The following is a 66,366-nucleotide window of genomic DNA, read 5'->3' on the forward strand; positions in this document are numbered from 1 at the left end:
ACCAGTTTAGGTGGTGCCAGCTGTGTGGCACAGGGCAAGTCCAAAACCACGGAGGGGTCAGCAAACGCTTGGCCAAGGCCCTGGACATCACTAGCGCCAAGGCTGGAAAAGAAAGGCAGAGATGAGGAAGTGACGTTGATCTAAAGGACAGGTCACTTCTCTGCCTCGCCTCAATCAATGAATTAAAGACCTTCACAAGGAAGCATCAACACCGGACTTCACCCAGGAGAAAGTCTGTCCTCATCCAGGGAACAAGGTGACAAACCCAGAGGGAAAGCTTGTATTCCTTACAACCCTTTCTGGAGGATATTTGCTCGACAGCCTCTAAATAGACGCTCGTTCACTACCGGCCCAGCAAGAAGGCGCCCCCACAACAATCCATCATCAGCTGGAGCTGCAGAACTTGAAGGAAATAATGGCACACTCAAACTAGATAATTGAGAAGAGCTCAATAAAGGGGTTATTTACAAAGGGGTGAGCAAGGCTTAGAGGAAACAAAGAGATAGGGCCCCGTGCAGACTGGCAACAGAGGGCAACCCTAACCTCCCACGGGCAGAAATGAGACAAGAGGAGCAGCAGGCGGCAGAGCCAGGAGACAAGGTGGAGAGGACGCCACGGGGCTGGCAGGGCTTAATACTCTATGTCAAAATGACACTAGAATAATGTTCGTTAATGTTAATATTTTAGTTAACACTTAGTTGATGTTTTGTAATATGTTTATACATATTTTGAATTTGAAAGGTATTAAGGTCTTAGTTTCACTAATTATTTAAAAAGGAATTTTAAATATTTAATTTTAAAATACCAGTATTAAGACTAGTATTTCGGTATCACATAAAATAAATACTAAAACACGGTATTATCATTTCATTCTGATATTGAAAATCAGTCCTCTCTTGGTTGCAAGTGATAAGGAACTCAGTCCACACTGGCTGAAGCAAAAAGGGAATTTACTGCCTTGGTGTCTGAAAATTCCAGGGTGTGGGCTAGCTCAAAGCCTGGCTTGGTGCAATAGCTCCAACAGTGTCACCAGGCCTTGGGTGACTCAGGCTTTTAGCCTGACTCTGGCCTCCTCCATGGTTGTCTTGATTCTCCAACAGGCTCTCCCCTCAGAGGCTCCAGGGCCTGCAGCAGCTCTAGACCTTGTACCCACTCAAAGCCACACCCAGCAGAGAGGCGCTCTCCGCCAGAAGTCCCCTGAGGTCGCGCTGCCTCTCAGTGGTCTGCTGGGGGTTGTGCCCATTGCTGCAGCAATCTCTGAGACCTGGGTTGTGAGCTTCAACCATCCCGGGAGCCTGGGGTGGGCTTAGTCTTGTCTGAACCATCAAGATTGAGTGTAGGAAAGAGGTGGTTCCCCCAAAGCATAAGAAACTGCCCCCAAAAGGGAGAGCTGATGCTGGGTGACAAAACAACACATGCCCACCCCAGCTGTGCCCCTCTGTGCTTCCATGGAACCCTGCACTTCCTTCTTAAGTGACCCGTTCATGCTATTTAAACCAAAAACAAACCAAAAACCCTTAGACTAAATTCCTAGAGGACAGGGACTCTCCTGTCTCCCCATCCCTGGGAAGTGCCGGCATTGCGCAGCTGCTCCAGAACTCATCATGTGATGAGCAGCTGTAAGCAAGGCCAGCTCGCCAGAGGACTCCCTATCCAACAGGCTGATGGGACAAAGCTTCGTAGTCGCCCACTGGCTTCTGAACATAAACTTGAATGTGCCCAGGAAGTGCCTGGAGAGCTTTTAAAAACGTAGATTTCTTGGACCTACCCCGGAGGTTCTGATCCAAGAGGTCTGGAGTGGGACCCGAGACGCTGCATCTCCATGAGCTCCCAGGTGCTGCTGGCTGGTCCGGACGGGACTCTGCGCAGCACCGCTCCAGAGGACCCACTAGGGGGCCCAGAGCGTCAGGGAAGAGCGTCATCCTGGCCAAGAGCCGGCCTACCCTTCACGGTAAAACAGCTGTATTCAAAACGGCGCTCCAGTGACTGCTGTGTTAACGCAGCATTTTCAAGAGGCTTTGCTCAATGAGGCTAGAAGTTCCAGAAGTCTCCAGTAAAAGATTTATGCAATTCAAGTGATTCAATTTGTAAAGGTATTTGTCCCTTCGTGGAGGCAAAGCCATGTTTTTCTAGTTAAAAGCTAATTACTGGCTGATATGCCAGTCTCACTGCTTTCAGCACAGAGGCAGAGGGAGTGAGAGGGCCTGGTGGCTGTGCTGGACCCCCCAAGAGTGAAGACAAGACGGGCACTTCTCCTCCATCCCTCAGACGCCCTGCAGAACGACCTTCACACCTAGGGTCTTCATTCACTCAACAAGCATCGGAAGTATTTTAAAAGAGAGATGTAAACCGGATCATGTCACTCCCCTGCTTAAGAGGCTCCTGAATGCAGAGGATAAGTACAAAATCTTTGACACAGCCCATGAGGACTAATAAGGCCCCTCCCCATCTCTCCAGCCTCATGTCGTACCACTTGCTCCTTGACTTAAGGACCAGCCATATCAGGCTTCTCTCTTCTGGTTCCTCTAAGGCACCAAGTCTTTTCCTGCCTCAGAGCTCTTGCACATGCTCTTGCCTCCACCTGAAAGGCCCTGCCAGCCTCAGCTGAAATATCACCTCCTCACATAGACCTTTCCTGATCAGTCCTCTCTCAGTCTATTCTTTTATTTTAGAGAACCCATCAGTGAAACAGATTTCAGATTCCAGAGACATAACCAAATACAAGTGAAAATATAGCACATGGTCAATATGACATTTTGAATCAGTAGAACAAAGAATGCAGTATTCAATAAATGATGGGATAAACTGTGTCTCTAGCTGGAAAAATAAGTTTGATTTCAACTTTATTCCTTATACCGCAATAAATTCATGAAGGAAGAAAGGTCTAAATATATAAAATAAAACCACAAAAGTACCAGAAGAATGTTTACATTTTTGGAGTGGGAAAGGCCTTTTTTGAAGTATGGTACAAACCCAGGAACTATGATAGAAAAGATTGATTACACTAATTTCACAAAAACAAAATTTTCTTTATGAAAAAAAGATAAACAGAGTCACAAGAAGAGTAAAATCTGAGGAAAATATTTGCAACATATATCATAGACAAAAGGCTAAGTCCCTTATATATAAAGAGCTTCTACTAATCAATAAGATCAACACTCCAATAGAAAAATGTGGATAAGATAAAATCATTAACAATAACTGAAATAAAATGGATTTTAAACATATAAAAAGATTTGAAAATTTAAATGAGACACCATTTTTACCTAACAGGTTGGCCAAGTTGACAAAACTTAATAGCAGATTGTTGGCAAGGGTGTGAAGAAACCGACAACCTCGTTCTATGCATGTGACCTTTAGGGAGGTAATAAACCATAATACTTAAAATGTGCAGAGTCTCTAATCTAGCAATTGCAATTCCAGAAAATTATCCTACGGATATGCTTGCACATGTGTGAAATGACATATGTATAAGAATATTCATTGTGGCATTGTTAAAAATTCAAAAGCCTGGAAATAGACTAAATATCCTTCAATATCAGACCGGTTAAATAAATCATGTCACAATCCATACAATTGAATATTATACAGCCTTTAAAATGAATGAGGCAGCCCCCAAGAACTGATATGGAGCATTCTCTAAGATACATTATTATGTGGAAAAGCAATTTATTGAAGAGGGTATATACCATGTGAGAACGCGTGTTTAAAAATAAAAGAATATGCACGCATATACTTATATGCGCATTGATTAACGTTGGAAGGAAACGCAAGGGGCTGGTAACCGAGGCTGCCTTCCAGGAAAGGAACTAGGAGTGGGCAGACTCATTTTTCACTGCACAACCCTCTGTAACTTTTGAATTTTGTATGTACTATGTATCAAAATAAATTTTTGATTAAGAACAAATGAATTAAAAGCCATTTCACAGTGGGAAAATACCGAAAGGAAAAAAAGCAGAAACAAAATGTTACCAACGATTGTGTGGTGGTACGAGGAGTGCCTTTCACTTCTTCTCTGTGTTTTTCTATATTTAACCCTGTTTCTTTAATGAGCATGTACTGATTTAAAATCGGGGAAAGAATCATTTTTACAAAGCGTTGGCAGAGTCACTAATCACCTTCTTTCCCGTTGAGCCGTGTGTGTTCCCAGCTGGAGACGGCATGAAATCCCCCAGCCACATCTGTTAATCCTGCGCCATCCTTGTAAAGACCCTCCAAGCCTCCGCATGTGGCCTTGGGGAAACAGGTCATCCCAGCGGCTTCTCTGGTCCCTCTCCAAGCAGGCTGGGGATGGGACCTGTGCTGAAGCAACAGCAGAGCTCCATCTCCAAGAGCCACAGCGGGCCCCCGCAAACTTGGAAACACCACAAAGAACAGTTCACATTTCAAAAGCGCCTGGGGTTGCCAAAAGCATCTCATACAACCTCTTATTTGATTCTCACAATCGCTGTGAGATGTAGCTCTAATTATTTTCCCCATTTGAAAGCTAGTGAAGCTGATGGTCTTAGAGAGAAAGTGATTTGTCCAGGCTCACACTCCTCCATGTCAGAGGGACGGGAGCTCAGTCCTTGTCTTCTAACTCCAACTGTAAGCTCCTTCCGCTTAATTAGGGTGCACTGCTGTAGACACTAACTGTGCTCACGAAAACTGGCCTCTTGCTCCTGGGCACACAACTAGATTACACTTCCTGCCTTTCTGACAATTAAGCGTGGTCATTGAATTAAGCGTCTTCTTATTCTGATGTTTTGACGTCTGCAGCCTTATTAACCCTGGGGAAACTGCCCCCCAGAGTTAGCAGACTTCTAGCGATAGTAAACCCTGCCAAGAGCCCCCTGTCTTGTGCAGACTGGCCAGTACAAACCCCAGCCCCCAACCCTCTGCTTTCGCATCTCTTATACTGCAGCTCTCATACTTACACTATTCCTCTGTCCCTACCACCCTGGGGCCAGGCATCAGACAGGAGTGTGGGGGCAGCCCCTACACCCTGAGCCCCCTGAAATTATTCAAACTAGCCAATCCTAGACCTGCTTACCCTGCCTCGCCGGTTCCTTCCCACAAAGAACACAATAGAGGCTTTTCCGCAGCTCCCCTTGCTCCTTCAGTCTCCTGATGACCCTGCCACTTCCCCACGTGGTCCTGCGTGGCGTGGCGCACCCCCTCCTCTTGGGCACTGTGAGTAACACACTATCTTTTCAGTGGCAGATGGCTCCTGATCTGCTGGCCTCACCAATGGAATGTGATCAGGAGTGAAGGCTAACACTTCCAGGGCTGCTCCATGAGAGCCCCTCATACAAGTTCCTCTTTCTCTCTCCCCCACTCTTACTCTCTCTCTCCCTGTCTGTCAGCTGTATGCACAGCATCCCATTCAGCTGAGTATTTTCAAGTCCTAGGGGATGGTAGAGCTGCAAAATGGAAGGAGTTTGGGTGCTTGAGTTAGAGCTGGAAGGCCACCTGTCAAACACACATATCCTGCTATCTGAGCAAAAAATAAGCTTCGATTATGTTATGACATGGCGATTTTGAGCTTCTCTGCTACAGCACTTGGACTGCCCTGACAAAGTCAGTTGCCAAAACACGTCTTCGGTTACTTCCATCTCCTACACAGCTCTGCCTGTTTCCCAGACTTCTGTTCCCCACCCTTCTGCATTCCCCCAAGGCCCTGGAGCTCTACAGCCCCCCTCAGCTTGCCTAAGTCCCCCTGGAAGAGCATCCTATTATGTCAGGTATATTCTCCCAAAATCAATTCCACAAATGTCTGCTAAGGACCTACCATGCTTCAGGCAGAGAAGAGGATGTGAAACAAAGGTCCCAGCCCTAAGAGAGGGCTGAGCACCAGCTAGTGGAGGTCAGGAGTGAGGCTGGGCCCAGGGGACACAGGGCTGAAGCAGAGTATCTGCCACCTTGTATCACAGACTCTCTGATTGCTACGTACGCAAGTTTCAACAACAAAAGAAAAGGAGAAGGAGACGGAGGAGGAGAGAGAGAATGAGACTGCAATTAACTCAGACTCAAAGAACTGAGTCTTCACCAATTAGGGGCCCAAGAGGGACCAGGGAGCAACTTGAGAACCTCAGGTCACAGGAAAGAGAGGCCCAGGTGCTCTAAAAACATAGATAAGAACACTGGAGACCAGCAACACCCCTGGCCCACATGGTTTTGCAGTGGGCGCTAGAGCTGCCTGCCTTTCATCCCTGAAACCAGGCCTCCCTTAGGAATATCCAGAAACATCCAGCAGCTCACCCCTCCCCAGTGTCTCGTCAAGTTAAGAAGGGTTTGTGTCTACACTCTGGTCTCGGGCCTCGCGCCCTCTGCACTGCTGAACACTCCTCCATCGCAGCCGCAGTCCTGGGAGGCACACATTGCACTCAGCAAACGTGCAGGGTTTGCTGCAAGGAGTCAGGGATGCAGCATGTGTAAGACACTGTCCTAATCAGAGATCACGTGCTTGCAAGGAACACAAAGGCCTCAAATTAGCTCAACTAATGGAGGGTTTTGTTGAAGGCTACCAGGAAAACTCAAAGAAATATTGAGCAGGAAGTGAAAGTAACTCTCACAGAGCTGGACAATCCTTTGGGGCTTCTCTCTCCCTCTCTCTCTCCTGTCTCTGGGTGGCATGATCACGTGTTCTCTCTGTAGAACGGCTTCATCTAGGAACTGTGGTTCGGGCTCACCCATGACCTAGGCTCTCCACGGACTTCCAGGTGCCAGGCTGACTTGAGCTCTGAGTCCATAGGACCTCTCAGCTTGGTACCCCACGGCTCATCAACTCCTCCCCTCAGAGTCTTGATTCCAAATTCTTGAGAGATGAACTGATCAGATTAGGTCATATGTCCACCCCTGGCCTAATCAGCTAAAGTTCAGGGGGAGAGAGATGATGTGGAACAAAGAGCTGCCCCTTCCAGAGACTGGGAGCCCTACAAGGTGAATAAGTAAATTGTAGGCAGGCACACAAACTCACTCACACATCCACTGCAGACTGGCCCTGCCTCTCAAAAAGCTCACCATTGACTGGAAGAGCTTCAAGTATACTCTCCAAAAACGAAATGAGAGCAAGACATCAGTCCCATTTCCCAGAGAAGAACAATGGGTCCAAAGCAGAAAACCCCATGGCAGGTGAGGAAATCTGGGTCCCTATGGGAGCGATCCACTCACACTTCACACAGACTCATCCTTGTGCCCCAGTGACCAGCCACTTGAGCCTGTAGCCCAAAACAACCTCTCCATCCTCAGCCTGTCATCAGAAACTTCTGGTGTACTCTTATGTGAGAAGAATGCCAAGTTAGAGGTGGCTTTATGACCCAACCAAACAATACCATCCCTGCTCCCTAGGATCATAAATGTCAACACAGACTACACTGATCTGAAAGCATCTAAGATATCACAATGTGAAAATACAGAACGTAAAAAAATAAACTAGTCCTATGGTGGGAGGAGGGCCAGATTAGAAATGCCGAGACCCAGTTGCTTGTCCTGACCCTGAAACTTGCTCACCAAGTGAAAGTGGACAAGTAACTTCCTCTCTCTGCACCCAGATGACCTCTACAGTCTGCCCTTCCAGCTTCTTTGGTTGAGGGACATCTTGGACAAGGTTAGTGGGGTGGTATGTAAAAGAGAAGATGGTTCATGCTTTTCCCTACTTGGAAAAGATTCCCTCCATGAGATTGGGCCCCAGAATTGGTTAAAAGATGGAAGGGAGAGGGCAGTTGACAACAACTGGAAACGGTTTTCAGGCCTGGTGCCACCTGGGGGAAGGGCTGAGTCGCTATCATGGGACAAGTACATCTGGCTGAACAGCAGACTGGTATCCTGCTGAAAGATTTGGTCAGCCATAAAAGAGAAGGACATCTTGCCATGGTGACAACATGGATTGATCTTGAGGGCATTATGCTAAGTGAAATAAGTCAGATAGAAAAAGACAAATACTGTGTAATCTCACTTATATGAGGAGTCTAAAAAAGCCAAACTCATAGAACAGAGAGTAGAATGGTGGTTGCCAGGGCTGCAGGGTAGGGAAATGGAGAGATGTTGGTCAAAGGGTAAATATTTCCAGTTATAAGATGAATAAGTTCTGGGATCTAAGGTACAGCACGGTGACTACAGTTAACACGACTGTGCTGTATACTTGAAAGAGTGGATCTTAAATGTTCTCATCCAAACAACAAAAAAATGGTAACTCTGTGGGGTGACAGATATGCTAACTAACCTTATTGAGGTAAACATTTTGCACTATCTATGTATATCAAATCATCACATTGTACATGTTAAATTTACACAATGTTATATGTCAATTACATCTCAATAAAGCTGGGGAAAAAAGGTTTGGGTCCTGATGTTGCCTCATGATCCTCAGTAGGTGTGGGTATGCAGATGGAGGAGCTAGAGTAGTAGGGGGCAACCATGAAGTAAAATATTTTGTTAGTGTGTTCTTCTCTACAGGGTCTCTAAGAAGCCTACTGCGGGATTCTTCAAGGCATCCTGATATGAGGAGCATTTCTGTCACGAGGCACAGAAACCCCACCCAAATTTTCTTAAGCCAAAAGAGAATTTAGTGGTACACATAGCTGAAAAGTTCAGAGGCGGGGCTGGCTTCAGGCACAGCTAGATGCAGGCATTCAAAGAGTATCACCAAAACCTCGTTCTTCATCTCTAAGGTCTGCTTTCTCTGGATAGGATCCATTCTCAGAAAGGCTCTCCTGACATAGAAGATGACTACAGTGGCTCTAACACCACACACTTCCAGGCTCATCCTATAAGAAAGTGTAAGTCTGCTATCCCAACACTGAAACAAATAAAAATCCCAGAGTTAAATCTCAATAGCTCTGATTGGCCTGACTTGAGTTACGTGCTAGTTCCTGAAGCTATCACTGACCACAGGGGGATGAAATGCACTGCCTGTATACGCCTGAGCCTTATGCTCCAGCCCTGGGGCCAGGGATGAAGTCAAGTCAAAGCACATGGGCTGAGAGAGAGGGAGGGGTGGACCTTCAGATGAAAATGGGAGCATGCTATTACCAGAAACACGGGGAATGGATGCTTGACAGGCAAATAACTTGTGTCCTCTACAGCAAGTTATCCTAAACTGAGTGGGCATGTTGCTGAGAAGGCATTTCCACTGCAGATGGAAATCCTCGTGGGAAAGAATTCCATCACAGCTACTTTTGACATATCCACCTACCAAGGGCTGGTTCTTAATCATCATTCTACCCCCTGAAGTGCCTAAGACATGACCCACCTGGTAAACAATGGCACTTAATATCTGCTTCTCAGATTGAACTGAATATCTGTAGTGAACTGATCACAATTAGCACTGTATGCAGCACTTTATATAATTAACCAAGCACTCTCATATCCATTATCTCATTTCATCCTCCCAAAAATCCAGTAAAAAAGGCATTATTAGCCTCATTTTACAGATAAGAAAACTGCAGATCAGAGAGGGTAAGGAACTCGTCAACTGGTAAGTGACTTGCCCAGCTGGTGAGTATTGGAGCAGAGTCTTAACCCCAGATTTTTCAACCTAAAACACAGGCTCTTTCCTCTCCGCTGTGTGGTCACCCAGGGGAGCAAGGAAAGGACATCAGCACCAGGGTTTGGGTCCCTGCTGTCCCAGCCCAGACAGACTCAGACACAATAAACCACCTCCCACCTGCTGGCCAGGCTGGCCGGCAGGGTCTCCTTCCCTACACGAGGGAGATGGTCCTGCTGCCATGTCATGTGGCCTGGGGGCAGGAATAAATCCTGAGCTGAGCCCTGTGGTGCCAGGCAACCTGATTGAGCCTCTGTTAGTGTCCCCACCTCCTGCCAACCTTCAGGCCTCTACTGAGGCTGGGACCAGGGCAGGGCTGAGTTATGAACCTCATTTACTGACATATAAAATCCGAAGCTTTGTTTCCCCAAGATTCCGCTGAGCATGCATGTTTTCAATAATGACTCCAGCCACTGAAAAACATGCCTATCTATTTCATGACTGCCTTTGAAAGAACTGATATGCTTCTCAGCATTTGTTTACTTAATATTTCCAAATAAAATTTAGAATTTTTACAGCATTGACATTAAATGTGCCATCTATTTTGAACTGTATATAAAAGTGTTTATGAGAACTGTATGCATTTCCAAGTGTTTACTTAATCTTCTAAATTAACCTTTGAATTTCTGCAAAGTACCTCGTTAAGCATGTCACTTTTTCTCTTAACACAGTACATTAAAATATTCACAAGAATTGCATTGTTTTTGAGCATTTATCTGCTTAATTGAAAATTTGTGTGTGTTTATGCATTTATTTAATTAATTGAAGGTTTTTAATTTTCAAGAAGGGTAAAGATGGCTAACCAAATGTAAGAACTCTGAGAAACTACAAAGGAACTGAAATAAACTCTAATGTTGAAATAAAAGAATGACAATGAAGACAAGCAGAGGCCTGAGCAGGGAGAAAAGAATAGACATCCGAGAAAAGAAAATGCTGCAGAACTGACTGAACAAAGAGATGTTCCAGCTATAAATCACCAATAAGTGTTATGGACTGAATGTGTCCCCTCAAAATTCATATGTGGAAGCTCAAACCCCCAATATGATGACATTAGGAGGGGCCTTTGGGAGATAATTAGGTTTAGATGAGGTCGTGAGGGTGGAGCCACCATGATGGGATTAGTGTCCTTATGAGACACAAAGAGACAACACAGCTGCATCTCTCCACCCTATGAGGACATAGCAAGAAGGCAGCTGTCTGCAAGCCAGGAAGAGAGCCCTCACCAAGAACTGAATCTGCCGGCACCTTGAACTTGAACTTCCCAAACTCCAGAACCACGAGAAATAAACGTCTGTGGTTTAAGCCACCCAGTCTATGGTGTTTTGTTAGGGTAGGCTAAGCTATAATCAGCATGGTTGGGCCCAAGATAGAAAATATATAATAAATATAAGCATCCCAGGGGACTCAGGCACTGTTCACCTCTCACTACCCCTCTTGCCCACCATATTCAAAACAACAGGGTCCTGGTTTTCTCAGTAATCACCTACAAGAACCAATGGACTTATCAACCAGATTCTTAATGTTTTTCCCCATCATAACACTTGTGAAAGATGTGAAGAACATAAGTATGATAGACTCCCAAAGTATAAGCAGATTCTAACAAAAACCTCACACCATTTTTCAAGGAAGTAGGATATTACAATAATTCATAGTTATTCCACCAATTATGATTTACTGATCAATAAATAATTTTGGATCATGGGCTACAAACTTATTGCCCATTGGCTAAAAGTAGTCTAGCCAACAGAAGTATTTCCTTCAGCCTGCATAGCATTTTTGAAATATTGGAATTTTTTGCTACCATGAAAATGAGATGATTTCATACTAAAAAAACAATCATCTGGGCTTCCAGTTAGGATGAAGAAAGTCATGAAAAACAGTCACTCTCACTATAATAATGAGAAAACATCAGATATACCACAAAACCAAATTTTGGAAACCCAACAAAGAGCTGAGGATACAGAGAAATCTAAATAAACTAAATTCCACAGAGAGAGAAGCCTTTCATAAATGAATAGAGACTAGTGGCTGTTTTTATCCTTGGGGACATGGGCAGGCAGAGAAGCAAACCTGCAACAGGTAGGGGTCATTTGCTGAATGAAGGGGAAACCAGATTAACTTATAATGACCATTAGGGCTGGCATGATGGATTGGATTCTGATGGAGCCCTCATGTAGAGATGGCACTCACTGCCAAGTCTCCACCACAGGATGTTTATTGCATATGCATCATCATGTGGACCTGGCCTGGAAAGGAGAGCAAGGGATCTCCCACAGGAAAAGATCCCAAGGAAAAGGCCTGAGCACATCCTCAAAACATCTGAAACCAATGGTGAATGAAGCCATTATTTTACTGCTGAGAGAAGAAAGGGTATCATCTCTCTTGGGATAAATATTACCTACTTCATTTTCTACTGTTCTTTTATACACAACCTCTAGCTTGTGACCCAAAATTACAATAAATGCAAAGTAGAATGACAATTCTAACTAACAGAAAAACAATCAAGAGAAGCAGATCTACAGATGACCTAGGTAGTAAAATCAACTGAGAAGAGCTTTGAAATGACATTTACAAATATTTTAAGAAATTGGCATAAAGTATAAATGTAATGGGTAAAAAGATGGAGAATTTCATCAGAGAAACAGAAACTCTACAGAAGAATCAAATGGAAATTTCAGGCCTAAAAAAATAAATATAGCCATGTACCACATAATGACAATTCAGTCAATGACAGACCACTTATACGACAGTGGCCTCATAAAATTAGTACCATATAGCCTAGGTGTGTAGCAGGCTATACCATCACTCCATGATGGTCACACAATGACAAAATTGCCAAACTGTGCATTTCTCAGAACAGATCCCTGTCATTAAGCAACAGGTGACTGTATCTGAAATGAAGGAGTAACTTAACAATGGACAAAGCAGAAGACAGGACTAGTAAACTCAAAAACGGGTCAATAAGAAATATAACAAAACTAAAGCACAAAAAGAAAAGAATGAAAAATAAAAACAATGTAACATCAGAGTGTGGTGGGGGGAAAAAAAATCAAACAGTGTATATAAAAACAGTTGAAGTCCAAGAAGGAGAGGAAAGAAAGAACTTGGGCAAAAGAAGTACTTGAAGAGATAATGACCAGAATTTTCAAAATTCTGTGAAACATGTCAACCCAGAGATCCAAAAAGCTCAGTGAATCCAAAGTTGGGAAAATACAAAGAATACCACATCTAAGCATATCATAGTAAAACCACTGAAAAACAAAGATGAAGAGAGAATTTAAAGCAGCCAGAGAAAAGAGGGACATTAAAGTTAGAAGAATAACCATAAGATTTACAGCAAACATCTCAACAACGTAAGCATTGTTTATAGCAAACAACGGAATTCAGAAAACAACAGAATGACATTGTTTAGGTGCTAAAAAAAAAAAAAGAGAAAAAACCTGTCTATCTATAATTCTATATACTGCGAAAAGATTCTTCAAAAACAAAAGCAAAATAAAGTCATTTTCAGAAAAACAAAATAAGGAAATATTCATCAGCAGTAGACAGCACTAAGGGAAATACTAAAGGAAGCTCTTCAGGCTGAGGAACATATGGAGGCCCAGATCTTCAGGAAGGAATAAAGAACAGAGAAAAAGGGTAAATATTGGTGATTTTATATATATTTAAAGCAAAAAAAAAAAAACACCCTAGCATTGAATTGTGGGGTTTACATCATGCTCGGATGTAAAATACATGAAAAATAGCACAAATGGTGGGAGAAGTAAAAGGAATCATACTTTATAAGATTCTACATTGTTTAATGGTATAATACTAATTAATACTAATTATATGATTCACTAAGTGTGAAAAGTTAAGGGTGCATGTTATAATTTCTAGACCAAACATTTAAAATAATATAAGGAATTATAGTTTAAAAGCCAAGAGAAGAATAAAACGGTATAATAAAAAATGTTTGACTAATTCAAAAGAAGGCTGGAAATGAGGAATAAATACATAAGAAAGACATTGGACACATAGTATAGTAAGAAAGCAAACATAAGGGCCAGCCCAGTGGCACAGCAGTTAAGTTCACCCAATCCACTTCAGCAGCCCAGGGTTTGCCAGTTCGGATCCTGGGTGCGGACCTATGCATTGCTTATCAAGCCATGCTGTGACAGGCATCCCACATATAAAGTAGAGGAAGATGGGCATGGATGTTAGCTCAGGGCCAGTCTTCCTCAGCAAAAAAGAGGAGGATTGGCAGCAGACGTTAGCTCAGGGCTAATCTTCCTCAAAAAAAAGAAGCAACCTTAAACCCGATCATATCCTTAATTATACTTAATGTAAGTACACTAGTCACTTCAACTAAAAAAAAGAGTGTCTGGGGCTGGCCCCATGGCCAAGTGGTTAAGTTCGCGCGCTCCGCTGCAGGCGGCCCAGTGTTTCGTTGGTTCGAATCCTGGGCGCGGACATGACACTGCTCATCAAACCACGCTGAGGCAGCGTCCCACATGCCACAACTAGAAGGACCCACAACGAAGAATATACAACTATGTACTGGGGGGCTTTGGGGAGAAAAAGGAAAAAATAAAAAAATCTTTAAAAAAAAAAAAGAGTGTCTGGATAAAGAATCAAGTTCAAATTGTGCTGTTTGCAAAAGACACATTTTCAATATAAGGAGACAGTTTGAAAGTAAAAATATGAAAAAAGATATATCATATAAATGTTAATCAGAAGAAACTTGGTGTGGCTATATTCATATCAGACAAATAGACTTAAAGACAAAGACTATTACTAGAAATAAACAGAACATTTTATAATGATAAAAGGGTCAATTCAAAAAAAATAGACAATTCATCAGGAAAGCATAACAACCACAAATGTATATGCCCCTAAAGACAGAGCTTCAAAATACATGAAGCAAAAATTAACCTAAGGGAGAAATAACAAACCCCTCAATCATAGCTGAATATTTTTAATTGGTAGAACAACTAATCAAAAAATCGAGAAGAGTATAGAAGATTTGACCATTATCAACTACTTTGACCTAATTAATATTCATAGAAAACAATATTCAACAACTATAGAATATAACTTTTGTTAAATTCACAGGGAACAGTCACCAAAATAATCCAAATGCTGGGACATAAAGCAAGTCTAGATAAATCTTAAAGGGCTAAAATCATAGAGTATGTTCTCTGACCACAATGGAATAAAATAGAAATCATTAACAAAACAAAACCTAAAAACTTCTAAATATGTAGGAATTAAGTTACACCTTAAAAAAAAAAAAAAAAAAAAAAAAGCTCCAAGAATCAAAGAAGAAATCCCAAGGAAATGAAAAAATATTTTGAAACGAACAAACAACATACTAAAATCTATGGGATGCAGCTAAAGCAGTACTTAGAGGGAGCTTTATAGCTTTAAAGGCATCTATTAGAAAAGAACAAAGTATAAAATCTATGGCTACATATTCTACCTCAAGAAGCTAAAAAGAAGAAGAAATTTAACCCAAAGTATAAGAAAGAAAATAAAACATAAGAGCAAAAACCAGTAAACAGAAAAAAGAGAAATAACAGAAAAATCCAACAAAGCAAAAATTTATGTTTTTAAAGGTTAATAAACTGGCTAATGTCTAGTGAGAATAATCAAGAAGAAAGGAGATAAAACATAATAATAATATTAGGAATAAAAAGGAGAATATTATCGTAGATCCTACAGATATTGAAAAGGTAATGGGGGGATTATGAAGAACTTTATCCTAATAAATTGGACAACTTGGAGGAAGTTTTTTTTTAACTCTTGAAAAACTCCACTTTCTGAAATTGATACAAGAGGAAAGAGGAAATCCTATTTTTGTTAATTGAGTTTATAGTTAAAAATCTTATACAAATCAAACTTCAAATCCAGATGGCTTCACTGATTCTACCAAACATTTAAGGAGGAAAAAAAAATAGCACAACCAAGAAAGTGAAAAGGCAAGCCACAGAATGGGAGAAAATACTCACAGCACATATGTCTGACAAAGGACGTGTGTTCAGAACATATTAAAAAATAAAGAATATATATATACATATCAGATATATATACATCCAATATATTATATAAAATAATAATAAGGTACCTCAATTAAAAAAGAGGGCAAGGAATTGAAAAGGAACTTGACAAAAGAAAATACTGAATGGCCAATAGATGTACGTAAAGGTGCTCAATTTCATTATTCACTGGGACCTGAGAGGCACCACTGCACACCCACCAGAATGGCCAAAACTGCTAGTGAGGATGTGGAGCCACCGGAACTCTCAAAGATTGCTGGTCAAAGTGTAAGCTGACATAACCTTTATGGGAAACTGTTCATTTCTAATAAAGTTACACAGACCTATCTATGGCCAAGCAATACCACTCCCATGTATATACTTACCCAAGAGAAATGAGTGTATATGTCTACAAAAAAGATTTACACATGAAAGTTCACAGCAGCTATATTCACAACAGGCAAGAAGTCAGAACAATCCAAACACTCTCCAACAAGAGCACAGGCAAACAAACTGTGGTATTTGGTACTACTCAGCAATAAAAGAATGAACTACTGATTCACACAACATGGATAAATCTTCAATGTTATATAACACAAGAAAAGTCAGACACAAAAGAATACATATTGTAAGATTTTATTCATAAGAAGTTCAAGATCAGACAAAACTAACTTATGGATATAGAAATCAGTGGTTACCTTTTGGTGGGGAAGGGTACCTATTGACTTGGAAAGAAACACAGGGAACTTTCTGGAAGATGGAATTGTTCGATATCTTTATATGGATGACGATGACATATATAAAATGTATACATATGTAAAACTCATTAGGATTCATGCATTTTATTATATGTAAATTATGCCTCAGAAATAAAGCCCCACATATATCTTGTTTCTTCTGAAAACATGAGAAAATCTGGTAACACAGCCCACCTTTGGCCACAATTGACTGGAGGAATGCACGTGGTACTACACCACAGACCCCACCACTCTCTATTGTTCACCTCCAACCCATCACACTCATTTCTGTTACCTGCCTGGCTCCATACTGCACAAAGATCCCACCACCTTGGCACCCACCTCAGGCTGGGAGTCCTGAGGGAGGCACCACAGCAGCCACCCACCCAGACCGCCAGCTAGCGGACCAATCAGACTCTAGTTGCTTTTCTGCCCAGCATCTGAAAGCAGGTCTCTGTCCTTCACACTGAGCCAACAATTCAATGGGGCAGAAAGCCTCAAAAAAGAGATCTTCAACTTCTGAATAATAAAGACTGCTCAAGCAATTAATTAGAGAAATAAAAGAAATGTGACGGTATTTGCATTCCAGGCTGGTGAAGCAGTTCATACTGATTACTTTTTTAATCATTTAAGCAAATCATGTGCAAACTCTGTTTTAACAGAGACGTACACTCCCTGTTGCCCTAGTTCAACCTCCAGACACCGGGCTCCACCTTGGTCTTGCGGCTGTGCTGGGGGACACCACGGGGAGGGGGCTTCACCAGGCAGCTGACAATGCTGGGCCAGATATCACATCCACGAGCCAGGTCCCTCAGCCACTGGCCTGGCACCTCTAGGCTGCAGACCTGTGACACTCGAGTCATTGATCTACTGGTCTGGCACAGCCTTGACCTATCAGAACCGACACCGGCCAAATCACAAAGCAGGGCTCTCACAACCCTCTCAGTTAATGTACCAGCGGGGGGTCGGGGAGCATCAGGAGGGGAGGGACCAGGGCTAATGGGCTAGGAGGTGGACTCTTGAGCAGCAGCTATTTACCAACCAGGATGAAAATTTGTAATATTTATTAAGCAGCCTTATCACACCAGAGCTGTGCTGGAACCAGCTCACGCTACCCCCTTGAAAGCCAAGTTTGGGCGCCTCTTCCCAATTTCTCACTTAGTGACACCACATAGTGGCTCAAAACCGGCCACAGCGGGAGTATTTACACCATGGAAATGGATGAGTGCTACAAAACAGCACTCCCTCCCCACTGCCCAGCACCTCCAAGAACCAGTTCACACTGCTGGTGCTAAGTATCTGCTACAACCCCACACTCAGGACAGTCTCTGGACTCAGGGACCCGGGGGCCAGGCAATCTTCTAAGTGCTTTAAATACACACACGCATTTAATCATTTAATCCACACAGCCACCCCACCACATATGTCCTATTTGTATCCCCTTTTTGCAGATGAGGAACTGAGGCACAGAGAGGTCAAACAACTTGCCCAAGGCCACACAGCTATTAAGTGGCAGAGCTGAGTTCACACTGGCTGTCTAGAGCAGGAGTCCACATGCTTCACTGCTACATTCCTACCTGACACTGCCCCCCTAACCCCTCTGACCCCATCCCCACCCCAGGCAATAGCTTCCGGGGGCCATGGGCTGTCCTCACAGGCAGGGAAGGCCCTAGGATTCAGACGCACACTCCATTGCCCGGGCTGCACTTCTTAAGGAGGGCAGGGAACGTTTGCATCTAGTCTTGAGAAAAATTCCCCTTCCACCACCCCAACCCCAGAAACGTGCCTGCTGATGCCTTCTAAAACGCAAGGTTGAGTTTCCGTTACAGAAACAGGTAGACCATCCGCATGCAGCATTAACAGGAATGAATGGGCTTTCACATCCCTGCCTGAGCTGCAGCCGCCCTGTCCTGCCTTCCTCGCTCCAGTGCTGGGGCAGAGACCCTTCCAGGCCCCTGGGAAATCTTGGCCTGGCCCTAGGCACAGCCAGCACCCCCGGCCCTGCCCCAGCCCTGCGCATGGCCTGAGAAGGCCTCTGGGAGGCCCTGGCTAGCGGCGCCAGGACCAGATGGCCGGGGAGATTTCCACAATTCAATTTCCACATAATCCATAAACGTGGATGACTCATATTCCATCAGGTGCACTGTGTTGTAATCCCAGGGAAAGCTGTGCACAGCAAAAAGCCTGGCCCGCCCTACTCCACAGGCCCCGGGGTGCTGGGAAATCCCTGCTTTGCTGGGAGGGGGTCAGGAGGGCCAAGGAGCCCTGCCAGGGGGCTTCTCAGAGCCTGGTATGTGAGGGCAGGAGGGGAGGCCCCTAGGTTTTCAGAGCCTTCCAGAAGGTATCGGATCTCATGCTGGCGTCAGGGAGACTCCACACGGCGTCTGGGCAAAAGCCCCAGTCTGGGAGTCAGGACTCCCAGGGTTGCTCATCCTTGCCTCGGGCTCTGTTTGAGGCCTAAAACGAGACCGGCCCTCTCTGGGCCTCATTATTCCAGATCTAGAGGAGGTGGAAGCAGGGGACTGAAGGAGCTCACCTGCGTGGCCCACTGCTGGGTTTGAATCCAGCCAGCACTGCCTCCCTATCACACGTCAGGTGCTGCTCACCAGACAGACTCACCCAAGGCCACCCTATGGCAGGCGCCCACCATATTGACTGTTTCTGGTACCCCAGGGTGTCCTTCATGGCTCCTGAAGACCTGGATTTCAGTAACAGCTCTGCCACTTGCCAGATGTGTGACGAGGGCCACGCCACTTCACTTCCCCAGCTCTCAGCTCCCTTCGCCTGTCCATTAGTGATATTTACACAGCCCTGCCTTCCTCGGGCTTGTTGTAAAGATCACATAAATTCAGGACACCAGATGACAGGGAGAATCTAGCAAAACAGTCTGCTCGAAGTAAAAATATATTAAATTGAATCAAATACGTGTGAAATGTTTGGATGTTGGCGCTATTACTTTCTCCCTGGCTCTTCTTCCCTTTCAAATCTCACCTCTCCTGGGTTCCCACACCCTCTTCATGACTCTGCTTAATCCCATGAGCTCGTCCTAATGTGTTGGTGACTTGGTTGGCGACTTCCACCTCACCACATCGTTGCATACTTGCAGTGGCCTTCAATGCCTTAACTCAGTGTGTAACAGGTGGGTGGCCACTCAGAGGCCCTCACATGCCAGGAGGCTCTGGAGAAGGGGCAGCCTGGGCTTTCTGAAGCCCTGGGCAGCCCAGCTTTTGGCCTGGATCATCCAGGGCCGTGGATGCATTTGTGTGTGGCGCCTCCCTTGTGGACACCACATATACTGCCTGGGACCCACCCTGATCGCCAAAACCCAATCACCAACGCGTGGCAGCCCCCACCAGCACTGTGAGTCCAACTTCCTTATGTCCCAGTCAAGGAAACCGAGGCCCACATGGGGGCGTATTACTCGTTCAAGATCCAACAGGTCCTTAGACATTTTGCGAACAGGAATAAGTGATGGGTAATAGTCCCTCGTGATTCCATAGGCAAGAACTCTGACACAAAGAACAGCTCGCCACAGCCAGCTTCAGAACTAGGAATTCAGATTTGGGGGCCAGTGTTCAGACCACAGGTGCACATCCCAACTGTTAAGGAAAGAGAGACCCCCCCCCCCCATCCTTTCCTATGTCAGGCAGTGAGAGTGCCCTTGCTCCTGAAACCCTTGCTCTGGCCTACTGATGCTAAATCTGGTTATGCAGGAGGCTCCATGAACATTTCCACGACTCGGCTGAGGGCCATTCTCCCAACACTCTCCAAATGCTCTGGTCTAGATGACGTGGACCCCCACGAGGCTGGGCTCACTGTTGTCATTTGTGATCCATGCAGAGAAGGCTGAAGACGCCCCTGAGCCACCTAGTTCAGGGCTACAACAAGCTCCACCCCAGAAAAATCCTGGAATGGGTGGGCGCCGGGGGGAAGGTCACTGCACTCATTCATTCAACAAACACTGAACATCTGCTCTGTACCAGGATTGGATCCAACAAAGATCCCAGCACACTTGGAGGAAAGACCATCAGTCAGGGACGAGAACATTCTAAAGCGTAGATGTCACCTGAGCAGCAGTCAGGGTCTGGTTAGGGAAAAGTCACCCACGCCAGGGAGTTCAGAAGAGGGGATTCAATAGAGGAACTAGTCACAAAAGTGTTGGAAAGACCAAAAATCAAAAACAGGCAATGGCGAAGCAACCCAGGGATCAGCACGAGTAGAGCCACCGCCAGCCCTAGAGCTGGAGGCACAGAGGAGGCAGGTGGTGCCGCCAGGAGCCTCAACCATCCTGCAGGAACTGGAATCATGCAGACGGCTGCCTGCGGGAGACGGGACCGCAGAGGGGACATCAGGCGTGCACCTAAGTAAAGAATGAGGAGAAATATCTGCCTTCTCCCTTCGCCCTCCAATCTCTCACCAGCACCTCTCATTGGCCAAACCCAACCGGAAACCAGTAGCAAGAAGGCTTGAGAAATGTAATTTTCAAGGGTCAGCACCTCCCCCGGATACACACCACACACACACAGACACACGCACACTGCAGAGCACAGCAGGGGAAGGGTGGAGAGTGGGTCTGAGAGCAACAGGCAACGACCTGAACAGTATGTGAGGCGAATACTGAAGAGCCTATGTAGGATGTGAACGTTCAAGAATGCGCATGTGTATTATGACATCAGTTTCAGAGGGGTGTGTGTGTGTGTAAGAACATGCATGTGCGTGTTAGCGGGCCTGTTCGAGGGTGTGTGTGTGTCAGAGGGACTTCATGTTCGTATAAACGTGCGACAGGAGCAAGCGTTCGAGGATGTGTGTGTGTCAGAGGGACTTCATGTTCGTATAAATGTGCGACAGGAGCAAGCGTTCGAGGGTGTGTGTGTGGTGGAACACTCAAGGGTCTGTATATGTGTGACGAGAATATTTAAAGCTCTTGGGGGGGTGTGTGCTGTGAATGTTCAAAGCTGTGTGGCATGATGTTTAAGTGTGTGTGTGTGTGTGGCTGTGTGTGAGACAGGTGAGAAGAAGTGGGGATGGGAGAAAGGATGTGTACAGGAATGTCCTCTATGGACATGGTAGAAAATGTAGCCATGTGTCTTCTCTGGGGACAGACCTGCATCCAACCTTTCATTCTCACATATGCACACAAAATGGCTAAGAGGATGGTGTCCACAGAAGGCTGCATAGGAGGTGTGGCTACAAGAAACATAATAATTGTTTATTACAATTTACAACTACATAAACAATTTAGCAAACATACTTTTCCATCCAAATGAATATCAGCTGCTTCAAAGTAGTCACTGTAAAAAGTTAAATTCTTATTTTATTGATGCAGCCACAGCTCCATGAAGTTTTGGGGCCTGCTTTCAGGCAGTTTGTGTGCCATACACAAAATCTACAACCATTACTACAGTCATCACGTATTCTTATTGGCCGAGGTTAGAACTACCCAACTTAATCATTCAATCACTCCCATCACTGGCTTGACTTAAGAGCCTTTCTAAAACCCAAATCTCTCTCCTTAAAAAAAAATGCTAATTGGGCCGGCCCCATAGCGTACTGATTAAGTTCAGCACACTCCACTTTGGCAGCCCAGGTTTGTGGGTTCAGATCCTGGGTGCAGACCTATACCACTCGTCAGCCATGCTGTGGCAGCAACCCATACAACACAGAGGAAAACTGGCAGAGATGTTAACTCAGGCCAAATCTTCCTCAGCACAAAAAAAAAAAAAAGGAATGCTAATTTATCACCGTGGAGGTCAAGCCTCCTTTGGGTATTTGGGTTAAAACACAAGCTTCAGAGCTTGATAATTAGCTGCTGCAGATGAGAGGGTGCAGGGAGCTAGAGGAACAACAGGGAACCAAATGAATACCATAGAATCACATGATATGCACATTTGACTTTTATGCATTCAAACCATTATCTGGGATTTTTTAAAGGTGAGATTAGTAATTTGTAAACAGTGCAGGCATTTCTATCCTCTATGGGTGAGCTTACTGCTCCCATGGGCTCCTGCTCTGGAGTGAGCCTGAGACCGGTGAGGAGAATCCAGCGGGGATCCCGAATGCCTATCTTGGTGAGTGTCACATGATACTGTGTGATTCTGAATCCCCTTTCTTCTCCCAAATTGCCCCAAGATGGGCCTTTCCTGGGGAGACACAGGAGTTGACTGCAGTCAATTGCCCTCAGTGAGAGGCATGGGAGCCCTAGTGCTCTACACACCACAGTCCCTAAACACCAGCCAACTGGTTAACTTTGTGCTCCACCAAATAAACCATGATTGGTCCCATCCCTGGAGAAAACCAATGGACTCCCCTAAGGACCTGTGCCGGTCACCAACGTGACACCTTTCAAAAGGATAGCTCAATGGGAACTTTGACTATTCATGATACAGGACATATGCACGGACTTCAGGATCCAGCCTCCAGGTAAGATATGGCTCCACGTAATACGAGATCAGGGAACCCATTCTCTTGCCTTCAGACAGAACAACTCTTAAGCAGTCTTGGACAGTTAAGAACTTAGAACACTGTAAAATAATTCCCACACTGCACTCCAGCCCTGCAGAACTTCTCTCAGGTCTCTGTGGGCTACACACACATGCTTCCCACCCTTCCCCTCTGCCCACTCATTCCTCCTTATTCTTCCCATGACTGCCCAGGAGGCCGTCCCTCAGCCTGGACCCGGCTGGGTGCACAGCCCGTGTGTTCCCACGGCACAGCTCCTCCTTGCCAGTTGACAGGTCTGTTTCCCGCCCCCACCCTCACACTAAACCAGCACAAGGACGGTGGCCAGAACTATTTTGATCACCATTTTATCCCCAGTACTTGGCAGTCAAACCACCTCCTCCACAAACATTTGTTGAATGGTAACTGGAAGGTCTCAGGGATCCACTTTAAAGTCTAATAATCCGAAATGTCAAGGCATTCTTCCCACATTGTAACTCCCTGCATTTCAAGCGTACCCCTCTAAGTCAAAGGAGACTGCCCAATACCCGCTCTGTAAGCACACACACACCTGAGGACCATGACTCTCCTCATTCTCCTCTTTAAGTTCAATGACTTCAGTCTCTTCAGTTTCATTGCTCTCAACTCCAAACCCTCTTCCTCTTCTCCCAAATTGCTCCAGTTCAGGCTTTCCAGGGGCCCAGGGGTCTGTAGTTGATTGCCCCTTGGTGACAGGCGTGGGAACTCTGATAGAAAGGTAATCATCCAGGCAGCATGGGGCAGTGAGTGGCTTTAGAATCACATAGCTCTGGGTTCCAACCCTGGCTCCACCACACATTGGCTGTGAGAACTTCAGAGTCCCTTCACCTCCCCAACCTTGTCTGCTGATCAAAACATGGTGTGAGTGAAAGTCCCCACACGGGGCTCCCCTGAGAATCATGTGAGACAGAGCACGCGAACACACCCCACACCTGTGCTGGCAGGTGAATGTCAGCTTCAGGCTGCCCCTTAACCCCAGGACAAGGCACTGGGGGCTCTGCAGAGCCTGGGAAGGTTCCTCTCCAAGGCATGAAGCAGCCTAAGGCCAGGCCCAGTGAGGCAGCAAGGAACAGAGTGGTTGTCAGGCAAAACCTGCCACCTTGTGGTGCTCATGCACATGAGCCCCGTCCACCAGTCGGGAAGCCCCGCCTTACCCTCTCTGCCCCCTGCTGGCTGCCTACTGTGGGGGTGTCCTCTCTCCTCTTCTCACCCCTGTCTACCACAAGGCTTCCTGACCTGGAGGTGTCCTCCCAAACCCCCTAGGCCCAGAATGTTCTCAACTTAGCCCACCAGACCTGTCGTTCTCAAAGACCCCTCCTCTGGATGGTCCTCCCCCTCCTAGGCCAAAGGAGGACCTGGGGGTCTCTCCCCTGACCTCAGGCCCTTCTTCAGCCACTCAGCAGCTACTTGGGGCCTGGGGATCCGACTTTTCAGCGATCAACCGGGTACCTGTACTGCCAAGTCCTCTGAACAAAACCTGCTGCTGGCTCCTCTGCTCCACTTGAGGATAGCTTGGGGCAGGGTAGCTGGTGTGTGTGTGTGTGTGTGTGCACGCGCATGTGTGCACATGCATACACGCACAGGCACCTATTCCTTGCTCTGGTCTAGCAACGCCCTCCCCAGCCACCCCACCCCGACTCTCAGGGGGCCTCCCAGCGCCAGCCCCGCGGCTGCAGCAGTGATTCGGCTGTCTGGGCCTGTTCCTGAGCGTCTCTAGCACCTCTCCTGGGAGCAGGGAGAGCAGTTCCTCCTTCACTTCCTGGGGTCTGAGCAGTGACATTCCAAGGCATATGGGAGGTGACTGATAGCCAGAAGTGACTGGCTATACCCCAGGCTTCTAGGGAGAAGGCAGAGGAACTGAGGCTGCCCTGCGACTCCAGGCAGACAGGCTTTGTCCTGCTGTGTGTGCTTGCAGCCCGGTGAGCTGTGAGCTCTTAATAACAGGGCTGCTGCGACCTTTCGGCTGTGCTCCTTTGCCCCTGCTGGGCTAACAGAATGGGTCAGCAAGTCCATTCTGTTCGGGGTGCCTCATAAGCCTGTGCCTAATGCTGGCTCTGGATTTCCTGGTGCACAGTGGGACAGGGCTGACATGCCCAACCAGCTGGATGCGGTTATGGGACTGACCCGCCACCCACCCATTTTGAGATGGGCTGACAGGAATCCATCAAGGTCCAAATTTCCCATGTCCCTTCCGAAATAGGTCAGAAACACTTGGTTGCCACAATGTATAAGCTGGAAAAGGTGAGAATAGGAGTTGTAAAGGCTAACGATGATACAGCTGAATTCAGGAGAATTGAGGAGCCTAAACATGCCGGAAGGAGGGAAACATTTACTGAGTGTTTATAACAAGCCATGCACAGTGCTAAGTACTTTCACATAAAGTATCACATTGCCTGAGAAATAGTATCGTCTTCATCTTACAGATGAGAAAGGGAAAGAAAGGTTAAGAACTAGCTTTGTACACAGATCTGAGTTCTAATTCTGACCCCACTACCTACTAGCGAGTACCCCTAAGCAAGTTAACCTCCGAGTCTATTTCTCATCTATAAAATAGGGACGATGGCCGTGCTGCTGGTTTGAACATAAGTGTACATTGCAGAGATGGACCCTAGCCCAGTTCCTGGCAGTCAGGGCTCATGCCACTGTTGTTAATAGCGACAGCAGGTGTAACTTACCCAAGGTCATAAAACAAATTCAAACACAGGTTTCCTGATTCCCAACTTCAGTGCTCATGGGGAAAGAAACTGACTGACTTAAACATTTTTTGAGTATGGCCATGAGGCAGGCTCTGTCCTAGGATGCAGAAGTTCAGTTAGGTATAGGACCCAGACTAACAAACAAGTCATGGTCCTATAAAATGCTAAGTGTGGAAGCACAGACCAGGTGCAGGAAAGGCTGAGCAGGAGGTTAACTCTTGAGGCTAAGTTACCAGGAAAACAAGTTTCTAAGAGTGGTAGCATTTTCTCCGTAGTACCGGCAATGTTGAAAAACGAGTGACTGGAAATCACTTGGGAAGGCAAGGACCAAGAGGGGACTAAACATTTGCAGGAGCTTACTGCTGAGCTGGGTGGTGTTTTACACGTTACACACACACACACACACACACACACACACACAGGCATTTCTCTTCTTAGGGTGTTTTATGTTTTACACACACACACACGGGCATTTCTCTTCTTAGGGTGCATGAACACACCTCAAACTGTAACTCCTGACCCCCACATCACACACGTTACTCTTTCCTCCTCCCACTGCTTTCTTTGAAGGCTCCCATCCCCTAAAACACAGAGAACATTACCTCTTACTTTGTTCCCTAGCGATCTTCTCTCAAAGGATAGACTAGAAACAAGTTTTCAGTCACATGTGGCAGCCAAGGGAAGACTCAGACTGGCATTCAGCATGTATAGTCATTTCTACTAGAAAGCCAAAAAAACTTACATTCTGCAAAATCACACTCCAAAAACTTACAAAGCTTCTGGGAAAGAGGGGTTGGAGCAGACCACTGAAAACCACAGAATGTTGTAGCCACAGCACAAAATAGAACCAAGCCCAAAGATGATGCTCCTGGAGTTAAACTCCCACTGGCATGTGCACTGGCCCTTTGCAGCCTTCAATCCTGGGGCTCATGCATCTTCCTGAGATGTGGGTCCTTTGAGATGAAGGTCCTAGCAGAGACCAGTTCCATCAAAATAAAAAATGTGACCCAGGACAAGACCTTCGTCATCAATTTGGTAAAACAAACAGAAGGCTGGCATAGGCACAGCATCTTCCTTTCTACTCAATTTCCCCACACAGCCTAACACAGTGGAAAGGCTGGTAGTGATTCTTGGAGCTACTAAACTAGCCACCACTTGTAATAAAGGAAGCCACTTCTACAAAATTTTTGGCTTTTTTCTTAAGGTATTCAATTCTGTCCCTGAGCACTTCAAAATATTAATGTTCTGGGGAAAATCTTACAGGAACTAACCTAATTTTGGGTTGCCCTGACACCACTTCTCTATTTACCAATTGTATACATGCTATTTCCTATGAAAGAGACAACTCTGTAACAAAATAAACCATCTTATGACAGGTCATTAAGATTCTGGTCCCAATTCCAGCGTGTGGGTTTTTCCCCTACACCAAGCAATTCTCAGACCCCAGCTGGGTGTCCTACAATTCAACTCAATACTGACACTATCTGCCTGGAAAAAGCATCATATCCCACAGGTTAAGGGCTCAGTCCTACAAGACTCCCCACCCCATTTCAGATGCCAACCCTCCAGTCTGGGTCATCATTTGTGCTTCTAACCAACTGGCCATAAATCAGAGGTTCCAGGGACCCCCTCCTTGGGTTCAATTAATTTGCTAGAGCGACTCAAAGAACTCAGAGAAACATTTTACTTACCAGAATACCAGTTTATTATACAAGGATATAACTCAGGAACAGGCAGACAGAGACATATGTAGGTCTAGGTATGGGGAAAGGGCGAGGAGCTTCCACGCCCTCTCCGAGCACCCCATTCTCCCCAAATCTCCACATGTCCACCAACCCCGAAGCTCTTCGAATGCTGTCCTTTGGGTTTTTATGGAGGCTTCATTACATCGGCATGATTGATTACATCATTGGCCACTGGTAACTGCTTCAACCTCAAGCCCCTCTCCCCTCCCCAGAGGTCGGGGGTAGGCAGGGTTGGCTCCCCAGGTTGCAGCCCCTATTCCTAGGTCACCAAGGGGCTTTCCAAAAGGCACTTCATCAATATAACAAAACACACCTTAATTGCTCTCGACACTTAGGAAATTCCAAGGGTTTTAGGAGCTCTGTACCAGGAATGAGGATGAAGATCAAATATTATAAATCATGATATGACATTTGCAAGCTTGTATCATAAAGGGCCATCTGTTTAACCCAGGAGGCTGTCTGCGAGGAAACCAGGGAGTCTGATGGGATCCAGGACCGCAGCCTTGTGGTTGGAGCCACTCTTCTAGGCAGACAGAGGCATGCCTGAGATCCTCGCTTCTTCCACTCACTGAGCCAATGTTCATTGAGTGCCTTCCCTGTGCCAGGCACTGGGACCAGTGGTGACCCAATCAACACAGTGAGGGGTCAAGAGCCCCAACCCAGAGGCGAGAGATCGGCTTCTCCTGCACCATCAGTGCTGCGCAGGAAGACTCTTAGCTGAGGGCCACTCAGCTGTGATTCCTCCGTTTGTAAAACGGAGACAACAAGCTGACCCTGCTTATTTCACATGACTGTTTCAAAACAGATAAGACAGGATTAAATTCTGTTTAAATATAAAATGCCTTAAAAAAAAAAAAGGAAGAATGAATCAAAGAAGAAAGGAAAAAAAAGGAGGAATAATTATTTCCTAGGTTAAACTGACATACTTTCATATGAAGTAGGAAGGGAGGGAAAAAGAAAACGGAAAACAGCTAAGAAACTACACAAAACTATTTTTTTCCCCACAGGGATAGAAGCTTTCACAAAACTCCAGGCTTTTAGAAGCTTGACTGATTTTCTTCTGTTTTTTTCTTCCTGGACCCAGGAAGTCAGCTGACTCACTATAAAGTAATGCAATACTCAATTACCAGCTTGGGAAGAAAGGGAAAGACCCCCTGAGAGACGGCTCTCTCCCTACCAGGAGAAGTCAGTGGTCCTCGAAGGGCCGATCAGCCGAGAATACACAAGGACAAACCCGTTTATTTCTCAGAACGTAGTCTGCTGCTTGATACTCCCTACAAAGATGGGGGAACCACAAAACGTCATTGAGGCCCCAGTCGCAGACCTGTCCGAGCGTTGTCCACAGGCAGCTCAGTCCATCAGAGGTCCAAGAGAAATCTCCTAACCTGGGCCAGGTATTTTGGTTTCAAATAGTCACCCAGCTCCTCCTTGCTGACCCACACATGGCGGTCTTTCTTCCCAGCCTCGGAGAAGTCTCCAGTGAGTAGCAGTGCTTTGAAGAAGAATACTTTGGCTCCAAGGATAGTCTCTGTCCTCATTGCCTGGGGGAACTTGAACTTGTAGTGGCCACAGGGTGCATTTCCCAGGAACTTGGCTTCCATGTTGTTTTCTGAGGGGGGGACAGAATTGGAAGATGAGGATACACCCACCTGTTTACTCTGACTCCCAAACTCACCGGGAGTCTCTGGGAGAGCCATTTCCAGCCAGAGGTCAAAGCAATCCCTGGAAGGGTCACTCCTGAAAGGCCTGCTCTCCTCCCATCAAAATGCTCCCGGCGCAGGGCTCCCAACTCCCTGGGTCCACTCCATGCGCCAAACTCCTGCATTTAGACTGAAGGGAGCAATGCGGTTCAAATATCACCACCTGGGAGTCAGAGCGCAGAGCTTCTGGACTCAGCCCCATCTGCTGAGGAAGGACCAAGACACTGGGTATCTGTAAAGCAAAGTTCATCTGCCTTTTAAAGGGACTGTCACATCGAAAGCCAAAGAAGAACCTGATTTAACTTCTGTAGGGTGAAACATCATAATCAAAGTTAAGACAAAGACAGATAGATAGATAATATCGTATCTGTAATCTATAACAGAGGGTTAATAACCCCTACCCAGCATTTCAAAGGATGGGGAAATGACGCATTAATTACTAAAGAGCATTCAGAAAACTGGCTAGCTAACGAGGAAAAGTGAAGCTGGATCCCTACCTCAGTCCTCACATCAAAAGTGATACCATATAGATCAAAGATTTAACAATAAAAATTTTAAATTTTCCTGAGAGGTTTCTTTATTCTGGATGGTAGTTTCATGGATGTTTAATATTTTCTAAATTTTTCTGTATTTTTTAAGTTTTCATTAAACAAAAAAGAAACCACGACTGCTAAAAAAAAAAAAATGTGGGATACTTTCTGTGTCATTTTTGAGACAGGAAGTCCTAACCAAGACACAAAATTCAAAACTCCAACAAAGAAAAGACATATTTATCTACCCAAAAATCAAATCTGTCTGCAAAGAAAAATGAAGCATAAAAAAGTAAGGACAAAATAGGAAAAATATTTTCAACACATTCAACAAATGAATAATATCTTAAGGTATAAGAAGTACTTAAAAATCAATGAGGAAAAAACCAACAAATCTAAAAGAAAAACGAACCAAGCATATGAACAGGAAGTTCACATGAAGATACATATCAATGACCTATATACTAACTAAAAGATGCTCAATCTTATTAACAATTAAAGAAATACAAGTTAGGGGGTCAGCCCTGTGGCCCAGTGGGTAAGTTTGTGTGCTCCACTTTGGCAGCCCAAGATTTCGCCAGTTCCGATCCTGGGTGTGGACATGGCACCGTCATCAGGCCATGCTGAGGCAGCATCCCACAGAGCACATCCAGAGGCACGCACAACTAGACTATTCAACCATTACTGTGGGGCTTTAGGGAGAAGAAGAACAAGAAAAAAAAAAAGAAGATTGGCAACAGATGTTAGCTCAGGTGCCAATCTTTAAAAAAAAAAAAATACAAATTAAAACAACAACATATTATAACTGAAGTTCAAAAATTTTGAGCTATACATCACTTATCAAAAATAAGGGGGAAATAGGTACTCTCACACTTATCGTGGGAGCGTAAATTAGTTAACTGCTCTATTTGGCAAGAGTTATCAATTTTAATTATAGACACCCTTTGATCCAGCAACTCTGCCTCTAGAACTTTATCCTCCCAAATATATTTATTTGCCCACGTGAGCCCAGATGAGTGTACAAGGATGTCCACTGCAGCTTCACTTGTAAAAGTCACAGCCTGGTTAAACAAACTGCAGTACATGCACACCATGAGACAGCATGCTGGTGTAAAAAAGTGTAAGATATGTGTTTGTGTGCTGATGTACAGAGATGCTTAAAAGTATATAAGAGAAGACAGGAAGGTATGCAACCGTAATATATATGCTCCCACCATGTGGAAAAAAGAAACAGATTAAATACACATATGGTTGTCATTTCCAAAAGGATCCACAAAAAACTGCTAATGATGGTTGCCTCTAAGAAGGGAAAATTACTTCTTATCCTATACTACATTTACTAGACACTGATAACTTTCTCACCATATACAATGAATTGCTTTCTCAATATCAGAAAACAATACCATGACGAGCATTAGATGAGGAATTCATGTATCATGTGGGCTCACCTACAACACAAAATGTCAGCAATGTGTATCTGTGAGCAGAATTATATTAGCAGATAAACAGTTATTATACGTGTCCTCATACTTTTCTGAATTTTCCACTTAATTCTATGAATACGTATTACTTTTCCATAATCTGGAAAAACTGGATTAAAAAATATAATCAGGGGCCAGCCCCACGGCCAAGTGGTTAAGTTCACATGCTCCACTTCTGCACCCCAGGGTTTCCCTGGTTCGGATCCTGGGCACGGACCTAGTACCGCTCATCAGGCCACAGTGAGGCAGCGTCCCCCATAGCAGAAGCAGAAGGACCCACAACTAGAATATCCAACTATATACTGGGGGGGATGTTCTGGGAAGAAGAAGAAGAAAGAAAAAACAAAGAAGAACGGCAACAGATGTTAGCTCAGGTGCCAATCTTAAAAAAAAAAATAATAATAATCAAATCAAGAAGAAAAAAAGAAACAGTTCATTGAGCAAAGAATCTGACTAGGCAGTTCAGGGAAGAAGAAATACAAACAGCCAATAAACATAAGAGAAGATGGCTAATCTCACTAGCAATCAGGAAAATGTTAACACAAACGAGTCATTTTATACTGACTGGATAGGCAAAAGTGAAAGAGAGACTATTTCATATGTTGGTGAGGTCCAGACAAATAGACCCCCCTGTGCACACTCCTGAAAATGTCAAATGTTACATACATTCTACAGGACAAAGGGGCAGCACCTATCAAAAACTTAAATGTGCCTGTCCTTGCCCTTTAATTCCACCTCTGGGAATTCCATCTTGCAGAAATACTGGGGAAGTGTGGCGCTAACCAGGAAGAAATGAATGGACTTTGACTTTTTTATATGTATACTTTTATATTGCTTGACTTTCTCTTTGCCATTTTCATTATTTTATGTTATTTGCCATTTTAATAAATTTGCAACAAATCAACATTTTATACGTACTTATGAAACAATTTATCTTTTATATATTTCCTTTCGCATTTATTTACGACAATGAGAATGTTACAGGAGGAAAGTGTAGTGCCAAGTGGTGCCCCTTCCACAGGTACGCAGGAGGTGGAGCTGACAAGCATCACTCAGGAATGTTTGACATGAGGGAAGCTGAGCAACTGAACACAGGATCCTGGGCAGACATCCAGCTGCCAACTCCTACGTGACGGCTGAGGAAACCAGGAGAGCAGAAGTCCCCACCCATTCCATTCTGTCTCGCTACCTCTCCTGCAGGCTGCGCAGGCCCCTCATGGGAAAGGATCAAGGGGACACGCACAGGCTGCTGACGTTTCTTTAGCAGGTGCTTATGCTGGTAGTGGGGCCAGTAAAAGTGGCTCTGCACTGAGACTACCAAATCAACGTTCAGCAAGTGCCTACTATGTGCCAGGTCCTTTGCTGAGAGCTGGGGTGACGGAGAGGAGTAGATACTGTGTGCGCCTTCAAGGAGCCAGAATTCTGGATGGGGAGAGAACTGTGCTAACAAACAATTACAGAGCAGTGGGGTAAGTGAAAGAGCGTGTTCTCCACTGGAGCTAAAGCTCCCGGGGAGCAGGGGGAGCGTCCTCTTCATCACTGTGACCCCACTGCCTGGAGAGTGCCCAGCAAACGGTCGGCACAGAGGAGATGTCTCTCGCATAAACTGAGTAAGGCACGCACAGTGCTATGGGAGCCTAGAGGGAGCCTTGCTCTACCTAGAGGCTTGGAGAAGGTTCCACCACAGAGGTATAATGTACGAGCTGAGTCTTAAAAGCTGAGCAGACACACACGGAGGAGAAAGCATTCCAGTCAGGGACCAGCACACCTCAAAACAGAGCTGCGTGAAAGACCACGATTCAAGAAATGCAAAAGGTGCGCCAGGTTAGAACTTAAAACATACACTTATAAGCAGCAAGACGGAAGACTGACAAGCTCAGGACCGGAGCACAAAGGATTTATAGGCCATGCCTAAAAGTCTGAACTTTCATGGGAAGCTTTCTAAGAATTGTAGGCAGAGAAGTACAAGGGATTTGCGTTTTTGAAAGCTCATCCTGGCCGCGCCGAAGGATATGAGACGAAAGCACAGGGGAACTTATTTGGCATCTACTTCAAGAGTCCGTTCGAGTGGTTCTCCGCTACCGTGATTTCACTCCTCAAGTAAAATTTGGCAATGTCTAGAGACATTTTTGATTGTCACACTAGGGCGAGTGGGGATGGGTTAGTGCTACTGGCATCCAGTGGGTAGAAGCCAGAGACCCTGCTAACATCCTACAACACACAGAACAGCCCCCAAAAAGAATTATCCGGCCCCAAATGTCAATTGTGCCAAGGTTGAGAAACGCTGGTCTAGTGAGATGTGAAAGGGGTCAGAGCTAAGGTGTGGAATAACGAGAGGAATATTTAGAACAGGCCAGGTAGGACTCGAGAACTTGTGGATGTCAGAATGAGGTCAAGGATGACTCTGAGGTTTCTCGGGTGAATGGGTAAGTGGCGGTGTCAGTAAGCAAGGCTGGAGGACAGGAAGAGAAGCGGGTTGGGAGGACGGGAGGAGCACTGACTCTGAACGCACTAAATTTAAAACTCCCAGTGGGGAGAGGGTGAGTGCAGGGCTGGCACCATCCTGGAGGGTATTTCCGTAGGTCCCAAGACGCATCCTGAATTGGATGCTTGCCCCTGAGGCCAATGTCTTAAGATAAGCAAACAAGCTTCTTTCACAGAAAGTCTGGGTGCTTTTCCATCAGCTGCCACCGCGCGGGACCCTGGGGCGGAACCTAAATCACAGCCAGAGCAGCTTCATTAGCTTCATTAAACAGAGTATCAAATACTGAGCAAAATGGAGTCAAAGATAATAATGAACCAGGGTATCTTCTTCGTAATGATACCAGACAGTCAAGAAATAAAAAACCTCTTCATTTTCAAAGAGACACCCAAAATTCACAGTCAATTTTAGAAAGCAGTGGATTACCTAGAAACAAAGTATGGGCTAAAGAAAGAACCAAGTGTGACAGACCATATTCTAGATAGGACAGAAGTAAAGATACTTCATACCCTTTAAGTTCTCAGAACAATGACGGTGCTTTTAAAAAAAAAGGGATCACTCTACGTAAAGCAGATCAGGAAAAGGTCCATCCTATGCAGAGACAAAAGAAAATCCGCTTCCTCAAGAATCCATAGATTATAATAACCAAATATACGTGGGAAAAAAGAAAACCAAACAGCAAACCCTGATCATTTTTATGACAGTAAATCTCAATAATGAAGCTTTCAATGATGTAAGAATTGAAAAGCATTTTAATCTAAATACAGACTTCCAGAATCCTATCTGAACTAACAGTCTCACTGGTCTTCCAAACGGACAGACAGGAATGCCCCTGAGGCAAAGGCGAGTAGGACCTCCTAAGCCAGCAGGGCCCATCACAGCTACATCCTGTGAGGAGAATAGTGGGCCCAGAAGAAGATCCAGACCAATTAAACCAGAAAAAGTACTAGAATTATCTATTCCCAGGGAGCAGGCAAAACTGTGGAAACCTGGAGAAGAAATGTTTGCATTCACTGGGAAGCCGACAAGTTTTACTAAGCAGAAGCTGAAGCTCTCCATTCTCCAGGCATGACAGCAGTTGTTAAATTCACTGATTATGGAAACTCTGAAGAAGCACAACTAAGCAACATCAGGCCCATTCAAATAGAGGCATGGGAGGAAGAAGGTGCCTACGACTGAACGCTTGAGTTCCAGAAAGGAGGTGATGGCCGGCCAAGACAATCCGCTGAGCCAACCCAGCAGTTTACCAAACTCCCCGGGCTCGGAACTCATCTGAGAAGAGTCTTTGCAAAGAAAGGAGTCGTTGACTGAAGCCTCCTGGTCAAAACCTGTTGACAGACCTACTTTCCCTTCAGAATAAGATGCTGCCATGGTGGATATTATTTGGAGAACAAAAAAGCAGATTTTAGGAGGAAAAAAATTTAACCCACACAAAGAATGGGAAAAAATAGAGTTAAACAAAGCAAATATCTTTTTTATAAGTGAAAGAATTTTCTTTCTGCCATCAATAAAACATGCTATTATAGTAAATAAATAAATAATAAAAAAGAAATAAAGTTTAAAAATCTCAGTGGGACAAGGATAGACTTTCACTGGATCGAAGATTTTTTTCTAGCTGAAATGCTTACAAATATCAAAGTGTCCATTAACCTCTCCACCACCTACTCTTAAAGCTGTCCTCACAGTCAGCCCATAAATCTTCCAGCTGAGACGGAAGTAAGTCTTGTGGGGTTAAGAGGGAGGCAGAGAACTCACCTGAGAGCATGGCGAGGGTTCGCTCCGCTGTTCCCCGCAGGCTCTCCCCAGGCTGCCACTCTGCCTGGGGCAGCAGCCAAACCTCCTGATCTCCGAGCTTTTCTTTGACCAACAGGACAAGGTTCCTGTCCAGCTTCCGGAGCAGTGAGGTTCGGTCATTCTTTTTATCAGCTTCTACGGAGGAAACGGGGTCAGAGGAGACAAGACGACTGTGAGCTGCCAGAACCAAGGGGAGGGGAGTTCTACAGTCTTCCTTTAAGGCAGAGCAACAGTGCATGCCCTCAAAGCACTCAGAATCCAGGGACGACCCTGGCTCATCTCTCTACCTCCAACCTCTTTCAGGGTGGAGTCTCACAACCTTGAGGAAACTAAAATGTAAGAAGAGGAAAGGCAAAGCTGATCTCCTTTGAGGGGCAAAACAGAAAGAAAGCACTTTGAGCCTTTGGAAAAGAAGCAATATCCATACTAACTCAAACACTGCTACTTCATCGGTTTTGACACTATTACTGACTTAACTAGCCCCCACTTTCTCTGTTCTTCAGTCTTCATCTGTGAAATAAGGATAAGAAAATTCAACCCCCAGCTTTAAGAGGGATACTAGTGGGAAAGGCTTAATCTCCCCCACTCTCAGTCTCAATTAGGAGTTAAACTCATATAACATTCATAAAGTTTAACTGAGAGAGGAGGCTATGCCAAGCCCCTTACCTCCCACTCAAAAATAACACAGGCGTCTTAAAACTTGTATGAGTAAATGTGAGGAACAGGGAGATGAATTTACTTTTCTCCCATCTGAAAGCAGTTTTGTTATTTGAAATTATTTGTTACTGAAAACGTGAAGCAGGGGCTAAGCAGCTGTCCCTTGTCTGGGAACCAGAATACCCCGCTTTCCCTTCCTTCTTGCTGGCCTGAAATGCCCACAACCTGTTATGCGAGCTCCAGGTTTGAACTGTAGGAATTTCTGCTCCCACACATCTTCCAAGTCCTGCACCAGCAGGATATTCCGTTCACCATCTTCTTCATCATACAGGTCAGCCTTCCTCTTTGCTAGTTGCTGGGCTTCACTCAAAGCACGGAGCTCATGGTCTGAATACAGGCTTCTCTCGATCTCGATCTGGGAATATTAAAAGGGCAAAAATCTACCCCAATCTGGGAAAATTATAAGGACAAAAAAACGGGCAGAATAAAACACAGATATAGCACACTTGACAGACTCAGAAGTTTACTGCTGAACATAACCAGATATACAACCAAAACACCACAGAGAAAAAAGGGAAAGAAAAAAGGTCACCTGCACTTTGGGCTTGAGTTACATTTGCCAAAATCTTAGAATGTGACTGGAGCTCAAGCCCACTACAAAGAACAAAGGACGGGACAGACACTGCGTGCCCTTTTACACGCTTCTCATGTCACTTTGGGAACAGAATCTCACTCACCGTGGGCTTTCCTGCCTCAGGGAGTTTACAGTTGCTGTTCGTTTTTCCTAGAATGTTTTCCCTCACATTCTTCTCCTGGGAGATTCCTACTCTTCCTTCACATCTCAATTTATTTATCTCTTTCTCAGAGAGATACTCCTTGACACCTCCCATAAAATCAAATTAGATGTCCCTGCTAAACCCTCTCACAGTACCCTGTGTTTTCCTCTACAACAACCGGAATCTGCAATTCGTGTATAGTCATGTGATTATTTGGTTATTGGCTGGCACCCCTCCACTAGACTGAAGCACTCGAGAACGAGACCTGGGTCTGTCTGACTCATCCCCGCTCCCCTAGCACTTAGCACAGTCTCTGTACAAAGTAGGTGCGAAATGATTATCTGTAAAGTGATTAATAAAATATTTGCAGAGTAAATGAATAAACCAAGTAAAAAGCCAGGAAGTGAAGTTTATAGCTCTCAGCAGTTCAGACAAAAATATCGCAGATTCTGGAGAAACATAGCATCCTTCAGTCGCTGTCTTTGGGGATTTAAGACCCTCACAGTCACTACACCCAGTTTTTGCCCCTGTTTCCTCACTTGCCCCTGACACAAACAGACTTTATCACAGGCACCTTACAGATGTGCCCACGGCCTTCTAACACTCGTCACACAAAGACTTTCTCCAAACTCAACTACCTGCGATAGGAACGGAGTCCGTCTAGTTCACCACCGCATCCCTAGTGTGTTGAATGAAAAAGGAGAGCATCTCCAAAGAGCTGCTTAAGGTGACAATAAAGGCCAATGAAAACAAACTGTCTCTTATTAAACGCCTACTACGTACCAAACCAACCCACCAACGTAGGTACCGTTTTGCAGGTAAGTAGACTGAAGTTCAGAGAGGTGGGCCAACTTGCCCAAGGTCACACAAATTAACTAGTCCCGGAGTCGGGATAAACCCAGGTCCACGTGCCTCTATTGCTCCCCAACCGCACCTTGAAGCCGCGACCCGCACCTCAAACCTACCTGCTGTAGCAGAGCCGCCATCTCTTCCTGCAACGGGGTCAGCGGCTTTGAGACCAGCGGTGGCCGCTGCAGGCACATCGCGCCCAACAGGCGCCATGGAGACCCGCTGCTCGAGGGTGCGGCCGCAAGAGCCAGGTTGCGAGAACCCAGGCTACCGGCCCAGAGCCCGTCGAACCGCCGCCAGTCCCTCGCCGCCCCTAACAGAGCCCTCCTCACGGGCGCCGCCATCTTTCCGCCCTCCCACAATGTACCGCGGCTCCCAGCGGGCTCCTGGGCTAATCCCAAATTCCCACAAGGCAGCGCGGGAGCGGCCTGAAGGAAAGTCCTCAGTCCCCGGTACTACTAGAACAAACCACTCCAACATGGAGGGGTGAGCGGAGATCTCATGTGAGAAGATTAGGGAAAAGGGGGGAAATTCTCAGTGGACGCTCGCAACGATAGTTATTATAGAGCACTTAAATGGGAATAAAAAATTTTAATGGAGCTTATGGAGAGGAACCAGGTGACTTTTCCTCTGCACCCTCCCACCCAAGCGCTAGTGGTACTGGCGCCGCCCCAGCTAAGCCGGCTCCGCGGACGCCGCGGACGGGAGCCGACTAGGGTCAATTCCAGTCATGCAGGTTGTAAGAAACGTGGGATCTTGGCTCCTGCGGTCATGGATTTGGCCGCCGACGACCAGGTAAGAGTGATTACCCCCTACGAGCCCACGGCCACCCCCGGGACGGCCCTCCTACCCGTGTCGCACGAGCCACGTGGACGCCAGTGGCCGCGAGGACCTCATTGAGCTTTCCTTCCCCGCAGGGTCGCGGCCGGGGCGCCGGCCCCCGCCATCCACACGGGCGCCTGGCAGCTGCAAGACGCGGCGGCCAAGCCGGAAGTTGAGAAGGCGGCAGCCCCGACCTCGGGCGGCAGCAGCTTCAGGTGAGGGCCCCTGGTCCAGCCCTCGGGGGGCTGCCCACCCTCCAGAGTCAGAGAGCCTGTGAATTGCCAGCTGTGTCACTTGCCATCTAAAAATGGAGATGATGCCGTGAGAGGTTGAGCGGATCACATGAGATGAGCCTTGGCACAAAGAGGGTGCTCGGTGACCGTTTGACGAGTGAATGAGTGAACGTCGGAGGTGTATGGGAGGTGTCAGCCTTTTTTCCGTCTGAAAGGGAGATCAGGCAGACTAACAACCTTCCCGGGCCTCGGACACAAAGCGGGGCCGAGGGATCTACGCTATGGCACAATTATTGTGCACTTTTTAGAGCTGGTCTAAGGTCCTGGGTGGGTTTTGTGCTCAGCCCTAGGGCCCCGCATCTTCCTTTCCGTCAGTCCCACCACCTCTGTGTGCTGAGTGGACGTGCTTCACATCCATTGAACGCACATTTGCTGAGAACCTGCTTGGTGCCAGGCACCATGCCAGGCGCTGGGAATGCAAATACAAAGGGTCGTTCCGCCCCACAAGTAGTTCACGGTCTACCAGGGGAGACAGAGATGCAAACATTTGCACCATAGTCTGATCAAGAGTAGCCTGGAGGTAAGACCTGGTTGCTTGGAAGTGTGAAAGAATGAGCGTCTCACTCCTGAGGAAGTCAGGCGAGACTGTGGGAGATAACGTGGAGCAAAGGACAGAACTGGATGGGAGTTCAACCGGACAAGAGGAAAGGGATCATTCTAGGCACAGCTCACAGTCTAGAAGCGTGCACTATGAAAGAGCATGGTGCGTCAAAGTGCATGTGCGATGGCAGCTGAGGCCAGCGAGTCAAGGAGGAATCAGAATGCTGAGGGTCTTGTCTGTAACCCCGGGGCTTTGACACGGTCCCCGTGGCAGGCAGTGAGGAGCTGCTGAAGGAATTTAAGCCCAGAGTCTGTGGGCATTCAGCGATGTCAGGCACTGTTCAAGGTGCTGGGGACACATCAGTGAATAAACACACAAAAATCCTGCCTCCACGGAATCTTAAGTTCTAGTGGATGGAGAATAACAAATAGAAAACAAGTAAAATGTGAGAGTACGACAGACGGTGAGGGTGCGTCTAGTGTTTGTGAGGAATAGCAAGAAGGCTATGTGGAATGAGGAGTGAAAATAGGAGAGGGGGCGAGGGCTGCAGCAGGCACACGGACTGCATCCTGTGTGGCCTTGTAAGCCATCGTGAGGACTTCAGCTTTTACTCTGAGTGAGATAGGACGCCACTGGAGAATTCTGGATAGAGAGTTGAAATGGCATTGCTTACATTTTAAGAAGTCCCTTTGGCTGCTGTGTTGATATCGAACTACAAGGAAGCAAGGATGGAAGCTGGGAGAAGTCTTCTAAACAGTTAGATGATTTTTGAAGTAATCTGGGCAAGAAGTGATGGTGGCTTGGATCAGGCTGATGGCTGTAAGGGGAGTGTAAATTGTTGGAGTGAGACAATTAGAAAGTAGAACCAATAGGATTTGTTAATGTCAAGTGTGACAAAGGAGCGGAATGAAGGAACCCTCTAAAATTTTGGCGTAAGCAGCTGGAAAGATGGAAATCATTTCTTAAGACGGGGCAGACTGTGGGAGTTTGGGTTTGGGTGGTTAAGTTTGAGATGCTTGATTAACATCCAAACAGAGGTACAAATGTGGGCTGTTAGAAATGGAGCTCAGGGGACAGATCTGGGCTACGGATATGCATTTGGAAGGCTTGTCATATAGAGGATTTTTAAAACCATGATACTATGCAAGATCATCAAGAGAGTAAGTGTAGATAAAGAGGAGAAGAGGTCCCAGACTGAACCCTGGAGCCCTCTGACATTTAGTAATTTGGGAGGTGAGGAAGAATCAGGAAAAGAGATGAAGAAGGAACTTCCAGAGAGGTAGTAAGAAAACCTGGAGAGTTTGGGGGTTTTTTTTTGTTTTTTGGGTTTTTGTTTTTTTTTTTTTTGAGGAAGATTAGCCCTGAGCTAACATCTGCTGCCAATCCTCTTCTTTTTGCAGAGGAAGACTGGCCCTAAGCTAACATCCATGCCCATCTTCCTCTACTTTATATTTGGGATGCCTGCCACAGCAGGCTTGCCAAGTGGTACCATGTCCACACCCAGGATCCAAACCCAGCGAACCCCAGGCTGCCAAAGCGGAACGTGTGCACTTAACCTCTGCGCCACCAGGCCAGCCCCCTAGAGAGTTTCTTTCTTTTTTTTAGTGTGATTCAAGGGCAGAGAAATCAGCTGTGTCAGATACTGCGATATGATAGGCCCATATGCTGATGACAGAAATGCTCATTGGATTTAACATTGTGGGTTGGTTGGTCACCTTGACTAGAGCATCTTTGGTGGAGTGACAGGGCTAAAGTCTGATTAGAATGGGTTCAAAGAGAATAGAAGAAGGCAGGGAGAGACAGCGAGCATAGTCGTTCTTTAAGTGGGTTCTGCCATGAGGGGGGATAGAGAACTGGGCAGTAACTCAAGGAGGCTTTGGGATCAAGAGGTTTTCGTTTCTCAGTTGGGGAAATGATAGTATGTTTTGCTGATGGGACTGATGCAGCAGAGAGGGACAAGAAGGATGATGTGGGGGCAGGAGCATCGCCAGCGTGATGCCCTTGAGAGGCCAACACACAAGTGGAGCATCATAACAGGAGAGAAGGCAAAGATTGCGGGCACAGATGTTTGACAGTGGGAGCTGGAAGAAGCTGATTGCTTCTATTTCTTGAAGGTCATCAGCTGGCAGTGAGGAAGCAGGAAGGAGTTGGAGGTTGGAGGAGACAAAAGAAGATATAAAATAGTCGTCCAGGAGAGTGGAAGGATAATTGAACTGGAGATATGCTGTATGATTGCCAGGCCATGCTGAGGGCCCACTTGATGTTAGAAGTCATTAAAATAAAGCAGTGGTTCTCAACGGGGGGCGGTTTCTGGCTCCAAGGGGACTTTTAGCAATGTCGGAAGACATTTTTGGTTGTCACAGCTTCAAAGACACTATCTAGTGGGGAGAGGCCAGGGATGCGCTAAACACCCCACAGTGTGCAGGACAGCCCTCCACAACAAAGAACTGTCTTGTCCAAAGTGTCACTAGTGCTGAGGCTGAGAAACCAAGGTACGTAGAGAGAGCAGTCGACATTGCTGTGTTTTTCTCTAGCCAGCTGTGCAGATGCATGCACAGGCTCGGAGTGGCTGGAGAGATGGATTTAACCAGGGTTCAGGGTTTGCCAGGAGAGGTCAGTGAAGTAAGAGGGGGCAGAGAAATGAGGGTGTATGCAAGGGAGTAGTCATAAGGATTGGTCATGGGATTCACTGCAGGTCAAGGGGGAAGGGAGGGCATGACGGGTGTGAGGGAAAGTGAACAGGTGGTAGGATCGGGGATTGAAGGGTTCCTTGAGTAAGAGGGGTGGAGGGAGCGGGGGGTGTGCCAGGAGCTGGCGGCCTGAGTGGTGGTGGAAACCACGGTCATGATGGAGTTGCAGGTGTGGTGATGACAAGGGTAGGTTTGACCACAGGAGCAAGTAGCCAGGGTAGGATAGAGGACACGGGATCAGTGGGGAAAAGGAGGTCAAGAAACAGAAGCCATGGGGTTGGAAAGATCTTGCTGAAATTACACATGTACCGATGACGGGAGTAGTGAGCCAGGAGCTATAATCTTTGCGTTTCTCTACACTTATTTGCATTTTAAAAAATGTTGTTAGCCACAATTAGAAAATGGGTTGAAGACCGAGAGGCAGGGCCCTCCCTCTTTGGGAGTAGAGCCACAGCTTACCCAGCCCACGTTCCGGCATCTGCCACTGGAGTCAGGGTCAGTTTGTGTTGGTTTGTTCGGGGATCAGCGAACTCCTTCCTGAAGTGCTCACGGCGGAAGTCAGCCTGCTTCTTAGACCCTCAGCACTGTTTCCAGTCCTCCTGGGCCATTCAGAAGAGACGGCGTGTGTGCTGGCCCCTCGCTGCATTTCCCTGTCTGAGGATGGGCGTGAAGGGGCAGCAGACCAGGGCCAGAAAACTTTCCTTCCTTTTTCTGGGCTTCTTGGGGTGAGCCACTTGTCCGTGTGTACATTGCACCTGGAGGTTTAAAGGACTGATCTTGTCCGTACCTTCAATTAAATGGTTCAGGCTCCAAATCCTTCCTGGTTGAAAACCTTGCTGCACATAAAAGCATTACACGGGTACGTTCAGACTTGAGCAGTCTTAAGTTTTTTGACCCCCAAGTCAATAGGGGAAATAATCAATGGGGAAACGATAATGCTTAAACATTAACGTCATCTCGAAGCCTCGTCCGTTTTCTGTCTCAGTGTGCAGGCTGCTCAGCTGGCCGCTGCGGAGGGAGTGAACCCTCTAAGATCGGGCCCAGCAGGAAGGAATACACTAATGCTTGAATACTACTGTTATTGTTTTGTTTTTTAAAAATATCTTGGGGCTGGCCCCGTGGCCAAGTGGTTAAGTTTGTGCGCTCCGCTGCAGGCAGCCCAGTGTTTCGTTGGTTCGAATCCTGGGCACAGACATGGCACTGCTCATCGAGCCACACTGAGGCAGCGTCCCACATGCCACAGCTAGAAGGACCCACAACGAAGAATATACAACTATGTACCGGGGGCTTTGGGGAGAAAAAGGAAAAAAATAAAATCTTTCAAAAAAAAAATAAAAATATCTCTAGGAAAGCAGGTAGGGCTGGGGAGGACGGTGCTCAGATAATAGTGCATTTTCTGAACAAGAATCCTGTGTCTCAGAGGCTGTGGGGGTCCAGCCCGGATCTGATCTGTGTGTGTGTGTGGGCACAACAGCACGGTCACTGGCTTCTCAATGGCTGAGCGACAGTCGTGTGCATTTGGGTTAAAGAAAGCACGGCTTGGTGAGCCAACTCCCAACTGAGGCAGGTCTCCTGGGTCCAAGGCCCGACTTCCCTTGCGAACCCTGTCCCCCTATTTGTCCCTCGGCTTCTCCACCTGAAAATGAAGAGCACTGACCTAGAGGCAGCCAGAGAACAGGCTGGGCTGAGACAGTGAAAGAGCTTGAACTCAACACCATGTCTAGGCCGGTGTTCTCAACCCTGGTTCACATCTGATTCCCCTGGAGTACCTTAGAAATAGATTCTCGCGTCCCATCCAGAATTCGGGGTGGAGCTTACACATCAGAATCCCATGGTTCTGCTGTTCGGCCAGTATGGAGAACCCCTGGTCTGGGATAGGGGTTGACAAACTGGAACATAGTCACACCCATTAATTTACTGTTGTCTGTGGCTGTTTTTGTATTACAGTGGCAAAGTTAAGTAGCTGCAACAGAAACTTCATGACCAGCAAAGCCTAAAATATTTACTCTCTGGCCTTTGACAGAAAAAGTTTGCTGGCTGCTATTCTGATTTTTTTTTTAAGTATTATTAAAATTATTTTGTCTTCTTCTTTTTTTTTTTTTTTTCTGAGGGAGATTCACCCTGAGCCAGCATCTGTTGCCAATTCTCCTCTTTTTTTGCTTGAGGAAGATTAGCCCTGAGCTGACATCTGTGCCAATCTTCTTCTTTCATATATATATATATATATGGGTCACCGCCACAGCATGGCTGATGAGTGGTGTAGGTCTGCACCCAGGATCCAAAACCACAAACCTGGGCCACTGAAGCAGACCATGCTGAACTTAACCACTAGGTCTCGGAGCCAGCCCCTATTTTGTCTTTTTTTCTAGAGAGTCAAGATATCATTTGTGTGTGATGAAACAAGAAAACAAGAAATGCCTTTATTTTTTAAATTGCAGAAAGAGCAGCCTATAGAAGATTGAAAACAGTGATCTGGTTATACTACAAGGGATGGGGAAGCTGGGGACTGTGGATTAAATTTTCGTCTCCTAGTCGAAAGTCACTAGGTGTGTCTACAGTCAGCAACTCGAGAAACGGCCGCTTGAGCACTGTGTTTCTGGCTACAAGCGGGAGCACCAGAAGGACTGGGGGCCTCGGGGGCAGGCCCAGGGGAGGGCTGCTGCTCTTAAGTATGAGTTCATCTGTGCGGTTCGATTTTTTTAAAACCGTGTGATGTGTTTCCTTTTTTATTTAAAAAAAAAACCAGCGAATTTTATGTAAAATGTTTCTTCTACTTGCAGCATTTACCCTCCAATTCCAGGACAGGAGAGCTCTCTGAGGTGGGCAGGAAAGAGATTCGAGGAGATCCCGATCGCACACATTAAAGCATCCTACAACAAGTAAGTGGGAGGGAGGCCTGGCGGGCCAGGGTGGGCGCCTTCCCCTTGGCGCAGAGGGCGAGCCAAGGCTGGCTCTGGGCGCCCGGCTGGGGTGCAAGTCAGGTGCTGCGTTTTGCGTGACAGCTCATGCAGAGGTCCCCCGGGCTCCCTCCTTGTTTCGGGAAACCACCTCTGTCTTTATCAAGTTTATTGAGTTGGGCCTATCATAGTGATAAGATTTCTTTGCTTTCCTTCAGAATAGTATTTCCTGGTCTGTTCAGTCGTTGGAGAGAGCGTATTTAGGGGCAGAAGGTCCCTCCATGATGGCCTCTATTAAGTGTTACTGAGTCCTGGGGGATAGGGGATGGGTGATATATAAATAAGGTGAGAGAGATGATTTCAGGATATTTGATTTATTAACAAACTAACCAAAATGTAAACCTCCAAGTAAGTCTTGTCCCTTTGAAGTACTCACCTTGGGCCACAGTGCACTGACCTCCAGCCTTGTGGGGCTAAACGTGAATGGTGATTTCTGTGACAAGACTAGCGTGCTATGTGGCTCACACACGGGTGCCAGGGGAGCTGTGTGTTGGCAGCAGAAGCCTTGCTGATGTTAGTGACAGTTTTGCAGGCCAACCCCCACGATTTAGAGAACAATACAAGAGACTGTTGGTCGTCATGGATAGAGCGTGGGGCACAGGTGAGATGCCCTAGGATTCGTTTCTGCATCCATCTGATAAGCTCAAATGAGAGCAGCTGGATTTCTTTTTCTTCCCTTCTCAGGGTAATGAGGACAGAGGTTAGCCCTCTGTTTGTTTTGTTAAGTGTCTATGGCCTGCTCTGTAGATCTCTGCTGAGGTTGTCTCAGGACAAGCAATTCTCTTGGCTGTCTGTTCAGTAGAGAAAACCCAAGAAGCCCTAATCATAGCCATAGCCAGGCCAACAAAAGATGGCCCGCCCCAGGGCTGACCACCCCAGGAGGTCTCTTCATAACCCTCCGCCAGCACCCCCTTCACTGTCAATGCTGCAGAGCTCTTCAGACCAGAAGACGGGACGATGATGACCCCAGGGGAGATGGAAAACACGTCTAAGGATTTCTTGAAGTCATCCTTCATTTTAATTTAACTTGTTAACGTTAGAGATGATTAGAAAAAGTTTCACTTATTTAAAAAAAATTTTTTGGTCATAGAATAGAGTATCATAAGCATTAAAATTATCCAATATGGTAATATTGCTAACTTTTTTGAGGTATGATAATGTTTTGTGGGGCTTTTTTGAAGAGTCCTTATCTTTTAGAGATATACGCTGAACTATTTACAGGTGAAATGGTGGGTCTGGGATTTGCTTCAAAATAATCCGTTAGTTGGGAAAGAAGGGAGTAGAAACAGGGTCTGTAGGTGAAACTGAATTGGATATGAGTTAATAATTGTTGAGGCTGAGTGATGGGTCCATGGGGGTTCAATACTGTTCTGTTCACTTTTGTGTATATTTGAAACTTTCCTTAAAGTTTTTTTAAAAATTACCTGATGTGAAACATCTAACTTCTTAGGAAAAAAAGCCAAACAAGGACATCAAATCTAATTTAAGCATCAGCTACAGGGAAGACCCAGGAGGCAAACGTGCCCCCTTCTTCTGGGTGACACCCAGCCCCCCTCAGATCATGAAGCCTCTCTTATGCTGTAGCTCAGGCTGCTGTAACAGAGTACCGCAAACGGCGCGGCTTAAACAGCAGATGCTTCTTTCTCACCATTGTGCAGGCGGAAGGCCCAGATCAGAGAGCCAGCACAGGCGGGTTCTGATGAGAGCTTCTCAGTGTCCTCACATGGTGGGAGGGCCGAGGGAGCTCTCCGTGTCCATTTCATAAGGGCACTAATCCCATCACAAGGGCTCCACCCTCATGACCTAATCTCTCCTAAAGGCCCCAACTCCAAACACCATCACGTTAGGAGTTAGGATTTCAACATGCATTTTGAGGGGGCAGAGACGTTCAGTCTGTAACAGAGCTCTCTTTAGTTTATGTGACTTGTCCGTTTTCAATGAGGCTTACAGGATAATTCTGACCCTTCCTGATGCCTCCTATCGAGTTCAAAACACATGCATCCGATTAACCCCAAGTGCAAGCAGCTGGGTGTCTGTCTCATTCAGGCTTGTGGGGGCATGGTTAGCACTGTCCGTCGTTTCCCTGGTCGGTCCTCATATCCTCTGTGCCACGCCTGCCTTCCCAGCACGCAGATCCAGGTCATGTCTGCCGCGAACCAGCCGCTTGCCCGCGCCTCCTGTGGCACAGAGGGCTTCCGGAACGCCAAGAAGGGCACGGGCATCGCAGCCCAAACGGCAGGCATAGCCGCCGCGGCGGTAAGTGTGTTCTCTGCTCCCTCTGCTGCGTGCTCCACCTGCTGTGTGGCTCATCCCTGGGGGGAGTTCTTGAACTAGCTGCTCAGAAGCAGTTGGGTATTTGCCAGCTCTTGGCAGACGCTAACACTGAGGTGGTGCGAATGGGTCTGGTGAAAAGGCTTCTCTTTTCTCCTTCTCTCAGTTTCAGTAGAAGTGACACACTTGCTGTTCACTCCAGACGCAGTAAGAGCAGGTGCTGAAGGCTCAGTTTACAGATCAGGCGAGGGGCCGGGGTTGGTGGTATGTCGGCTTGGAGAAGGGGAGCTATGGTGAGGTCTCCCGTGCAACAGCGGTTTGAGTGAACTGTTGCGGGCCTTTCTAGCAGTGAACTGGCAGTGGACTGCTCAGGGTGTGTTTATCGAGCGTCTGCTCCATGCCAGACATTTACATCTATTGTCCTGGACCCTCAGGAGACCCTGGTACTGCCCACGTTTTGAAGAGCCAGTCGAGATCAGAGCATACGGCTCGCTTGGAGCTGTGCAGCCAGTTCCATCCCCTGACCTGACCCCAGGCTGGCGTGGGACAAAGCCTGTGCGCTGTCCGCAGTAGCACAGGCCTCACCGAGGGTCACACTCTGCCATCCAGAGCATTTCCTGAAGGAAAGCCCTGACCTTCAAACATAGCTCAGGGCCCCAAAATATTGATTGCTGTGTGTTAATGATCATCAAACTGTGCTAAATGTCCACCAGTGGACAGATTATAGACACTCAAAAGAAATACGTCAGCGTTAACAGTGGCTTCTGCGTGGTAGGTCAACATGACCTCTCTGTGTTTTCCAGACTTTCTATAGTGAACTGCCTTTATAATCCAGAAAGAAAGATTTAACTATACCTAAAAGTTTAAAGTGATATGGTAACACTTTTTAAGTGGGTGTTTAGGCTCAGCCTTGCAGTCTGGGGACCTCCTCATGGCCTGAAATTCTGCCTTTACCCACCTGAGGCGAATCTGAGCGAGATTAGAAATCTCCATTAGGTGGCAGTGCTGTCCTGAGCTAAAAGGCATCCCAGTTGACTGTAAACCTGTGACCTGACAGGTTCCATGCTCTCTGCTGCTGTCTGTCCTGCACTGCAGCCGTCTGTCCTGTGCTTCCTTCCCTGTGCTCCGCCTGGTCACCTCTGCAGGTGCCTCTCCCTGGAGCTCGTCGCCCTGTTGCCCCCGCTGGGAGTACGAGGCCAGTTGGAGCAGTTCTCTCTCCAGAGCACTAACCACCCTCTGCTTCTCTCCAGAAAGCTGCCGGGAAGGGCGTGACCCACATCCGAGTTGTGGTGAAAGGCCTGGGGCCAGGGCGCTTGGTAAGTGTCCGTGAGTCCCGTGAGTCTCCACCACGTGTGCTCGCTGCTTTAGTTAGTGTGAGAGGCGGGGCTTGAGTGCAGAGTCAGGAGAGTGGGAGGCCCTGTAGTGGATTTCCATGATGGCTTAAAGTTTCTTTCTGTTGTTCTGATCTACTAAGCTGCTCAGAACAAGCCCAGGTCACTTAGTTTAACTCATCGGACACTGACTGAGTGCCTGCTGTGTGCCAGGCACTGGGAAGAGAAAGGTGGTCCCTGGGGGCTATCAGTGCCCACTAGTGAGGGCAGTGGGAAAGCTTGTGCCCAGGGTGCTGGGAGTCCACTGGTGTGATCAGGAAAGCTTCCCCAAAGAGATGACATCTCTACTGACTTTTCAGAAATGATGAGGCGTTAGCCAGGTGTAGCGGGAGAGGGACGCTCCAGGCAGAGGAAACTACAAAATGTAAGGCGCAAGGTGTGTTGAGGCTGACAAGTAGTCTTTGTTGTTAGATCGTAAAGCTCAAGGGGGGAGGTGGCAGGTGCAACTAGAGAAGTGGACAGCACTGAGGACTCGGTGAAGGGGTTTGGTTGGGAGACTTTTGTGAGAATAGTGTTGGGATGGGAGGTCTCCAAGCCAGAGAGCCTCCCCACTCTCCTCCCTCCCCACCCCACCCCGAGCCCTGTCAGGACGTGCTGGGGCTTCGTTTCTGGGAGCATGCCATTCTCCTGTTCCTTCTGCTCCTTCCAGTCTGCCATCAAGGGACTGACCATGGGGGGCCTGGAAGTGATCTCCATCACAGACAACACCCCCATTCCACACAACGGCTGCCGCCCTCGGAAGGCTCGGAGGCTGTGAGGGGAAGGAAGCCTGCACTGCACCCAACCTCAGGTCACACCTCTGGCCGGACCTCGTGGATCACGCTGTCAGAGATCACAGGCAGGAGGGGAGAGGTTGCCCCCTTACGTGGTCGCCTCTGCTCCTGCCTTGGGCTGGAGGTCGCTGTGCACTGAAGTGAAGCCGCGCCTCTCTGGGACACAAGGGGAGCCCCAGGGCAGCTGTGGCTCAGGCTCCAGCCAGTAAATGCTGCCTCTGCTCTGCAAAATAAAAACATCTCGACCATCTCTAGTAGTTTAGGAGGTTTTTGCTTCCAGAGTTGCAAACAGTAATCCCTGCTTCCCCTGAAAGAGAGACTGACTTGAGGGGAGACCCTGGATGGCAGGGTAAAACGTCAGTGTGAGCTGCCTTTTACCAGATGCTTCCCTCTTTGGTTTCAGATATTTCCTTTTTAGCCCCTTATCCAAGGTTTCCAGAGCTCATGTAGCAGCTTTTGTTACTAGCTTGTAATTTGGCCCCCGATTGAGAGCTGCTTGCCGCCTTCTCCGTCTGGAGTATCCTGATAATTTCACTGTCAGCGGGCATATTTGAAGTTAGCCCTAACAGTGAGGGAGGGTTGTCCGCAGTTGGCATTCTCTCAGAGTGGACAATCAGAGATTCCCCCCAGTAGTATCATCTTTTACATGCTCTGTGGGCTTCCGCACTCTCAACACCCAACACTGAGTGGCCCTAAAGCGGGGAGGGTAGAGGTAGAAAACAGGATTCTCTAGAAAACAGGGTGGAGGGAGGGATGGGCGGGAGCAGAGCCCAAATCCGGAAGTGCAGGAAAGCAAGTGGCATGGAGCCCAGGTGGTGCTGACACCAGGGGGCTCAGCTTGGGCCGCCAGGCCTGACCAACTGCTCATTAGTCAAGGCCCTGGGGTCCCTGGATGCTACACGGAAACCACAGGTGAGGGCTTGAGAGACCCTTCCTCCTGGACAAAGGGCCAAGGATGTGAGCACCGCCGGGAGGTCAGGAGGAGGGGCACGTATACACAACAGCACCGCACCTCCCACCACCGAGGGGAGGGCTCTGGGGTCCACGTCTGCCCAGCCAGCTGAGCTTGGATCCGCCTGAACCCCACGTGGTTAACCCCCAAATGCCCTCCTACATAGCAAAGCGGCTGTGTGACCCAGGGTCGGAGAAGGGGGAAGACCATGCCCTGGATATGAATTTAAAGGAAAATTATCTCCCCCCTGCCTTTCCCATCCTTAGCAGGACCTGTGAGGGTTAACTTGTGACCAGTGACAAACCCAGCTGGAGGCTTCTGGTGTTAACCACTGCCGGAAAGAGTTACATTCTGACCACAAAACTACATGTAAACACGATGCGTAAAAAACACGGGGCTGTCAAGAACTGCTCTGTGATTTGCTGTAGTTTGGCCTTTATTCGGGTAGACAGAGGGCCTGGAACCATGAGACAGTCTATCAGTCAGGTCCTGAACAAGAAACAGATGGTTTAAAGGTTTGAGAAAGCAGTTTAATGAAGGTTCTTTACAGAGCTGTAGGCAGGGATGAGGGAGTGAAGAGATGCTGGAGCATTCAAGGACTAGCATGAGCAGGAAGCCGGCACCGCCTCCTGCCTGCAGGGGCAGGGGTGGAAAGTTCCAGAAGCTGGCAAGACCTGTGGTCACAGAGGGATGCAGCCTCTGCCCAAACCATGGCTGGCAGAGGGAAATGGACGAAATGCCCTGGCTGCCCCACCCTCCAGTTGCCTGCTGGTGTCTGCAGAGAGACCCCAAAGAGAAGCAAGAAGGCAGGGAGAGGGTGGTGTGGTCCTCGGAGGGTCAGCCTCTCAGGCTGCAGGATGGGTCTGTGGGGCAAGTGCAGAACAGGAAGCACAGGTGGTCCCTGTCACTCCTGGAGAAATCCTCCGCACACTAGTTTTAGAAAGAGGGCTTTGAGGAGGAAGGTACTGCCCAGGAGAGCCTGTGAGCACAGACAGGACACTGGGAACCCGAAAGGACCAGGGGTCTTGGGCTCAGCAACGGATGCCTGGCACAACCCAGGAGCCAGTAGCATGGGCTGCCATTGCCACGGCGTATGGAGAACGCACGCTGCTTTCCTGGGAGCTCTCCGTGTGCACCGTTGTGTCCAGGCTCCGGGAGGCCGATGAAACTCGAGCTCTCTTAAATTGTAGTACCTCTTCATGGTTGGGTTCAGCCCCTCCTCGGGCAGGCTGAGGCACCTTCACCAGAGGCAGACCTATGAAGGCCGTTTACCTAAATTCCCGAGCTGTCCCCGGCCAGCTGCCGCAAGCCCTGCTCAGCAACCGGCCTCCGGCCTGAGAGCACAGGGGGCCGTGTGCTCACGCTTGCCCAGGCAGAGGAGAGGCAGAACCTAGCGCTGGGTCCAACTATCAGTATCGGCACAAGCGGGGTGGGCATCAGGCTCTGTGACACACTTGCTCATCTCTGGGCAGCAGGGCCTCGGATTATTTCTCTAAATGCGCCTGCAGGTTTGCTGCCGGCTCGAAGCTGGTGGCCTAAAGGGAAGCCTCGCCTCTCCTCTGCCTCTGCCGGCAAAAAGACAAGTACGCTTTCTTTCCTTTCAGCTTAGATACGGTGTTTTCCCTTCTTTCAGCCACAGTCATCACCTGACACCGAGACATACTGTCACCACCAAAATAAGCCTGTTTCACACTAGAATACCTGGATGCTGGCAGAGTATCACTCAGCACTTTAGGAGAAATCATTTTCCAATCGCCTCTGCGTGGCCATTAAAAAAAATGCATATGTACCTTCCCCCTGGGGTCCTTTATTCATTTTCTCTATTCATTCTTCCCTATGCTAGATTGACATATTCCCTTTTAAATCTGAGTATTATCAGCCCAAAGTGATGGAGTGGTCACTGCCAAAGCAGAAATTGTCCGTTCAACCAAATTGAGCAGGCACAAGTTATTGCACGAACACAGGCTGGGCACTGGGGGTGCAGGGACATGGCACTGTCATTACCATCCTGGAGCTCACAGTCTAAGGGAGCTAGATAGGCATGTGGTTGAGTTAGTCAGGAAGAAGTTCCATAAAAGAGGCACGAGTGTTTGTTGGTGTTTGGGTGAAAGAATGATCCCCTCAGATTAAGGGATGGAAGGGAAGGCTTTGTGGAGGGGATGGTGGGCAAGACAACCAAATGGGTCAACAGGTGTCCTTAGGATTGGAAACTGGCAAAGCAGCATGGCCCCAGGTTAAGGGGGTAAGACATCATGAGGTACTGGGTATGGCTTAGTTGGCATGGTGGATCATGGGGTTCTGACTGGATAGGAAGATGGAGGTAGAAGCTTATCAAAGGATTGGGGGGAAAGGAATGAGTCAAAAAACTGTGGTCACTCCAAGAATAAAGAGTAGGTTCAACAAAGGTGATCGAGAAACGGAGGGGGCATGTAGAAGGCTGTAGTCAAGAAGGAACTTCAGAGTTAGAGTTTAGAGCTGGCTCATTTAGGGGATGAAGCCAGGTGTGTAGGCATCTAAAATAGAGTGGAAATGAGTCACTGAGGTTCAAGTCAAGAAACTATGAGATGTGGCCAAAGAAAGCTGTCTTGTTGGTGAAGCCCCAAAGCGGATGTCAGGGAAGGGGATAGAGAAGAAGTCTGTGCAAGAGTGAATTCCCCAACCAAGGGGAGAGGCCCAGAGTACAGGAAGCAGCGCAGCAGTTGAGGAAGAGGCGGGTGATGGATAGCGAGAGCTTTTAAAGAGAAGGACTGTTGAGAGGACGTGGCAGAACAATGTCCCGGAAGGGGGATGAGGTGTTGGTAGCATGCTGACACGTGTCCCCGCCACTGGGGGTGAGATGTGCGGGGTTGGGGAGGAAAGGGGAGGAGTGTGGTGATGAGAGGCGTCTCCCCTTAGAGTCGAGCTCCAGGGACCAGAAAGGAAGGGAGGGGTGAGAACAGTCCTGGAGAAGACTGGGCTGGGAGCTGGGGCCGGGGCTCGGCTGCTGACTGGATGGAGGGGCTCAGAAGCCGTGGAAACAGCAGAGGGCACGTAGAGCCTGGAGGGGATGAGGACAGGGACCTGCCATAGCCGTGGTCTGGACTGGAACCTGTGAGCAGTGTCTGCTCGGCTTCTAACCTGCTTCTGTAGAAAATACAAAAGGTCAGCACCCATGGAAAATACAAAAGCTCAATCTTACTAGTAATCAAGGAAATGGAATTAAAATGCATAACCGTCATTCCCCAAATGATGTAATCAAAGCCATGGTGGGGATGAGATTGCCCGGGGCAAAAAGCAGAGAATGAGGAAAAAAAGACCACCAAGTTTTAGATGCAGCGAGGAGGACGAGACTACAAAGGAGGTGGGGCTGGAGCCTTCAGAGAGGCAGCAGGTGTGGCATCCCGGAAGCCAAAGTGGCGAAGGTGTGAGCTCCTCGAGAAGGAAGGGACAAAGTGCAGACTGTGGCTGGAGAGGCCAGCTAGGAAACCCAAGCAAGATGAGGGTGGGCAGTGCCCATTGGATCTGGCCCCGTGACGGCCACCGTTCACCAAAGGGAAAGGGGTGGAGGAGAGGGGAAGGTGAGGACACAGAGATTCGGCCAAGGAGGCTGAGTCTTCTGGTCAAGGCTGTGTCATGGCCACAGGGAATGTGTAAGGAGCCCGGCGGGCTGGGAGTCAGGGTGTAGAGGAGCCCTGGACCTCAGGGAGGAGGGGGAAGAGTGGCGCTAGGGGGAAGAGTGGAGCTGGGGAGAAGTAGACCTCGGCCAGGTGGCAGGAGGCCAGGCCTCAGAGGGGGACAGCCGGTGGGGGCTGCCTGCGAAACGCGTGCCCGCTCTAAGCTGGGAACAGCAGCGTCTGACTTGAACAACGTGGCACCGACAGCAGAGACAGAACGTCCTCACAGTCGGTACACAGAGGACGTTTCTTTTTCTTCCCCAGCAGTCCACACCATTGTTCTAAAATAAAAGGGCCTCTGAGCCCTTAATCAGGGAACGTCAATAATAGAGCCTCTTCAGAGGGAAATTTGAATGTCTGTCAACATTTAAGATGTACGGCTCTCTGGCTTTGTAATTCCCCTCTAGGAATTTGTCGTAGACAGCAGCCTGTCCAGTAGAACTCGCTGCACAGTGGAGACGCTCTCCACTTGTGCCGCCAGCACACAGCCGCCAGCCCCACATGACTCTCGCGTACTTGAGATGAGGCTAGCATGGCTGAGGAACTGAATTCTAAGTTTTACTTACTGCGAATTAACTGAAATGTATATAGCAACACGTGGCTGGTGGCTACCAGACTGACAGTGCAGCTTGGGTATTCTTTCCCGTGTGTAGCAAGGACGCAAGATAGATCATCACTGAGGCACTGCGAGTAACGGTAGCAGATTGGACCCTAAATGCCCATCAACAGGGGCTAGTTAAAGAAATTCCGGTCCATCCATATAATGGAAGCTTAGCCCTGAAACAAGCCCAGATGTATTGCTAAGTGAAAAATAAAGGGGAGCGGGCAGGACAATGTGCATAGTACAGTCACTGATTTTTGTAGAAAAGACAGGATGTGTGTACATAAATACATATGCATTGAATGTCTGGAAAAACATGCCCCCAAATGGCAGCTTTCGCTCCAGGGAGGGAAATGAGAGACTGGGAGACAGGAAGAAAGAAGAGTTTTTACCTTTTTCACCTTTAGAAGAGGGTGCCAGGTACATGTTGTTGCTTATTCATATTATGTAATGAACCAATTAAAATAAAAACAGAAATAAAGAAGTGGTTTATAAACAATATATAGAAGCTGCAGGGTCAGGCATTACGTACATGATCTGCTGAAGTGTGCAATAACATTTCTTTCAATAAATATTTTGACACCCAGGGACCCTGTAACACCCTGCCCTACTGGTGGTCCAGTATTTGCTGAAATGCAGCAGACTTGGCTCGGAAATTTGTTCTGGTAATTAATCTGCCTTCTCCACTCTGCCCGCCCGGGTTCAAATTAAATTGTGCACATGCTCTGTGATTTAGCATAACAAGTCTTGCCAGAAAAGTTGGCCTCGGTGTCATCCTCGCTTGGCGGGAAGGAGGGACCAACAGAGCAGGGCTCCGTTTCCATAGTGCCCTGTGGCTGCTACACCCCCTTGGATTTGCGTAATCCCCTTGAACTGAAAGGAAATGTCAACTGAGGGGCAGCGTGGTATCACAGGGGCCCTGGCAGGCAAGACACCTGTTGTCTAGACCCAGCATGGAGGCCGTCAGGCCACACTCCTCTCCCCTCACAGGACCTCATTTCCCGCCTCAAGACAAAGAGGGGCTTGCGTGGGACGCAGCTCTTGAAGGGATGGCCTCCCAGGAGCCTCCACTCACTCATGGCTGGGAGGGAAGGTCAAGTCCTGAGGTGCTGGACTGCACTTGGGGAGAGGCTTGGGTGCAACGAAGGCCTGACGGGGGCCCAAAAATGCGACTAGCCCTTCCCCGGAGTGCGTGCCCCAGCCAGAGCTCCCCTGCGGGCTGTCCCCTCCAGCCTGCTGAGGTGGGGAGACCGGCACTCTGGCCTGGCTTTGAGTCTCAGCCCTTCGTCAGTCTGAACCTCAGCTACTCCGCCTCCCCGAGGCTGTCAGGGGTGCTCGCTATGACAGCTGTGCACTTTGCTGTACACAGCTGGTGCTCATCCAGGACATTTCTGCTCTCTTCTCACCCTGCTCCCTCGGGCCCAGTCTGTGGGGTCCTGGCTAGGGACAGATTGAGGAATGCACACGCATGCCTGTCTTGCTGCCATCATCATCATCGTCGTCGTCGTCATCACCAAAGCTTTTTTCCCTGTGATTTTAATCAGAAAATGTTCTGTAGAACCCAATCACCCAGTCTCCTCCTCCCTTAAATCCACTCACCTGTGGATTAAGCCAGATTGTTAAGAATTTGCGGGCAAAAATTAAATTAAAAAGCCAAATGACTCGAGAGTCTCTCTTCCCTCCCTCCTTCCTGGGAAGTCTATCAATACTCAGGTACGGTATCTCAGGGGTAAACCTGGTCACTGCCCTAAGCAGCGTAGAGGCTAGCGGAGGAGGCAAATTCTGAAAAAGTCCGTTGTCACACCACCAGTGCTCCCAAAGGACAGGGCACCTGTGTGTGTGTGTGTGTGTGTGTGAGAGCACGTGTGTGTGATGGTGGTGGTATCCAGGAACACTTCCTAGAGGAGGTGACACCTGAGCTCAAAATAAGAGCAAGAGTTAGGAGGCAAATGTGGGGGACGGGGCGGGGGAGTTTCCAGCAGAGAGGACGGCATGCGCCAAGGGCAGAGCACAGACATGACACATCTGTGCAGTAGGCTGCACACAAGTGGGAGCATGCTGTGAAGTAGGGAGGCCGCAGGAGGCTGAATAAAGGCCTAGCAATCTCAGGCCCTCACCCGGGAAGCTGTACAGGCAACCTTACATGCAAACACGGTCTTTGCAGATGTGATGAAGTTAAGGATCTTAAAATGGGGAGATTATCCTGGATTATCTGGGTGGACCCCAAATGAGAACACACGTATCTTTATAAAACAGAGGCGGCGGGAGATTTGACAACGGACAGAAGAAAGGAAGCCCATGTGACCATGGAGGCGACACTGGAGTGATGCAGCCACAAGCCACGACCGCCTGGAGGCACCAGAGGCTGGAAGAGATTGGGAGGGTCTCTCCCCGAGAGGAGGGATGAGAGACGAGAGTCTGAGGGAGAAGAGCGGCAATCAGGCCTGTGGGGCAGGGCCCATTCTGGAGAGTTCAGGAGGCAAATTGCTACTTCAGGGTCGAAGAAGCCAAGAGGCACTAAAGCTGCCACAGCGAGCGTCTGACAGAGGGGGCTGTGCGGCTGCAGCCGCCCCAGCTCCCCACAGACACCCAGGAACCGGAGTCCCTTCTTGGGCCTTGCGTCCTGGGCCCTCTGAAGGGGCAGAGGGACCTCAGCCGTCACAACCAGCCCTCTCGAGCGCCTCGCAGTGCCGGCTGAGCGCAGAGCTGCGTCCAGGCGAGGAGGATCAGAGGACACATGGCCCTGGGAGCAGGGAGCACGAGTCTTTGTCCTGTTGGGGTTGGGATAATTGGCCTTTAACGGAAATGCATTTCTCACCTATTTTCCGTCTGATTGAAAAGGACTTTGCAGTCATTTAGAGCCCTCACACTCCTGTAATCAGAGCTCAGTCGGAGCTCAGACAGAGGCAGGAAACTGGGTCACCGCGTGGGCTCCAAGCCTCCCAGGATGCGGCCCCCAGGACTAACCAAACTGCAGGCCCTCCCACCACTTGACTTCAGAGCGGAAAGCGGTGGTGGCTGTATGGAAGGTCTCACTAGTGAGCTGTGCTCGTGCAAGACTGGGAAGGAAGGGCCATCCCTTCCCCCTGCTGTGGTTGGGGAGCTGGTGGATTTTCCCACAGCAGCTTTGCGGGTGTTGAGAGGTGACGGTGGCCGTGGCCGTGGCGGCATCCCCATCCTCAGGTCAAGGAGAGGCAGTGGTCTGAGGTCACCCTCGCCCACAGCTGCTCCTGAGGCCCTGCCTTCCTGATGGGGCAGAGCAGCAGCTCCCCAGAGGGTCTGCAGGGTGTTCCAGGCCCTTCCAACTGCGTCGTAAGCAGCTACTTTCCAGTCAGAAATCCTGTTCTGCCTCAAGCAGCCGAAGTACTTTCGTTTCCTGTAAGTGAGCCCAACTGGCACAGAGCACTTTCGGAATGTCAGTTCTCTTCCTTCGCCTGGATGGGGTGGCGGTTGTGGGATTCGTTTTACTATCTTTTATTAAGTCCCCATGGATATGACCAGCCTTTCTCTTTCCCACCCTTCTCATCCTCAACTGTGCACATGAATCCCGGGATCCTTGTAAAATGCAGGTCGGAGTCAGTGGGTCCTGGGTGAGGCCTGAGACTGCATTTCTCACAAGTTCCAGGTAACGCCTTTGCGGGAACCCTGCCCCAGACCTGCTGAAAAGCACAGCTTTAGGCTGTGAGGGGACTTAGCATCTGTTGTCCTCAGCTGTGGGCCTTTCGCTGACATTCCAAGGCAGCGGGAGGAAGCGCCTTTGCCAGCCTGCACAAGCTGGAGGCCAGGCCAGGTGTGCGGGGCACAAAGGTGAGTCACACACACTGAGGGCCCTTGGGGATTATGTGGGCTGGCTCCTGCTAAACACGGAGCCCGGTGGGCAGTGGGGACACGGCCTCCCACCTCCTCTGCACCTTGTGACTGAAGGAGAAGTCCCACTTCCCAGGCACAGGTCAGCAGTGTTTCCTGGTGGGACCTGGGTTCCCGTCCTCAAAGGACAAGCACCTCAGGAGCACAGAGGAGCAAGGCAGTCCTTCCGGCAGTGGACCAGGGCAGGAAGGCTCAGCGGGCTGCCGCTGCTGAGCTGGACCTTTGCACCAACAACAGGGCGGAGAGCATGGCAGGAGGCGAGGAACAGTGGAACACTGGTTAGAAGGCAGGACAGCCTCGCCCGCTGGCTGCATCTTCTGGAAACTCCCCTCCTGAGTGATATGTGGGACAGGGTGGGGCCGAGCGAAAGCAGGGTCAGGCTGGGAAGGCCAGGCAAAGGAGTTTGGCACACGCCTAAGGATTCTGAGTGGCCCTCTGATCAGAGGCGTGACAACATTCAGAGGAGATGGAGCAGGTGGCCTGAGGAGCAGAGACACAGGATAACAGAAATCTGCGTTCACGTGTCCTCCTGCCAGCCCGGGTTACAGGAGCCCGCCTCGTGGAACTTAACTACATTTTATAAACAGAACCATTCACGCAGCGGGCTGTCATATTTCTTCAAAAGTTAGAACAGTAAATGCAACAACAGAAAAGAACATGTTGTCCGTTTAGGTTACTCTATAAACACGGGCTTTTGAAGGGCAGACGGAAAAATATCCAGCACAGCACTCAATAAATACATGCCAAATGTGTCAAATGAATGAATGAATGTATGAGGCTAGGGCCAGCTGCCTTGGAGGGGGTATTCCAGGGGTCCAGGGCTGCCCTGATCACGGGCCGTGTAGCGCTGGGCGGCCGGTTCCTTGGGGATCATCCCTCTGCTCCTGCACAGCCAGCCCAGATTCAGTGAAGTGGCAACTAATCACTAGAAACTTACAGATCTTTTTTGCTGAAATGTCTAATACACATAACATGGCCAAAATAAAACTCTTGATTTTCATCCCATCCCCAGAAAACTCTTCCCTCTCCCAGTCTAAGCTAAGGTAGCTGACGGAACCCCTCACACAGGTCAGGCCCCAAAGCTCTGGAGTCACCCTCCATTCCTCTTCCTTAGCCCTCTGCGGAATTCATCAGCTGGTGCAGCTGGCCCTACCTCCTCAACAGATCCCAGTCTGCCCACTTCTCCCCATGCTGTCACCCTGGTCCTGCCCGGCCTGGAGCCTTGGCCTCCCTGGTCCCCACCACCCCTTCTCCCAGCCACAATCTATTTTCCACCCGGCAGCCAGAGCGATCTTTTTAAAACAAAGCCATGATATCACTTGTTCATTCATTTCCTCATTTATGTTCTGTCTCGTTAGCCAGAAAGGAACTCCCAGGGCCTAGACAGGTGCTGCTATGTGGTCAGTGCTCAACAGACACTTGGAGGACTCACTGCATGAAGAAGCCTCCACAGTGGCCAGGGTGGGGCCTCGCCTCTAACCTTCTCAGTCACCCAGGGCTGCCCTGACCAGCCCACACCGCAGGGGAGCAAAGACCCAGCTGCAGACTCAGCCACATTCCAGAAAATGCTGTAAGAATGTCGGGGAGCATTACAAAATGTGATTTTGAAGGTGGTTGACTAGAATGTTTCTGGAGAAACTTTCCAAAACCCTAAGTAGAAAGACTGGATTACCAACAAAATGAACAACTAAAATGATACCAAGGAGTGGGTCCTCGCCTGTGGTCTAGAATTCAAACATTAGTCAGTGTCTCATTCTGAAAGGACACCTTGGCAAAGACACGAAATGTGACAGAAGAACTCACAAATGAAAAGGGTGGGGATGTTTTTCTTTTTTTTTTAAATAGGCGTTAACTAAAATTTGTTTAATGAATCAACTGCTTATATAGTATGAAAAAGAAAATATGCCCAAAATGTCATTCTAAGCTTTAAGGTACAAGACAGACTAGGATGGTTCCAGACGCAGTCTTCTGAAAAGGGGTCACTAGGCATCTTAGCACTGCACACACCTCTGGTAGCCCACCCATATACTCCTCTGCTCCCAAGCTAGGCAAATATTTATTTTGTTGTCTGATTATTTTGAATGTATTTTTGAGAGCTGCTTCAAATCCTTTGTGAAATGAGGCAGGAAACAGACAGAAGGGCAGACAAAACAAATGAAATCAGGAGACCCAAATCAAAGGGGCATAGAGGACACGGAAGAGAGGAGAATCGCGAGTAGGATGGGAGAGAGGCCATTCAGGTTGGTCACACATTCTGGGCCTGTCATCCTGGTTTTACATCTTACTTTCTGGAAGGGAGGAGGTTCTCTGATCATTTGGAAAAGCTCCCTGGCCATGGAGAGGTGGAAGATTCCATGGCCTTAGTGATGACCCTGTCACCTCCTGCTGCCATGGGGATGGAGATTAGCAAGCACGAAGCTCCCAGGGCTCGGAGGTGCTAGAAGGGCCAGCCAGAAGGGCCCACTGCGCATCCACCAAATGGTCACTGAGTTGCTGGGTACACCTAATCCAGCTGTCACCACGCATTCACCTTCCTCTGCAAACAACAGCTGGTCGGGGCTTGGTTCCATGGCTGCCCATCTGCCACCTGCCCTCCCTGGTCAGAGAGGGGCCCCGCGGGGGCCTCATCCCTCGGAGCATCTCCCTCATTCCTCCTGGGTTGGATGTGTGGTTCAGACGTGGATTTTCCACCCCTCCCGCATGGCCGCTGCTGGCAGTGTGAGTTCCAGTTACGCCATGTGCCCTCCTCTAGCCCACACCTTTCTCCAGGGCCCCTACATGCAGGGGAGGGGGAGTGGCTGAGCTGCAGACTCTGAAGCTGACTTGAGTTCTGGCTCCAGCTCTGTTACCTTTAGCAAGGTACCTAGTCTCTCTGTGCCTGAGTTCCTCATTTCTAAGATGGAGACAATAACAGTAGGCACTTCAGAGAGCTGAGAGTATTCAATTAGTTCACATCCTAAAGACTTACAGTGTCTGGCTCAAGTGCCCAAGAAACGCTAGCTCTTTTCAGCTCCCCTGCATTCCCTGTGGCCCTCCGGAAGGTACCCCAGGCAGCAGATCTCCGCTGTAACTCAGGAGGGCCTTCACCTCTGTCTGTCTGTGCTCTGACAAGCAGCTCGATAACCTCTCCAGAAAGTGTGCTGACCCCTATGGACAGGCCTTCTGAATCTAGTGGAAATACGATAAACGAAAGGCCTGCACACTGCGCTTGGCCCTGTCAGTGGCTCCCTATTCTCGTTCTCTTAGTTGGTTCCTATTGATGAGGATCCAGGCTGCCCCAGGGAGAGAAGCCCAAGGCATCCTGCCCTACACACCGACCTATATCATCCTCGGGGAAGCATGGGACGTCCTGACCTGATCTGACCTGATTCCTACCCAAAGTTACAGGACCACCCAATAACCAGACCACACCTGCACTGATACCATTTTAACGATGTTTTGCATTATCTTTCCTTTGTCTTGTAAAGAAATAACTCACATACCTATGCCTTATAAATTTAGCCCTGCCCTCAACCCACTGCAGCTCTTATTGCCCATGGGTCCTGTCCCCATGCCTGCAGCTCTTCACTGCCCATGGGTCTTGTCCCCATGCCTGCAGCTCTTACTGCCCATAGGTCCTGTCCCCATGCTATTCTATGCTATTCTCTGAATAAAGGAGCACTACTGCCAGACTTGAGAGTCCAAGAAATCTTTCTTTTGACTCCTCAGTTCGCCGAGGCCACATCACTATTCTGTAAAATGGGCATCAATTTGCCTTATCCTCATTACTCCAGCAGTGGATTCTCAAGAATTTTATGCTGTTTCCAGATGTGAACTGTGTTTAGAAAGCACAGTTTGACACTAAAACCTTAGGACTGGGGGCCGCTGCCCCAGAAGGGGCTCCCTGGGCTAGCCCTCTCACACAGCAGGCTCGGAAGTCGGGCAGGGGTGGGCTGACGGGCAGAGCCTCCGTAGGGGAGCTGGGCTTTGCTCCCTGTTAGAACCTGTACAAAGTAGAATCTCACAAACCCAGAAAGAGTTCAAGCGCTGGGGAGCCAAACAGTGACAGTGTCTCTCAGTGGGCATGGGAGGTAGAACTGCGGGGGTGAGCCCAGCACAGTCACGGGAGGGGTGAGCGGAGGCCTCGAGCTTGAACCCGTGGGGAGCCTCTGAGTTAGGCGGCCTCTGACACCCTTTCAAGTCCTGCCTCCCCGCAGGGATGCTGCTGTGTCAGACTGCCTGTAGCTCGGAGGGGCCGGGCCCAGCCACCACTCTCTATCTTCTGGAGAAGGCGTGGAGGAGACGGATCTTGCAGGCCTTCCTCTGCACTGCCACCCCTGGGCCAGGCTTCCTGCGGCTCCATGGCTCACACAGTATAAAACACACACCCAGAAGGTGTCTGCGAGCTGAGACAGCCAGCCTTGGCCTGCACTGTGGGGAAGCCGAGAGGCGGTGGCTTCCCATTCTCACTTCATCAGTAAGAAGCAGCTGGAAGGGAAGCCAGAAGCGGGGCTGGTCACATCCCACGGTCTCTCTAGAAATGGGAAAAGCCAGTCCTTTCTCGCCATGGGCAGAATGACTTGACAATGCCAGGTTAACCCCTCAAACCCTCACTTGCACCCACCCAGACCCAGGGAGAGGACATGTGACCCCTGAGAAAGGGGCTGCCTCGGCTGGTGCTTGACAAGTGCCTTCTGCTACGTGGACAGGGCACTGACTGGTGTCAGACGGGGGCCGGATATGCGGGCTCTTAGTCCATCCTTATGACAACCCTCAAAAGTCAGCGGTATTATGCCTCTTCATACGTGAGCAAACAGGTTCAGCGAGGTGACACGACAGAGCCAGAGAATGAGGAGGTGAGTGGTCAGGATCCTAGGGCCTGATGCTCAGCCTGCCTTGGGGAGAGGCTACGCCCTCTGTCCCTCCCTGCTCTCCGCTGCACGCAGGCCTCTCAGGCTTTCATGAGACCCTCACCTGGGGGGGCCTCAGGATCAGAGAGAATGGGACCCAAACCCTGACCTTTCCATCCACCATGCGTGTTATCTAGGGCAAGTTAAGTCTTAAGGCCTCCATGTGCCCATCTGAAAACAGAGCACTGTTACCTGCCCCCCTTCACAGAGCCGTTTAGAGGTGCAGGAATGTAGACAGCACCTGGGATAGGTGCCCAGGTTCTCAACAGCAGCTCTGGGAGCAGATCCCTGGGGCTCAGACCCTACTGTCACTCACTAACCAAGGGCCAGCAGCTGTGACCCAGACAGGCCTTCTCCTCTCCACTTGCTGGTCTTCAGGGCGCCAGCCAGAACGGTTCTGCTCCCTGAGGTCGTTGTGAGGGCATAGGAGTGAATCAACTTACAGTGTGACACCACGCTTGGTACATAATAACTGCTCAACTGAATTTGGCTATTGTTACATTTTATTCCCAAACAAAATGCTCTCCTGGGTGATCTCAGGCCCTCCTTGGCTCCTCAGTCCTGACCTGGGCCGAACTCCAGCTCTCCAGGCTCGTCACCCACCTCTCCTGTGCATGCCCTCACTGGATGGTCATGGGCACCAATCTCCTATGTCCAGGACTCTCCTTCCACATGGGCCTCCTCCTGGATCCCCAGTCTTGGCTGGGCACCACCTTCCCCACTTGCCTCACTCCTAACTCTGTTCTTCCCTCATCCCCCCATGTACGACAGCTCACCTCCTCTCCAACCCTTCCATCCATCCCCTCCTCTCCATCCCTTGGCCACTGCCAGGCCACCAGCAGTCCTGACCACAGGCTGCAGGGCACTGAGGCCAGGTCAAGTGTGGCAGGGCCGAGGACCTGGCTGGGACAGGCTGTGGGCAGTGGTGCCCAGTGCTGAGAGCACCCTCCAAGAGGCAGCAGCTTGGAGAGAAGCCAAGTTTCCACCAGCCCTGCCATCCAACAATAGCTGCCCCTTGCTGAGCACTGACTCTGTGCCAGCCCCATGCCAAGCCTCCACATCCATGAGAGTCCAGCTACCAGTTCTAGGAGCCAGTCAGCGTGGGAGAGGAGGGAACCATGTGGGCAGGGAGGCAGTCAGAGGGCAGGCTGGACGAAGAGGCAGGAGGCCCACCCTGGAGCCATTCCTGCCTCCCTTTCATGGGGTCGCTGCAGCCTGGGGAGTGGGAGGGAGGAGCTGCATGTGGATATTTCACTTCCTGCAACACCAGCCTGGCTGCCAGCCGGGCCCTGCTTCCTGACTGCCCACACCACACCAAATCCACTCTGGAGGTTAGGTAATCTGAAGAATTCTCAGATTAAACCCTTCAGGGGCTCTCCACAAACCTCAGCAGGCCACCCCAGGGTGCTCTGAGCCTCAGGCAACCCAAGGTCTTGCCAGTCCCCAGGCATGCCAAGCTCTCCAGCCCCATGCCTCTGGCTTGGGTCCCCTTCTCTCACCCTTCCGGATTCACCTCAGGGGGCGTCTCGGCCAGAAGCCTTCCAAGACCCTGCCAGTCCAGGTCACGTGCCTAGGGTCTCTGCTCCCCTGGCCCCTGTGCACCCCTCTCTCGCCTGCTCTCAGTGAATCCCCCAGCCTGTTTCCTTGTCTGCCTCCGCGTCTGGTAAACTCAGGGCTGCAAAGCCCACACCTCATTGGTGCTTTCAACCCAGGGCCTCACTCAGGCTCTGACACTCAGCAGGAGCTCACAAAATGTTGGTGGAGCAAATGAGTGAAGAATCACGAGGGGACCTCTGCAGATGCAGCCCCACTCCCCACCGTTTGGGAGGAATTGAGGCCCTGAGCATCGTCTCTGAGCATCATCCCTGAGCAGCTGTCTCTCAGGCCCCTTGAGGAAGGGCAGGCTGAGACTGAGGGGGAGCAGGGGTCTGCGGACGTCGCTCTTCCCTCTCCCTCTCCTTCTCCTCTCCAGAGCTGGAAACCGGAGAGGTTAGCCTCCGACCTGGGATGAGACTTTCCTTTCCTCTTGCCCAAGACGGGGTGCTCCCAGGGTCTCCCACACCCCCAAGTCCACTCTGAAAGGCAGGCTCCACCTGCTGTGGGTGAGATCACTCTCTTCCCTCAGCTGCACTTTGCACTCCCAGAGGACGTTTCTAGACTTTATGGCTCCATCTGTGTTACAGCTAGTGACATTCCTTCTACCTGCTCTAATCATGAACTTGAGGGGAGGGGTGGGGTAGGCAGGTCAAGGGTCAAGAGGTTTTAGCACCATATCTGGCTTTGCAGGAGTAACAGGTTCAGATCACTCCCTTCCTCTGGAGACTCAGTCCTAGAGCCAGGGCCCCCACCCCCACCCCAGGCTGTGACAGCAGGTGGACCGGTCACCCTCCTTGTCTGGAGAAAAGCAATCAGATGTGAGTGCTGCATGTTGCTAGGAAGCAACTGGCAACAGCTGGCTGAGAAATCAGTCATGTCCTTGGGAAGGCATGTTCCTGGCCGCTAATTAAATGCTGCGGCAGTATCTCTTCCTTCAGGGAGCCGCAGAAATGTGCTGGATCAATGCGGCAGGCAGCGGCTGTTCGCAAGCCTGTGAGGGCCCCTCCTGCCTGTGCGGAGGAAAGGCCGGGGGGGCAGGAAGGAAACTGCTAAGCCCCCGGGGGGCTGGTTAAGTGAAGAGAACCCTGCCCTCAGACTATGCAGCTCCACCAGCCCACAGTGTCTGCTCAGCACCACCTCTGCTGCTCGGAGTGAATCCATTGGTTAAATACTTTTAAAAGCTCATTAAAGTCCACTTCTGGGTATATATGCCAAAGAACTAAAGCAGGGTCTCAAAGACACATTTGTACCCCCACGTTCACAGAAGCCCTATTCACAGTAGCCAAGAGGTGGAAGCAACCCAAGCGTCCATTGATGGATGAATGGAGAAACAAAACGTGGTGTACACATACAACGAAATATTACTCAGCCTTAAAAAGGAAGGAAATGCTGACACATGCTGCAACATGGATGAACCTTGAGAACATTCTGCTAAGTGAAACAAACTAGACACAAAAAGACAAATACTGCATTAATCCTCTTATATGAGGTAACTAAAGTAGTCAAATCTATAGAAACAGAAAATAGAACGGTGGTTACCAGGGGCTGAGGAGAGGGGGAATGGGGAATTGTTTAATGAGTATAGAATTTTAGTCTTGCAAGA

General features: G+C 48.4%; 2 protein-coding genes across 2 annotated transcripts; one reads left to right on the forward strand and one right to left on the reverse strand.

The window, feature by feature from the left end:
* Positions 1–27,148: 27,148 nt before the first annotated feature.
* Positions 27,149–37,835, reverse strand: MRPL46 (mitochondrial ribosomal protein L46). Its single transcript, XM_046654431.1, has 4 exons — positions 37,584–37,835; positions 36,068–36,257; positions 35,147–35,320; positions 27,149–28,807 (listed from the first exon to the last, which is right to left on the reverse strand). Exons 1-4 carry the CDS (start codon positions 37,809–37,811, stop codon positions 28,557–28,559), a joined length of 843 nt encoding a protein of 280 aa, XP_046510387.1. The 5' UTR covers positions 37,812–37,835; the 3' UTR covers positions 27,149–28,556.
* A 277-nt stretch (positions 37,836–38,112) lies between these two features.
* On the forward strand, positions 38,113–49,455 carry MRPS11 (mitochondrial ribosomal protein S11). The gene is made up of 6 exons (XM_046654432.1): positions 38,113–38,262; positions 38,385–38,504; positions 44,594–44,692; positions 46,897–47,026; positions 48,292–48,357; positions 49,082–49,455. Exons 1-6 carry the CDS (start codon positions 38,198–38,200, stop codon positions 49,187–49,189), a joined length of 588 nt encoding a protein of 195 aa, XP_046510388.1. The 5' UTR covers positions 38,113–38,197; the 3' UTR covers positions 49,190–49,455.
* The last annotated feature ends 16,911 nt before the right edge of the window (positions 49,456–66,366 follow it).

This window comes from Equus quagga, chromosome 2, assembly GCF_021613505.1.
Source record: "Equus quagga isolate Etosha38 chromosome 2, UCLA_HA_Equagga_1.0, whole genome shotgun sequence".
Lineage (NCBI taxonomy): Eukaryota > Metazoa > Chordata > Mammalia > Perissodactyla > Equidae > Equus > Equus quagga.

Excerpts from the sequence above, each read along its gene's own strand:
- MRPL46 (XM_046654431.1), bottom strand. The coding sequence starts at position 37,811 with ATGGCGGCGCCCGTGAGGAGGGCTCTGTTAGGGGCGGCGAGGGACTGG. Across the intron at positions 36,258-37,583 it reads TGGCGGCTCTGCTACAGCAG|ATCGAGATCGAGAGAAGCCT; the intron begins GTAGGTTTGAGG and ends TAATATTCCCAG. Across the intron at positions 28,808-35,146 it reads AACCCTCGCCATGCTCTCAG|AAAACAACATGGAAGCCAAG; the intron begins GTGAGTTCTCTG and ends TCCCCCCCTCAG.
- MRPS11 (XM_046654432.1), top strand. The coding sequence starts at position 38,198 with ATGCAGGTTGTAAGAAACGTGGGATCTTGGCTCCTGCGGTCATGGATT. Across the intron at positions 44,693-46,896 it reads ATTAAAGCATCCTACAACAA|CACGCAGATCCAGGTCATGT; the intron begins GTAAGTGGGAGG and ends CTGCCTTCCCAG. Across the intron at positions 48,358-49,081 it reads GCCTGGGGCCAGGGCGCTTG|TCTGCCATCAAGGGACTGAC; the intron begins GTAAGTGTCCGT and ends TGCTCCTTCCAG.